Genomic DNA, 72,089 nt, shown 5'->3' on the forward strand with positions numbered 1-72,089 from the left:
ACAAAAATTTAGCCATTGACAAGTGATAACTTACTTCACAGAGGAACAAAAGAGTAATAAAAGAGAATAATTAAAGACTTACAGGAATAGCAAAACACATTTGAAAAGATCCAGGAAACCATATTGATATAGAAGCCAGATGAGGAAAGTATTTCAAGAATGGAGTAGTCAACAGGGTTAAACATCAGTATGAGATAGATTTACAAGAGGACATACCACCACATGGAAATAATGAATTAACTTTACTATTATATTTGCAGTGAAAAATGTACTGGTAGAAGCCAGATTGAAATATGCAAAAGAATGAACATATAGTGAATACTAGATGCAATTTGAGTAGACAGCTTGCCATGTGTGTACCTATGCAACAGTCCTGCATGACCTGCACATGTACCCCAGAACCTAAAGTACAATAAAAAACAAATTAAAAAAAGAGTCTCAAAACAGATAAATAACGAAGCATATGTAAGGGTCGTTAAGTATATATGAGGTAAATGGATGCTATTAAAGGATGGAAGACGCAGATATGTTTGTAAAAATAGAAATGGATATTGCAAGGGAACTGAATAAAAGAAGAAAACTGGCACAAAGAAGCAAGATTTAAATATTGAGCATGCCTAAGGGTATCTCAGGCCAACACCTTCTTAGTAATAAAGTTTCTTTCTTTTTAAGTCACAGGGAAAAAAACATTTTCTTGTGGTCTCTGGCTCTGCACATAACTTTATTTCATGTTTTCTCAGTCAGAGAACTTGTTCTTTGCTCTCTCTGTAGGTATTTATGGGAGTCCATGTTTGAAAGCCCTCCGTGACCTTCTAAATTTCTTGCCGGTGTGACTCATATCTCAATAAACATTATTTTAAATAATGTATTCTTATAAATACCACCAATGATTAGAATTATTAAAAATAGAAATTGATTCTAAGGCTCCCTATATTATACATTCCTCAGGCTCTCTTCACCCATATTCATAACATTGTACTTAAGACAAATACAGTTTCTTCTAGTCCTAATGGAAATCAGGGCACTTCCGAAGCGTTGATGAATCAAAATTTCATCAGAAAACTCATCTCAGATACACTACAAAAGTCTTTGGATTAATAAAATGTCAATTTCTGAATGGGCCTTGAGATTTTTATACTCATAAAAAGTTGACTAAAAGGTTATTTATTATGTTTTATGCCAATTATACCATGATGCTAGCTTTTAATTTTTCTTATGCCAATTCTTCTCAAATTTTTCATCTCAAATCATCCTATATTCTTAAAAACTATTAGGAACTCCAAGCCCCAAAGAACTTTTCTTATAAAGTTGTAGCTATTAATGTTTTACAAATTATAATTTAATAGTAGACAAATATTTGTTTTAAACATTAATAAACTTTAAAATAAGCCCATTTAATTTTAATATAAAAATTATATTTTTATAAAAGTAGCTATACTTTCCCCAACAAAAATTGACTTTTAGTAAGTAAAGTGGCATTGTTTTACGTTTTTGCAAATCTCTTTAAAGGCTGACTTGAAGTAAGAAAGCTGGATTCCCAGAGCTGTTTGTGTATTCAACTTGTTGGACTATGTTGCTTTGACTGAGGTATGTAAAAGGAAATCTAGTCTAACAAGGCAATATATCATTGAAAAAGAGAGGAATATTTCAATAGACTTTTCAGATATTTGTGGCTATACTTCTTTGACAAGCAGTAGTTTCATACAGACAGCTGCATTGTGACATCTGAAACTATATCAGTGAATTGTAGTGCTCTGTTACATTAAAATCCATTCATTGGTTATACATTTCAAACGGATCTTTTGCCCATATATAATGTTGTAATATTATGAATTCACCATTTGGAAAATTGGCTCCTTATGCTGTATAGATATTCCAAATGTAGATACCTTTCTTCACGCAATTGCAAGAAACCACATTTGTTATTATCACCAGTCTCAGCAGAGAGCCTTTAAATATTGGGCAATTATCAAGGTCATAGTGGCAGCTTCAAGCTTTCTACAATTTGAATTTTCAATTAAAGACTCAGATTTCATCCCTGGTAACAAGCATTGTCAGTTATTTTCCTTGAAGTGACAGGCTCACTGAATTTAATTTCCAGAAAATATCTGCCAAATACCAAAGTCTTCACCATTTGTTTGGGAGTTATTCTTTCAAAAAAAAAAATGGTGCTTTGTGAAAAAAGTGGCTAGTTCACCTTATTAATGAGATAATCACACAAATCCTTTTCCTTGAGTTAACCAACATATTAATCTACAGAATGCTTTATGTGTGTTTTTCATTTTGTCAAACGAAATAAATACATACTCAAGGATTGAGATTTAACATTAGTAATTTTAGTGCTTCATTGGGACATTCTTAGGTAAAACTGTTCTTTTTCTTTTAAATATACAAGAGCATGACGGTGAATAATGCGTTTTTTACTATAATTGCTAATATCAAATAAAATCTTAATGTTTTCCAAAGAATAAGTTTGATATGACAGATCCCCTAAAAATAACTTGGGTCCATTAGGCTTCCATTGGACCACACATTGAGAACAGCTTCCTTACTTCTTAGATATGCTGGTAAGAATAAAGTTTAAGGATTAATTTATCTGTAACTACTAGGGAAAAAGGATGACAGTGATTAATTTTGTGAGCTGAGGCCATATTTAATATATTTTGCTAGTCACTGAGGCCCTAGGCTATCACCTAAAACCTTTTATAATTAGTAGCTTTAATATATGGCTCTGTGAAAGTTGGAGTATGCGTACTACAAATTAAAGTGATGGCATATGTCTTAATCCTAAAGGTGAAACAGGAGAAATGTTTATTTCTTTATCCAGTCATTCCCTCTCAATCCCATTCTAATTTGCAATGAAGATTTAGCTGTAACACACAGCATTCTTGATAAAATTAGAAGTTTTGAATTATAGTATCCTTGAATTATAATAACACAGGGAGTTCAATAAAGTAAGTCACTTATAAATAAATATACAAAATTATCTCTCATGTATACTAAATATAAGAGTTAGAAAATGAGAAAAAAAACTAACCCTTTGACAACCCAATAAAAATGTAAAATTTCTAGCAACAAACTGAAGAAGAATATGCAAGACTTCTCTGAAGAAAACTACATGAATTTACAGAGGACATAAAAGGAGACTTGACAACAGGTAAATGCATACCACGCCACTTAGTGGAAAGAATAAGCAATTGTAAACATTTTGAATCTCGGGCTAACTCATATATTTAACCCAATCAAAAATAAAATCAGAATGCCTTTTCTTTTAAATTTGGAAACATGAGTTTAAATTTCTCCAATATAATAAATATGTGAGATGTCAGAGTAATTTTGACAAAGCAGGGAATTTGCAATTATTAAAGATATGCATGTCAAACTATACCCATGAAACATTGAGAAACTGAGACAAGGTTACAGAAGGTGTCCAGTGCCACAAAACCACAAAATCAAGAAATAGAGTGAAGTTATAACAAATATGATAAGTATTATGAATGTAAGAATCATAGCAGTAATATGCTGAATATGGATTGTGTGCCATGTACTATTATAAGTGCTTAATATACGTTAATTACTTAGTCCACTTTGAAATTATGTGAGGTAGGTGCCATTATTTCCTCACTTTGGAAATCAGTTTTCTGACTCTAGTACATTGAGGACAATTTAGTAACTAATTTTGGAAAACTGATTTGCTATCAGAGAGCAATAAAGTTAGGAATTTGCTTTTAATACCTGTTCTAAAATATGGATATATGAAACATAAAATACAAGGAAAAGAAAACTTTCAAAGCATAGCAAGCTGTTTCATATTAACTATGGGCAGAAGAAAATACCTCTCTTAGCATGGTACCAAACACAAAGACATAATGTAAAAGATTGATAAAATTAATAAATCATATTTTTTCTACCTTTAGGCAAATATTTGAGAAAAGTAGATAATATTCAGAATGATGAAATTATAGGAAAACAATTTACTGGTGGCTGGATGATAGAACAAGAGCCTTAAACACATGCATTCTCTATAAACTAGCAATTCTATTTCTAGAAAATTTTCACCAGGAATCAAATTATCAAGAAGGTATATATAAAAATGTTCATAAGGATTTTTAAGAGTATAATAAATTAGATATAATGTAAATTAACTCAAAACAGTGGCTTACAAGGATAGAAATTCTAGTGTATATCTATAGAGTAAAGTAATTGAGAGGTATCAGAATTATGACGGAGATGTGCATTTACGGGCATGGAAAGACATTCTATTCAGACAAAATGAGCATTACTCATTAAATCAACTATATTAAGAGTTTGACTCCACTTTTATTGCACTTCCCACCTACATACACACCATCTAAAACACTTATTTTTAAACTTTGCTGTATGTTAGATTCAACTGGGGAGATTATAAAAATTTCACTGATTGGATCACAATCCAGACCAATTCAGTCTTTTTTTTTTTTGAGACGGAGTTTCACTCTTGTTGCCTAGGCTGGAGTGCAATGGCACGATCTCTGCTCACTGCAACCTCTGCCTCCTCGGTTCAAACAATTCTCCTGCCTCAGCCTCCCTAGTAACTGGGATTACAAGCATGCAGCACCACACCCAGATAATTTTTGTATTTTTAATAGAGACAGGGTTTCACCATATTGGTCAGATTGGTCTCAAACTCCTGACCTCAGGTGATCCAGCCACCTTGGCCTCCCAAATTGCTCAGATTACAGGCATGAGCCACCAGGCCAAGCCTCCACATGACTTTCTAGAGGTAGGACATGAATATCAATAATACTTTAATGGTTCTAAAATTAACCCAGTATGCAATCAAGTTTTTTTGCATACAGAATCATATGATACAGAATTGTATGCTGATTCAGAATCATGCAGATACTACATCATATGCTGCTTCAGAATTATGTGTATCAATAGTACATAAGAAAAATTATTAGTTGTGATTGTCTTTGAGGGATAGAATTATTACATATTTTGTCTGTTTTTTCTTATGCATGCTTGCAATTTTAACATATGGATTATCTGAATTATGATAATAGCATTACAGGTGTCAGTATATGTAATGAGGTGTCTGCCTCCATTTCTTGATATCTTATTGCTGACAGCTACTAAGGCATGCTCCCTCTTCACCTTGTTCCTCACATCTGGATAGGCTGATAATAAAGCTTGGATGGTCCCTTCTTTGGCACAGGTGGGAGATTCAAACCATTTAGGCCTCTTCTTGCATATGAGCCCTCACGTTGGCCCTACCCCTAACCACAATAAAAACCCAGACCAGTCTCTTTCCCTTGCCATTTTAGACAGTGAGAGACCTGCCATACTCTCCCAAAAGACCCCAATTATGAAGTAATAAACTTTTTTATACTTACGTTATGCTTGTTGTCATCAGTTTTAACATCTAACCAAACTTTGAGGGGGGGTTCCATGTGACTTTGCAGAAGACAATGACAGCATGGAAAACACTCTCCTTTTAAAACGCTCCTTGTAATTTCTCATAAGGCCACATGCTCTCATGTACAACCAAATATCCTCTTTCCCTGATGGTACCAGGGCTTCTGTTGTCCACAGCAGCTAAAGATTTCTGCTCAGGCCTCTGGGAACAGGTGTATTTTTGTCTCTATTATCCTATCAGAGCAATTCCTGAGAGATTTGCAATCTACTTCTTATTTCAACTGAATTTGGTGGGGGAGGGAGTGGATTTGAAGTAGAATCTGACAATTGTGGCATGGCTTGGTTCTATTTTCATATGACACATCAGCATTATCCCTTGAATCAAATTATTCTTGGGTTGTGATGCCGTGCCATGAAATGGACTAACATTCAACACTTCAGTTTTAGAGCCTCAAAGTTAATCTCTTCTTTTAATTTTATTTTTTAAAGTTGACACATAATAATTATGCCTAATAACAGTAGTGAGTTTCCATACACACAATGCATAGTGATCAAATAAAGATGATTAGCATATCCGTCACCACAAATATTACCTTTTGTTTGTGTTGAGAACATTTAAAAGTCTCTCCTCTAGCTATTTAAAAATATAGAATAAATTGTTGTTGACTATAATCATACTATAATGCTGGAGAACAATGTAATTTATTTCTCCTATCTAGCTGTAATTTTGCCTTCTTTAATTCATTCCTCCCCATTTCTCCACCTCCTTACTCTTTCCAACTTCTAGTAACCACCATTCTACTATTTTCTTCTACTAGATCAATATTTTTAGTTTCCACATATGGGTGAAAATATGCAATATTTATTTTCCTTTTCCAGGATTATTCCACTTAATGTCCTCCAAGCTCATCCATGTTGCTTCAAAGAATAGGATTTTATTCTTTTCATGGCTGAGTAGTATTCCATTGTTCATATATACCATATTTTCTTTATCTATTGATGAACACACAGGTTGATTTAATATCTTGTCTTGTGAAGAAGGCTGCAATCAATATGGGGATGTCAATACTTTCGGATATACTGATTTCCTTTATTTGAGGATGTACTCTATAGTGAAATTGCTGGATCATATGGTAATTCATTTCTAGTTTTTTAAGGAACCTTAATACTGTTCTCCATAATGGTGGCACTAATTCACATTCCCCACAACGGGATATAAGAGTTCCCTTTCCTTCAGCTTTGCCAGCATGTTATTTTTGATTTTTTGACTATGACCACTTCATCTGGGGTCAGGAAATACCTGATTGTGGTTTTGATTTACATTTCCTTCATAGTTCACGATGTTGAGCATTTTTTCATCATTTTAGGCTATTTGTATTATTTTTAGAAATGTTTATTCAGATCATTTCTACATTTTAAAATTAGATACTTATTAAGGTTTTCTTACTGTTGTTTGAGTTCTTTATATATTTTGGATGTTAATCTTGTCAGATGAATGGTATGCAAATGTTTTCTTCAGTACTGTAAGTTTTCTTTCCACACCATTGATTGTTTCCTTTGCTGTGCAGAGTTTTTTAGTTTGATACAATTCCATTTTGTCAACTTTTGCTTCTGTTGCCTGTGTTTTTGAGGACTCATTCATAAAATCTTTTCCTAGACCAATATTCTGAAGGATTTTCACTATGTTTTCTGCTAGTAGTTTTATAGTTTCAGGTCTTACATTTAAGATGTTGGGATTTTGAATTGAACTTTTTGTATCATGAGGGATAGGGGTCTAGTTTCATTCTTTTTTTTTTTTTTAATTGTACTTTGGGCTCTGGGATCCATGTGCACATCCTGCATCCTGCAGGATTGTTGCATAGGTATATACATGCCATGTGGTTTGCTGTCTCCATCCCCCATCCCTGCTTGTTGCCTACATCAGGTATTTCTCCCAGTGTTATCCCTCCCCATCCTTCCTGACTCTCACTGTCCCTCCCCTCCCCTTCCATTCACTCCCACCCCAACCTAGCCCAGAGAGTGTTGTTCCCTTCCCTGTGCCCAAGTGTTCTCATTGTTCATCACCTGCCTATGAGTGAAAACATGTGGTGTCTGGTTTTCTGTTCTGTGTCAGTTTGCTGAGAATGATGGTTTCTAGATTCATCCATGTCTTTACAAAGGACATGAACTCAATTTTTGTGATTGCATAGTATCCCATGGGTGTATATGTGCAACATTTTCTTTGTCCAGTCTATCACAGATGGGCATTTGGGTGGGTTCCAGGTCTTTGCTACCATTCACAGTACTGCAACAAACATATGTGTGCATGTGTGTTTATAACAGAATGATTTGTAATCCTTTGGGTATATACCAGTAATGGGATTGCTAGGTCAAATGGAATTTCTATTTCTAGATCCTTGAGGAATTGCCATAGTGTCTTCCATAAGGAGTGAACTAATTTACACTCCCACCAACAGTGTAAAAGTGTTACCCTTTCTTCACATCATCTCCAGCATCTGGTGTCTCCAGATTTTTTAATGATCACCATTCTAACTGGCATGAGATGGTATCTCAATATGGTTTTGATTTGTATTTCTCTAATAACCAATGATGCTGAGCACTTTTTCATATGTTTGTTGGCTTCATATATGTCTTCTTTTGAAAAGTTTCTGTTCATATCCTTTGCCCACTTTTGAATGGGTTTGTTTTTTTCTTGTAAATCTGCTTTAGTTCTTTGTAGATTCTGGATATCAGCCCTTTGTCAGATGGGTAGATTGCAAAAATTTTTTCCCATTCTGTTGATTACCAGTTCACTCTAATGATTGTTTCTTTTCCTGTGCAGAAGCTCTCAAGTTTAATTAGATCCCATTTGCCTATTTTGGCTTTTGTTGCCATTGCTTTTGGTGTTTTAGTCATGAAGTCCTTGCCTGTGCTTATGTCCTGAATGGTGTTGCCTAGGTTTTCTTCTAGGATTTTTGTGGTGCTAGTTCTTATTTTTAAATCTTTAATTTACCTGGAGTTAATTTTTGTATAACATGTAAGGAAGGGGTCCAGTTTCATCTTCCTGCATATGGCTAGCTAGTTTTCCCAACACCATTTATTAAATAGGGAATCCCTTCCCCATTGCTTGTTTTTGTCAGGTTTGTCAAAGATCAGATGGTTGTAGATATGTGGCATTGTTTCCAAGGACTCTGTTCTATTCTATTGGTCTATATCTCTGTTTTGGTACCAGTACCATGCAGTTTTGATTACTGCAGCCTTGTAGTATAGTTTGAAGTCAGGTAGCATGATGCCTCCATCTTTGTTCTTTTTGCCTAGGATTGTCTTGGCTGTGCAGGCTCTCTTTCAGTTCCATATGAAGTTTAAGGTGTTTCTTTCCAGTTCTGTGAAGAGGGTCAATGGTAGCTTGATGGGATTAGTATTGAGTCTATAAATTACTTTGAATGGTATGGCCATTTTCACAATATTGATTCTTCCTAACAATGAGCATGGAATGTTTTTCCATTTGTTTGTGTACTCTCTTATTTCCTTAATCAGTGGTTTGTAGTCCTCCTTGAAGAGGTCCTTTACCTCCTTTGTTAGTTGTATTCCTAGGTATTTCATTCTTTGTAGCAATTGTAAATGGGAGTTTGCTCATGATTTGGCTCTCTGTCTGTTGTTGGTGTATAGGAATGCTTGTGATTTCTGCACATTGATTTTGTATCCTGAGACTTTGCCAAAGTTGCTTATCAGCTTAAGGTTTTGGGCTGAGATGATGTGGTCTTTTAAATATATGATCATGTCATCTGCAAATAGGGACAATTTGACTTCTTATTTTCCTAATTGAATCCCCTTTATTTATTTTTCTTGCCTAACTGCTCTGGCTAGAACTTCCAATAGTATACTGAATAGGAGTGGTGAGATAGGGCACTCTTGTCAAGTGCCCATTCAGTATGATATTGGCTGTGGGTTTGTCATAAACAGCATTTATTATTTTGAGATATGTTCCATCGATATCTAGTTTATTGAGAGTTTTTTTTTTTGTTTTTTTTTTTTGTTTGTTTGTTTGTTTTGTTTTTTTTTTTTTTTGAGACGGAGTTTCGCTCTTGTTACCCAGGCTGGAGTGCAATGGCGCGATCTCGGCTCACCGCAACCTCCGCCTCCTGGGCTCAGGCAATTCTCCTGCCTCAGCCTCCTGAGTAGCTGGGATTACAGGCACGTGCCACCATGCCCAGCTAATTTTTTGTATCTTTAGTAGAGACGGGGTTTCACCATGTTGACCAGGATGGTCTCGATCTCTCGACCTCGTGATCCACCCGCCTCAGCCTCCCAAAGTGCTGGGATTACAGGCTTGAGCCACCGCGCCCGGCTTTATTGAGAGTTTTTAGCATAGAGGGCTGTTGAATTTTGTGGAAGGACTTTTCTGTATCTATTGAGATAATCATGTAGTTTTTGTCTTTGGTTTTGTTTATGTGGTGGATTATGTTTATAGATTTGCATATATTGAACCAGTCTTGCATCCCCAAGATGAAGCCTACTTGATGAACCAGTCTTGCATCCCCAAGATGAAGCCTACTTGATGGTGGTGGATAAGTTTTTGATGTGCTGTTGGATTTGGTTTGCTAGTATTTTATTAAAGATTTTCACACCAGTGTTCATAGTTTCATTCTTTTGCATATTATTATTTAGTTTTTCCAACATCATTTATTGAAGAGTCTATTCTTTCTTCCACAGGTGTTCTTTGTGCCTTTTTTGAAAATAGCTCACTATAAATACATGGATGCATTTCTAGTGGCTCTATTCTGTTCCATTGGTCTATGTGTCCATTTTGATGCCAGTGCCGCGTTGTTTTCATTACTATATCTTTGTAGTATATTTCAAAATCTGTAACTGTAATGACCACCAGTTTGTTCATTTTGTTTAGTATTGCTTTTGATATTTCGGGTCTTTTGTGGTTTCATACATATTTTAGGATTTTTTTCTATTTTTGTGAAGAGTATGATTGGTGTTTTGGTAGAGATTGCATTGAATCTGTAGATTACTTTGGATAGTATGGTAGTTTTTAAAATACAAATTCTTTTTGTCCATGAGCCTGGGATATCTTTTAAATTTTTTTGTTTTTTTCTTCCATTTCTTTTATCAATGTTCCATAGTTTTTCTTATATATATATGTTTCTCCTCCATGGTTGAATTTAATCCTCTGCATTTTATCTTATTTTAGTTATTGTAAATTGAATTGATTTTCTGATTATTTTTCAGTTAGTTCATTGTTTGAGTATATAAATGCTACCAGTTTTTGTATGTTGATTTTATATCCTGCGCATTTACTGATTTTCTTCATCATTTCTGCAAGTTTTTTGGTGGAATCTTCAGTTTTGTTTTTTTTTTCACATATGAGATTATATCTTCTGCAAACAGGGACATTTACACTTCCTTGTGTCCAATCCAGAGGCCCTTTCTTATACTTGCCTAACTGCAATGGCTAGGACTTTCAGTACTATGTTGAATAACAGTGGAGAAAGACCCTTGTCTTTCATTTTGGGTATGCATAGTAGTGTAATCTCTGTTTGGTTTCTTTGGCTGCAAACAAGATTAGTAATCCTCAGAGAGTGAGAGTGTAGTTATCTGTAAAGGCTATAGTGAACTTGTATTGGGCACTGAGAAGCCAGATGAGCCAGGATTCCAGCCCAGTGGTGGCAGCAGCAGGCTGATGTGTACACTGGTACCTGTGTTGGCAATTACCAGTGGGCCAGTTCTTGGGCCTCCAGTTGCCTTGCTCAGATGCCAGTAGCAGCAGTGGTGGGATGAGTGACTGAGTGTGTTCTCAGGTCCATGGCCAGCTGACATGGTGTGGTCAATGGCAGTAGTTATGGTGGGACCACCTTTTGGGTACCAAGTGGTGCAGGCTAGTGTTGGTACTGGCTGTAGCCCCAGATAAGCTGCTCTCAGGTTCTTCTGCCACAGAGATTGTGGCAGGAATGCTACAATGCCACATAGAGGAGGGAAGGATGCCCATTTTTACACACAAGTCCAGAAAAGGGGACCATGCTGCCAGTGGGGTTGCAGATGCCACTCATCTCTCCAGACTGGTAGCCCTCCACTTTTGCAGCAGCAGGATACACTCCTGCAGAAGGGTAGGAGAAGTTCTATTCTTTACGCAAGAGCTTGAGCACAGAGCTCTGTCTGCTTGTGGGAGAGAATTACACTCTTTGCTTGCAAACCCAAGCACAGAGTTTATTTCACTATTGGGGGCAAAGTCACTTCTCATAGCTGCAGACAAAGAGCTCTTACGCTCTGGAAAGCATGAACACTGGTTTTCTGTATCCTAAGAACTTCCTTTTAGTTTGCTGCACCACCCTTTCCCTTATGTGCTAGAGTACTGGGTATCTTGCAATACCTCTGGGTCCAGCCAGTGCTGTGTTGCTGCAGTCTGCTTAGTGGATGCTGGCGAGTATCAGGGGGAGCTACTGGGATGTAGGAATATAGGGGCTGATGTTTTCAGGGCAGAGTGCAATCCTGTAACAGCTCTGTTTCCAAAATGATGCCCTGCCAAAGCCAATCAGTCTTAACAGGGAACTCAGTGACCCAACATGAATTCCCTGTCTATTGCAATGCCCTGTGGAGTCTTCACATCATTACCCATACTGATGTCAGGGTTCACGTGGGTAGACAAGCTCTCCCACAATTTGGAATACAACAGTCTGGGGCAGAAATGTGGACTACTGAAGCTATTCCACTTAGGTTTTCTCCACAATTTTGAGTCCCTCTAGGCTCCTGGCAATCTCATCTGGGCTGGGCATTTGCTTCCTTCAACTTCTGTGCCTCAAATGTTTCCCAGGAGTTCTCTGCTGGATTCTAGCATTCTCTCTGAGATATTCTATGGGAGTGTGATTATTTATTTATCATTTTGGTTCTTCTTTCTGGAGAGAGTGAGTGTCTGATGTCTTCAGTCAGCCATGTTGCTTCCCCTCTCCAATACGTTTTTTTTAAGAGTAAAATTGTGATTCTCTATTAAATATAAACACAAGTCAAATTTCTGTTTAACTCCATTAATGAGGGAAGTAGTAAGATGTGATTAGTGATTGAGAGGAGAATTTAAATAGTCACCCATTTTTATGCAGGAAAGAAATGTTAAAATTAATTTACAAATAGATGCAAAAAATTTGTCTAGTCACAGGTAATAATCAATTGCAATTACCAAACATAAAAACATATGTTTTTATGGACAGATAGCTTTAGTATTATTATCAGCTTTCTACAACTTACAGTGTTGTCATATAAGTCAAGGAAAAATGAAAAGCAGAGATAATTCAGATAGAGTGAGCTAGATGGGAGAATCAGTCGTAAACCCTAGAGACACAATTTCAAATGCCAAAATCCCAGATGTGAGAAGCTTGAAAGATCAAAATCCCAACAATATAATTCTGGCATAATTAATAAAACATAATGTATTAGTCAGGGTTCTCAAGAGGGACAGAAACAATAGGACATATGTACATATGAAAGGCAATTTATTCAGGAGATTTGACTCAGATGATAAGATAAAGTCCCACGATCAGCCATCTCCAACTTGAGGAGCAAGGAAGCCGGTGGTGGATCTGTCCAAGTCCCAAATCCTCAGACATAGGAAAGCTGACAGTGCAGCCTTCAGTCTGTGGCCAAAGGCCCGAGAGCCTCTGGCAAACGACTGGTGTCAGTCCAAGAGTCCAAAAGCTGAAGAACTTGGAGTGTGATGTTTGAGGGCAGGGAGCATCCAGCGCAGGAGAAATATGAAGGCTGGAAGACTCAGCAAATCTAGTCCTTTCATGTTCTTTTGCCTGCTTTATCCTAGGTGCACTGGCAGCTGATTAGATGGTGCACACACAGATGGGGGGGGTGTGTCTCTCCTAGTCCACTGACCCAAATGTTAATCTTTGGCAGCACCCTCACAGACACACCCAGGGACAAGACTACATCCTTCAATCCAATCAAGTTGACACTCAATATCAACCATCACACATAAAAAGTAAGTTATTGAAAATACGCCTATTTAAAACGTTTTCAAGGGGATTTAAGAAAGAAACACACAAAACATAACAGGACAATTAATGGCCTAACTTACACAATAAAAAAGGCAATAATAGCATACATGTTTTTGCATGAACATTCATGTATACTAAGGACAGCTACATGGGTACAATTGTTACAAACATAAAAATCATATTTAAAAAATAGGTTACAAAGCAAAATGTATAAACACATTTCTTTATGGTGGCAAGTTAGAAAACTGAAGGGAGCCAAGGAAATGACGAATGTAGAACAGTGCCATTTCTTCAAGGCATTCTTCAATTATAGAATCGGAACTTTATAATCACTAAAACACAGAGAGGCCGGAGAGAAACAGCCTATTGTTAAAGAGGGCACTAAACCAGCAACAGGTGCTTTTAATCTTTCCAAGTCATAGTGCACCTAGGAGCCAGACTACTAAAGTATTGGAATTTTGTGACTTAAAAGAAAAGAAAAGAAAACAAAACAAAACAATAATTATGATGTTTACAAGACTGGCCTGAGTGAAGTAAAATGTATGTAGTTTATTTCATAACGGGATTTGTGGAATAGTGACATAGCCATTGTCTACTTGTATTTGTATTCTGATGCCAGTCAAGGTCCTATTCCAGTAAGTTTAGGAGGTACTAAAAGAGGTGACTTTTTCCCCCTATTCTGTCACTGCCTCCTACTTGGCACATCTCTGCCAGCTGTGTAAATTTGCTGGGGATTTGGCATGGCCTCTGGAGGTCATCATTCAGTATCACATTCTAGAAAGTCCATTTTCCATTTATTTCCTATGGAATTAAATAGAAAAGGTCGGGCGCGGTGGCTCAAGCCTGTAATCCCAGCACTTTGGGAGGCCGAGGCGGGTGGATCACTAGGTCAAGAGATCGAGACCATCCTGGTCAACATGGTGAAACCCCGTCTCTACTAAAAATACAAAAAAATTAGCTGGGCATGGCGGCACATGCCTGTAATCCCAGCTACGCAGGAGGCTGAGGCAGGAGAATTGCCTGAGCCCAGGAGGCGGAGGTTGCGGTGAGCCGAGATTGCGCCATTGCACTCCAGCCTGGGTAACAAGAGCGAAACTCCGTCAAAAAAAAAAAAAAAAAAAAAAAAAAAAAAAGACAAGTGTTCTTTAAATTTACTCAAGCAAACATTTGGTTTTCCTTAATTTCCTAAGGGAAAGGGTCCCATTGACTTTGGAGGGCATTTTGTCTTTTTTATTAGGTGCATCTCATCTCACTGATAAGTAGAAAGAAAATGTGTCACATGGGAACTAAATTTTCCCATTGATTGGGTTTGGGTATTCTGATTTTTTAAAGAAGCAGAGGAAAGAATTGTCTATTGAGTTATCTAACCAAATTGCTGCTTAATTTCCAGACACATGGGCAACATAAACAAAGCACCATAGAATGCAAAGTACATATATTGTACATTCAGTGTCAGTAACAATTTATGGCAGAAAATAGTTGAAATACAATTTTAAGAAATCGATTTTATTTATTATACTATGGGAGCAGAAAAGCTTTTAGCTTGGATTTTTTGCTTTTTTACCTCTCTTCCTCCCTTCCCTTCCTTTCCTCCCCTCCCCCTTCCCTTTCTTCCTTCCTTTTTTTTTTTTTTTTTTTTTTTTTTTGACCTTTGAAGTTAACAGACCACCCATAAAAACCAAGATGCCAGGATATTCCCTAGGTGGAGTTGATGTTTGGATTTAATTGTATTATTTTAGTGATAGTATGTGGCCTTTTAAGAAATCAATTTTATTTATTACACTATGGGAGCAGTAAAAGATTTTTAGCTTGGAATCTACCTCCCTCCATCCCTTCCTTCCTTCCTTCCTTCCTTCCTTTTGCCTACCTTTAGAATCAAAAGCATCACCGATTAAAAACCAAGAAGCCAGGATATTCCCTAGGTGGAGTTGATGTTGAATTTAATTGTATTATTTTAATGATGGTATGTGGCCTTTCAAGATTTAGCCTCTAAAATAGCCACTATTAAGAAATTCCAAGTCCATCTTATAATTTGGATGATTGGTAACTGTGTGTCCATATATTCTGTTACTTCGATTTTGTAATGTCATATTTTTTTTTTTCAATTCAATTGAGAAGATACTTATTGGGTGCCAAGAATTTGCATAGCATTTGGCAATTAATGATTAGTGATGCCAAAATGATTAGAGGTGTTCTCTGCTAATATATGAAGCAGATAATTATTTTCCCAAAATTCGTAAGATAAATTCTGAAATGCACAGTAATTAATTTATTTGTACATTTGCTAAATTTCTGCTATATAAAAGGCAATTTGAAAAGCAATGATCATATTAGACAAAAAGACACAGGCCTTACCCTTAAAGATTACATAATCAAACTTTAGAAACACAAAGAAGCATGCAATTAGAGACTATAATAATTGCTGTAAAGAACATAGACACTTATACAGTGTGTCTCTGAGCCTTATATATATGTATATATATGAAGAGGATATATGTTGGGTCTACACATATGTGCCACCAATTCCATGGCAGACAAAAATATCAGATTATAACACTGCTAAGCCTGGATGGAGCTCTTTTACCAGCAGTATTCCAAGCAGTCGCTACAGTTGACTGACATTGACAGAAGAAAGCTATTATCCATTTTTATCTCCGTCTATGTATATATCAATCAATCTATCTATATATGTATGATTCAATCATACAGTGACTAGATATCAAATCATAAATATCTATTCTATTGCACACCTTGACAATTGACAATTGCCTACACAAACTTTTCTGAAGCTACTAAGACAATTTAAATCAGTGTGGAGAAAAGTAGTTTCTTTTAAATCATCACAGATCACAAGTGTACAGTAGCACACTGATCTTAGAAATCTACCAATATCAATTGGTACAATTAAGCATACATATTAAACATGTATAGTATGTATTTAAATATTAAATATCTGCCTATAGCTAGATTAATTAATATGTATAATTAATAATAATTTAACTTTGGTTTAGTTTGCAACGGGACAGCTTTACTATTTTTTTTTTTTTTTTTTTTTTGAGATAGAGTTTCCTCTGTTGTCCAGGCTGGAGTGCAATGGCATGATCTCAGATCACCGCAACCTCTGCTTCCCAGGTTCAAGTTATTCTCTTGTCTCAGCCTCCTGAGTATCTTGAAGTACAGGCATGTGCCACCACACCTGGCTAATTTTATATTTTTAGTAGAGACAGGGTTTCTCCGTGTTTGTCAGGCTGGTCTTGAACTCCTGACCTCAGATGATCTGCCTGTCTCAGCCTCCCAAAGTGCTGGGATTACAAGCTAGAGCCACCGCAACTGGCATCTTTGCTATTTTTTATCCATGCTTTAAAGAGGTGTTTTATTTGTTCCTCTGCACAATCTTAGGGCTATGCTTTTGCTCCTGTTCCCTACCAAATCAATTACCAATTCTTATGAATGCTCTTTTTTTGTAATGCATCAGTTGTCATTCTGTCTGATTCCTCATCCAAATCTAGATCCTCTTATTTTCCTTACTTTATTTCTGTGGTGGCCTTCAAATTTTACTAATTGATTTAATTCCTTTAGTTCTATAATAAATGTCTATTCTACCTCATACACTACTTTCAAATTGAGAAATTAAAGTATCTTTCTATTCTCCATAAATTTTAATCTTAACTCTTTAATCTAGCTATTAAGGCCTAGCCCAATCACTGTAATTTTAACTAACAGCACAAACAACATGAATTGGCTGTAAATTTATAAAGTACCTTCACATTATGATCATGACATCAGTCTAGGTAACATGCTTTGCTTTTCTATGAAATAAGCCTCTTTAATAAATGGTGTTGGGAAAACTGGCTAGCCATGTGCAAAAAGCTAAAAACAAACCCCTTCCTTACTCCTTATACAAAAATTAACTCCAGATGGATTAAAGATTTAAACATAAGACCTAACACCATAAAAACCCTAGAAGAAAACTTAGGCAATACCTTTCAGGACTTAGGCATAGGGAAGGTCTTCATGACCAAAACACCAAAAACAATAGCAACAAAAGTCAAAATAGATAAATGGGATCTAATTAAACTTAAGAGCTTCTGCACAGCAAAAGAAACAATCATTAGTATTAACCAGCAACCAAGATAATAAGAAAAAATATTTGCAAGCTACTCATCTGACAAAGGGCTAACATCCAAAATCTAGAAAGAACTAAAACAAATATACAAGAAAAAAATCAAACAACTCCATCAAAAAGTGGGTGAAGCATATGAACAGACACTTAAAAGAAGACATTTATGTGGCCAAAAAAATATGAAAAAATGCCCATCATCACTGGGTCATTAGAGAAATACAAATCAAAACCACATTGAGATACCATCTCACACCAGTTAGAATGGCAATCATTAAAAAATCTGGAGACACCAGATGCTGGAGAAGATGTGGAGAAATAGGAACACTTTTACACATTGGTGGGAGTGTAAATTAGTTCAACCATTGTGGAAGACAGTGTGGAGATTCCTCAAGGGTCTAGAAATAGAAATACCATTTGACACAACAATCCCATTACTGGGTATATATCCAAAATATTATAAATCGATCTGTTATAAAGACACATGCACATGCATGTTCATTGCAGCACTGTTTGCAATAGCAAAGACTTGGGACCAACCCAAATGCCCATCAAAGACAGACTGGATAAAGAAAATGCAGCACATACACCCCATGGAATAATATGCAGCCATACAAAAGAACGAGTTCATGTCCTTTGCAAAGACATAAATAAAACTGGAAACCATCATTCTCAGCAAACTGACACAAGAACAGAAAATCAAACACCACATGTTCTCATTCATAAGTGGGTGTTGAACAATGAGAACACATGGACACACAGAGGGGAACATCACACACTAGGGTCTGTTGGGGAGTCGGGGGCTATGGGAGGGATAGCAGAGGTGCAGATTCAGGAGGGATAACATTAGGAAAAATACCTAATGTAGGTGACACGGGGTTGGAGGCAGCAAACCACTATGGCATGGGTATACCTATGTAACAATCCTGCAAGATCTGCACATGTACCCCAGAACTTAAGGTAAAAGAAAAAAACAAGCTTTCCCTAGGTATTGAGATGATGACACACCAATATACATTTACATCTTTTGTTTTCAAATGTAGATCTTATACAACTAATGTAACATTCATTTAATCAAAATACTAAGCATGTTTTTATGGAAAATCTACTAAAATTTTCTATTAAGGCAGGTGAAGACTATATTTCAAGTTCAGTTTAAATTTTTCTGTAGAGGTTTTCATGTGTGTGTGTGAACTGATTATTAAATAGCCTGTAACTAAATGTCAGGTAAATGTAAACCACCGTGGCATAGCCCTTGCTAACCTCTTCAAACGCATCTCTCATCATTATTCTCTTCTTACTCAAGATACCAGCCACACTGAACTACTTTTCAGTTCTAAAAAAGCTTAGCTTCCTCGTAGGGTTTTCTCCGTTTTTTCCCACTAGCCTCCATATACTTAGGTTTCAAAAGTCTATTTGGGCCTCACTTTCATGGCAAATCGTGTCCTCATCTGAATTAGGAAGCCTTTTGTGTCTGCTCTCTTTGCCCACTACATATACCTTTAACACACCTATGATTTTGCTGTAGTTTACTTGCCTTTTAACATCTTACTTTAGGTTCTTTTTTTTTTTTTTTTTTTTTTTTTCACCAGCAGGGTCTCACTATGTTGTACAGGCTGGGGTACAGTGGCTATTCACAGGCTGTATCATGATGCACTACTGTCTCAAAGTCCTGGCTTCAAGCAATCTTCTATTAAATCCTATTTAAATATCAGCCCCCTCAGTCTTCTAAGCAGCTGGGACTACAGGTGTGTGCCACTGCACCTGGTTTTTTCTCAATATATTTTAACTTGAGATCAGGAACGGGGCCGCAGTGGACACAGTAGTTAATAAAATATCATGCAGTAAGTAGATGAACTTCCTCTGTGTTAAACCTCCCAAACTTCTCTCTACAGCATATTTTCAAATTATGTTCTGCATTCAATTCTTTCATGTTACTCATGAGTCCTTTGCTGACATTTCAAATGTCTCCTTTTCACAGTTCCATGTATTAATTTATCTTCTTCCTTTATCGCCAGTTCCTATCGTGTGTGACCTACACCCGTGCCACAGCTTCTACTCATTTCCGTTTTAATCCCCTGAAAATCTGGCTTCGAAAACCCCTCGGCTGGTGAAATTATTCTCGTAATATCACCACCTGCCTACCCAAACTCAATAACCTTTTCTCAATTCATGTTTTATTAAATTTATCAAATTCTTTAGACTTTTTGATCGATAAGCCTCTTTAGGATTCTTGTTCTGCTCTTCCCTGCTGCTTTCTCTTTCTCTGCAGCGGGCACTTTTCTTCCTGATTCATAGCTGTGGTTTCTAAGTGAACACTGGTCCTGTGTCTCCTGTTCTTCTCCTTAGATATTCACATGATATGGCCCATTTCTCCACATGGTTTCAAGGACCACTTCACGCGTGACTCCCTGACTTCTCACCTTTGCTTCAGTCCCGTATGTGCAACTGCTAAATGGCAATACAAATCTTTCACCCTGACATTATTTGAAACTCAATATTTCCTAAAGAAATGCTATATTCTCTGAAAGCAGTTACCCTTCTGAATATGCCCATTATTACCAATATAGTGTCTTTAGTTTTAGTTTCTTGTACGTGAAATCTTAGAAATGCATAAATTTCTGTTTTATGTTCCTTTACCAGTTAGATTCAATCATTCCTAGAGTTTTCTTATATTGATAATAAAATTGTTAATGTTTACTTATTTTGTTCTTTAATAATTATTCAGTCACTTACCAGTTTCTACTTATATTTAAATAATATATTATTTGAATAAAAATATTGGCTCCTTGTCTAGCTGTATAGCCAAAGGGAGTTGCTTAACTACTCTAAGCTTTGGTTATCTCAGTTTGTCAAAATTGGCTATAATAGTACCTTGTCATATGAATAATAGGGTACAGGAATATTTTGAGAATTAATTAATACATATAAAATACTTAGCAAAATTCCTAACAAGTAAAATCACTCACCAAGTGGTAGATGTTACTGTACTTTGAGGGAATCTGTTCTCTTTCTGGGTCCATGGTGGGGGGTGCAGTTTTAAGGGCAAGAATTTCCCAGCTCCATGCCCGTCTCCCGGCTCTCTCCATCCGGGAGATTCAACGGTTTATATTTGAATTTCGTGGGCACGAGAAGAAACTAAAAGTCAATCACTCCAGCGGAAGTTCTAAGGAACTCCTGTCATTGGCCCAGGGTCTTGGAGAAGGTGGGGATTCCTCCCAGGATAAAAGTCCGCTTCCACCCCCTGGCCGGATTTCCCCTCTGGAATCCCCTTCCACGCGCTTCATGGAAGTCTTTCTCTTCTTCTCCTTTCCTTCTCTTTTGTCTACCTAAATAAAATCACCTTTCTGCAACCCTTCTTGGGTCGATATTGATTTTTACGAGCATATAGAGCTTCTGCAGTGGTCCCCGTTGCTTATTCTTTAAGAGCTTGGAGGCCAAGAACCCACAGCATTCTCTTGGGGGAGCTGTGACTCACCAGCACCCAAGAAAAAACCCGGTTACTTATTTCATCTTTTAAATGGTATATTTTTTCCACATTTTAATGTCTCAATAATCAGATTGTGTTTTATAGACAATAGTATGTCATAGACTGTGTGACAGGGTTCATTTCCTCCTGATTATAAAATAATTGATACACAATGCTGCATCTTTCAATTGATGTTTCTGCAATCCAATGATATAAGGTAATTTTGTTTTTAGTGTTATTATTGTACCAACAATGAGTACAATATTAAATGGGTTTTATTGTCTTCAACTTTTAAAAAAATAATATATTGCTGTATGCCTACATTTCCTAAATATCACTTTTATCCTTTTACTAGCTGGATAAGGTTTTATGTGGTCCTTTCTCCATGTGTTTCATTTTTAATATTCCCTAGCACTTACATTTCCATTAAATATGAGTAGGTTCATTGTTACCTACTATTGTCCCTAGTATTTATTAATTGGTCCAAATTGGTCTCCTTACTCACAGCCCTCTGAAAATTCTCACACCCATTTCTTCTTCCATCCATTTGATCTTGTGACTCCTCTATATGAGTCTTCTTTCCCTACCTATTTAAATATTTCTCATCCTCATGGATCAGATTTAGTTTCAATAATTATTGTATTGAAATATTATTGTTAGTTTGAGAAAAGTTTCCAAAATAGTTAAACTACTCCACATGTATGTTTTAACATTTTACGTACACACACAACAGGGTTAAGCAATTTCAGAATGTTTTTCTTGTCTTGTTGATAATGTGTGTATTCGATTTTTTTTTCATCTAATGGTATAGCATTGTGAAGCCATAGGATGGTTCCCTTCATGAACTTATCTGAAATCATTTTCCTTCCTCCTTGAATCAGAAGAAGGAAGTATCATTGCCTTCCTGCTGCAGTGATTATTCGGATATTTTGCCATTTCCCCAGATGCTATTGCGGTAGGTACTCCTTATCATTAACGTTTCTTTCTGACAGCCGTATAAGGAAGGGCTCAAGTCAAATGCACAGGAGACAGTCAGCCTCTGGTGCACAGCTAAGAGATCCATATAGAACTACAGACTTGGCAGCAGGCGGAAAGCTGGCAGAGAGAACTGAGAGGACATCTGCTCCCTGAGTGATGTTTGTTCCCTAATGAGAACAAGAAGAATGGCTACACGTCCACTTTCTACATTCTGAGTGTCCATGAAAGGTGATAGTAAAGCTTTTGGAAAGATAAAAATTTGAATATTTTATCTTCAAATACATATGTGCAATATATTTCTAAATAAAACACATATGAATGAAAATATCAGGAATTAACTTAAATTGAAGATAGACGTAGGATTTATTTTAAGAAAAAATACAAATTTGTGTGATTGATATAGATTATTAAATGATTTGGTTTAAAAATACTGCTGTCCTTCTGAAGATAGGGTTTAAATTTTGGTAGGATATACAATAGATGAAACACTGTGAAATGTTATTTTGAACAACTAGCCTACATTTATGCATGATACTTACTTATAGACTTGACATGTATTAATGCAAAATAATAAGAAATCAGAATGCCAGTGCTTTAGATTGGTGTCAACTGTATCGTGTACCCTTAAAACAGTCAGATTCACTAAAAGCATATTTTAAGTATGTTATTTTTAAGTAAATATATGCACATTTCTTTATTCACTAAGCTTGCCTAGTCTTATTAATTCAAAACTATGTAAGTTATTGTTAAATAATTTAACCAAGTTAAGATGAGACCACTAAGGTGAGTTTTAATCCAATACAACTAATGTGCTTATACATAGAGAAAATTCAGACCCAGAGACAGAAATGCATAGGGAAAAGATAATATGAAGACACAGAGTAAAAATAGCCATGTGATTGGAGTGGTACATCTATAAGCTGATGAACTCTAAAGATTGCTGATGAATCAGAAGCTAGAGGTAAGGAAATATTCTTTACAGTCACAGAGCAATTATGGCCCTGCCAATATCTCAATTTTAGGCTTTAGTCTTTAGAACTATAAGGCATTAAATTTTTGTTTTAAAAAACCATTATGTTTTGGCACAGCCCTAGCAAACTAATATTTTTTAGTTTCTAAATCATTATCTTCATGATGACTTACATATTTTTCAATTTGCATCATGCTTTTTCCTTTATGCCTCAGCCCTTAACAGATAACCATGCATTCGCTAGTTTTTAAAAAGCCCGTTTCATTTGTGTAGCCCTCAATTCAAGGGATAGGAATTTATATGACATAAATGTAAAGAAAAACATGTTAGCATAAAAACAAAGTTACTTCTAATGAAAATAAACCATTCTTATACCAATGTTTAGTAAGATAGCTATGTATTAAAAACTAAAACACACTTGACTTCCTCACTATCCTGGGTCTCTTCACAGGAAACTCTCTTTTGCCTTGACCTACAGGAAGCATGGTGAGTGCTTGCAGGATTAAAGCACTTGAGACCAGCTAGAGACAAAGAATGCGGTTGGGGTTAGTAGTAGCCAGAATGGGTGTGGCTGCTCTCCATTCTGACCAGAGAAAACACAAAATCAGAGTCTGTTGATCAATGCCATGTTTCAGGAAGAATGATACATGGGTCGTCTGGGACGGTTCCCTGGCTGGTGTTTCCACATAGCTCAGGTAACTTTCTTGGGTCTCCCCTAGACTTACCCAAATGAAATGGTTTGCCAACCCCAGAGCCCTCAGGAGACCTGCAGCAAACCTGGGTTTAGGGCTCCATCTAGTGCTGAAGAAAAAGCCGCGCTCTCGGACTAAGGAAACACAAGAGACAATCTGCACAGGATGTCTAGACAGAAGATAATAAAATGACTGACACAAACAAAGCCTATAGCAAAGGCTGGAACAAAAACTTAATTTTAAAAACCATAGACATTGATTAATATCCTTAAGAGTCAAGAGCAATCAGTAAACTGTGACCTCACCAAACTGACAAAACAGGATACCAATGACTGACCATGAAGAAGTGGAGATACGTGAACACTCAGGCTAGGAATTCAAAATAGCTGTTTAAAGGGAATTTAGTAAACTCCAAGAAAACACAGAAATAATTAAGAACTTATTAGAAAAATTAAATTAAGAAAAATTAAATTAAATTAAGGAATTAAATCTTAAGATATCTATGGGACAACATCTAAAGAGAAAATCTATCAGTTATTGGTCATCAGGAGTGAGTGAGGATGACCAAGGGGCAGAAAGCTCATTCAAAGAAATAACAAGCAGAAAACTTTCCAAATGTGGAGAAAGAAATATCCATGTACAGATGGGTCAAAGATTACCAATCATAATCAACCCAAATAACCCTACTGCAAAGCATAAAATAATCAAACTCTCAAAATTCACATCGATGAGTAGATCCTAATAATAGCAAAAGGAAAGAGTCAAATAACATAAAAGGAAGTTTTAATATGCTTGGAAGCAGACTTCTCAGCAGATACCCTAGAAAACAGGAGGAAGTAAGAGGATATTTTCAAAGTGCTGAAGAAAAAACAAACCAACCTCCTATTCAAGAACACAGTACCCAGCAAAACTATCCCTTAAACATGAAGAGGTAAAGACTTTCCCAGACAAACCAAGCTAATGGAATTCGTCACCACCCAACCTGTTTTACAAGAAATTCTAAAGAGAGTTCTTCAATCTGAAACAAATAGATGCTAACCTATAACACGAAAGCAGCTGAAAGTATTAAGATCACTGGTAAAAGTCAGTACACAGATAAATTCAAAATATTTTAATATAATCATGACATGTAAACTATAAATATAGTTTATACAGGGTATGTATATACATATATAGTATATATATATATTACTTATACAGCATATATATATATATATCACTCATACACTATATATATACACATATGAAAATTAAGACAAAACTTAAAAATAACTATAATAACTTATAAAAACAGACAACATAGAAAGATATAAATTCTAACATCCAAAATTCAAAAGATGGGAGAATGGAATAAAAATGTAGATTTTTTTTGTCAATTGTTTTTGTTTGAAATAGCCTTTTATAACATTAAGATATTCTTGTAGGTCTCATGGTAACCATAAAGCAAAAACTTATAATAGATACATTTAAAATAAAAAGCAAAAATTCAAAATATATTACTAGAGAAAATTACCCCACCACCTTGAATGAAAATGGACTAAATTTTCCAATTAAAAGGCATAGAGTGGTTGAATGAATTTAAAAAAAAGACTCCCTTATATGTTGCATTGTTATAGTCAAGGAATATGTAAATAAACATACAAGTTAGTTTCCAAGATTTCAGACTCTAGTCAAGTATAATGGTAAGAGCTTGTAGTTGATGGTAAAATGAGCACTAGCGTGAATCTTGATTTTCTACTGTAGTGCTGTGACCTAATTAATCCTTCTAAGCTATAATTAATTTCTACATCTGCAAAATGGAAATGATGGTAGAAGTAATTGTAGTTAGGAATTAGCAATCTTCTTTGTGTAGCATTAAGCACAATGTCTGGCATATAGGAAGTGCTATAAACATTAAATTGTATAATTTTTTTGGATATATGAATTATTCATATATAAGGCCATCTTGTATACCACTTAAAAGGTCAGGTTACATTAAATATCAGTAAGATCTCATTATAGTTGACAAAGTTTCCCTATTTCTATAATCATCTTATAATAAATGAAATTGTAATAGTTAATACCAGCCATATTGCTATTGTATTTATTATTGTTGGATGTATTATTTCTAGAGAAAGAAAGATTTTACAGACTGAGTTAATAATAGTGGCGGACAACTATTTGTACTTGGTAGGACCTCTGTAGTAATATAGAAACAAGGCTGCTGAGGTGGCTGATGTGTTAGGCTACCATATCACTAACTTAAGTTCTAATCTTGACTTTACATTTTTGTCTTATCTTAATGCAGATTCATAAGTTATGAGCATTTCATTTTTCTTCTCCTAAAACCATTTTTTCAGGGGTGTTATGAGTGTTGTGAGGACTACCTAATGAGTAGAAATAATTACCATGTATCTTTAAAGTATCTCAAAGAGTAGATGAAGCTTCTATCTTCGGAGTTAGAAATAGAAAGGCATACAGATAAAATAATATTTCTCTTGCATAGTTATCTTATAGTGATCCTTAAACAGAGCTCATTTATCTCTGAACAAAATTTCCATTACCAGTTTAAATATAATGATGCTATCCTGTGTGTTGAACCCTGATCAGGGCTACCAACCTCATTCTTATTGCTTGTTAAGAGCTTACTTTATTCCTATTACTTAGCATGGTGGTACAAGCTATTTTAATTCACTTATTTTTTTAACTTAGCAGAACATACAAGCAAAAGTAACTTGAATTCCAGAAAAAGATCCCAAGTACTTTATTAATGTATTTTTCTCTTAATTGTAAAAAAAAAAAAAAAAAAAAAAAAAGTCATGGAAATCAAAAGTAAGACCTTTTTACCTTCGAGGTATTTACTGTAGTTCCAGCACATATTAGGCATCAATACAGAAGGATCCCTGGACAATACTTGACAAAGTCTACCTCCTCCCATTCCCCATGTTCATAGGAGCATGGCCAGCCGACTGACACAGCGAACAGATGATGCTCCTTATGAAAAGGGCAGACCCAGTGGAGCAGGGCTACGTTGGCACGGACTTTATTGCTCTTCGTTTGGCAAAGGTAAATCTGAGTTGAGACTTAACAAAAGTAAAGTAATTTTTGTTTTCTGACTCTTTTATAAAAATTTTCACATTTCATCAATTTAATTCAGAGAAAAATCAGGTATCGTGTATAATTTCCATGTATTGCATCAAATGTTTCATGCCCACTGGTGCTTAAAGGAAAAAAAAAGTAAGTATTTTCTCTCCACAATATTTTAAAAATAACTTTCCAGGTTTTATAACATGTAAGAATTCTATAATAATTACAAATCAAGTCACTGGATAAAGGTGGTATTTGCAACTTCTAATTCAAACCTACATAAGCTGTTTCCAAGGAAGACACTTTGTTGATGTACTCAGACTGCCCAAGTTTCTGAGAAGTCCAAATCTAAAAATACATGCTTCAATGAGGGCCTTTAATAACTGGTGTATTTGTGTGTAGTGTATGTGCATGCTAATTTTAATGGCATCATCTAATTTGTTTTTAACTGTATATTTGACAGGAGTGATTGGATTAGAACAAGCATGCCATGTAGGGATAAAATATATATCCCATATACTATTTAAGTTGTCTAGTTTACAGGAAGATGCTAATTTCTATTTGTTCCTGAACAAACTACTTTATTTTATTCAATAGCCTTTATAATGACTCTATGCTTCTCTTTCTAAATTTGTGAAGTGGCACATATTGATGAAGAGCAATTTGTACCCAGGACATACAGAGAGTTATCTGCCTAACACAGATGCCTGAATAGGAATGAAAGAGATTAAGACTAGAAACAATGGGAAAAATAAGATATAATATTTCCAAACAGGAAAAAAACTAAAACTATACGTGAAAACATAAAAAGTAAAATGAATGTAACTAAATCTCACATGGCAAAAATGTATAAAACAACTTAAAGACTCAAATTTATTTTCATTTTTACTTGAAACTAGACATGTATTGGAGTCACGCAGTTACCAGAGCCCAAAGTGTCTCCAAGTGACTTAAAGCTTTCCTTTAAAAAAGAACCTAATATTTTCAGGAATCAAAATAAGGATATTTCCTCATCTTCATTTAAAAAAATAACAAAAATTAAATTACATTGAAAATCATTATAGACAGCACTTACTGAAAGTTTGTTATGTCCTCAACACTTTGCCAGACATTTCAAATCTCTCCCTCATTTGATCCTTGCTATCATTCTATCAGGTAGAAACCATGATTATCTCTATGTTACAGCTGAGAAAACTGTCTTCGAGAGGCAAATGATTTGTGCAGGGTCATTTAGGAGTGCAAAAGTAAATATATATCAGTTATCTATTACAGCAAAGCTTAGTTACATGCAACAGACTGGAGGATTTACCTACTAGATGATTCTCTTACAGGGCTTCCAAAATGGAGCTAATGGCTGACGGCTTGGCTTTTCTCTTTCATAGGCCTCTCTGCAGGCTGCCTCCATCTTCTCCACTTACACTATGGTGGTTAGGTCCCAGAAGCAATAACCCACAAGGCACAGGAAGTGGAACCCCCCTACTTTTAAGCCCTGGCCCCAGAAAATGGCACAGAATCATTTTTGCCATATACTGCTGGTCAACCTGTCATAGAGCCTGGATTTAAGGGGAAGAACATAAACCTTACTTTTCAATGGGAGGAATGGGAAAGCATTAGAGGATTATATTTTTAAACTGCCACGGTATGCCCTCTGCCACAAGTTATTTACATTCTCTTCACATGTAAAATATATTTACCCTTTTCCAAATCCTAAAACGTTCGAACTCATTATCAGATTGGTCTCAGGTTCAAAGCCCAGGGTTTCATCACCTAAATCAGGTCTATGTGCAGGTGAAGCTCCTGGAATTTGGCTCCTCAGGGAAAATCCCTTGAGTATGGTTCTCCTAATCTGAAGATCTGGGGACTAAAGAAACAAGTTATCTTCTCCCCAACACACATGAACAGAACAGGGAAACAGGCAGAAGATAATTTCCATAAACATCTCCATTAAAAGGGAATAGCAGAAGATACACAGCAATCACTGGTGTATTTCCATTGTGAAATCCACTGGGTCCATTTTGATCGCTTAGGCCTTTGACAATTAGGCCTCACTGCTGCTCTCTGGGATTATTCTCTGTGGTTCTTGTTTCCATGATCAGGGTTCATGGATCTGACCTCTGTATCGCTGTCAGCCAGTTTCCTGCCCATAAAAGTTTAGGTAGCCAAAAGCCTTTTGATCCATTTTAGTCTAAGCTGGAGCTATTTTGACCAAAATAATTCTCTTAAAAATTGTGTGGGTTTTCCATGAATAAACGGTTCTCTCTTTTACACAAAAGTCACAACCACACATCTCAAAGGGGTAATCATTCTCTACTCTAGGTTGCCTGTGAGGCTTCTGTGACATAACTTGCCTTAAGACTTTCACAAGCCCCACTGTTTAATTAAGGAGGTTTGTAAGACATGCCTTCTTGATTCTTACAGGCCTTTCCGTTTGTCTAAAAGGATTTCTGTATTATCACCTCAATTCTTTCTTAGACATCAACAAGGGATCTTACAACGTCACCTAGAATTAGATTTCAGGCATTAGAGTATTTGTTATTTTAAGAATTTTTCATCGTATGGAAAGATCTGGAAGAAGAAAGTTTTATTTTTAAATTTAGCAAGTTCTGGCTCCTTTAGACTTAAGACCGCATTCCCTCTCCTTGCATCCTCTCTCCTCTTGCATTTTATCATAGCTGGCAAGACGCAGCTATGTGGGATTTTCAGTATTCTCCTAGATCATTACGCTCATTAAATTCATTTCCTGTTTTTCACATTTACAGGAGACATAATGCCAACATTTCCACCGCTGCATAGTAAGAGTCCACTTTCCTTCTACTCCCAATAACATTTTCCTCACTCTCCTTGAAACCCTCACTAACAGCTTTCTCAACGCCTTTTGGGGTTTTTCATTAATACTCTCTTCAAGGCCCTTCTGGCTTTCCCCTGATGCCCAGCCCCAAACCAATAATACATATTAATTTTTATCATGGAATCACTTATCTTTTAGGTAACAAAAACTGTATCAATTATCTCTCGTGAGCCATCCTAAAACTTTGTGACAACGCAATAACAACTTTTTATTTTACGCACAGATCTGCAATTTGGACAGGGCTTAGTGGGAATAGTTTATCTCGGCTCTTAAATAGAACGAGTGTCAAAGATTTGGAACCCTGACCTCAAAAATGTCCATTAAAAATATGAAAATAAGAAGGCTATTTCCTTTAGAACGATTACATGATGCTTTTGAACAACACAGCATAGTGGTTAATATGTTATTAGAATTTTGCCATGAGAAATAATTGCTCAAGAAGAATATTTTTGAGAAATTTATAATTGACAACCACTTATATAAAAATATTAAAATAATTGACATATCATTTTAATGAAGGGATATAGTTTTTGATGAATAGGCAATCAAATTCAAGACAAAAATCACAGAGATAAATTCCAGTATATTTTTCTGAAACAGCATAAATTGTAGATTTCCTTTTGCTATTTCACCTAATAATTACCTACCCATTCACATAATTCAATATCCTTACCTCAACAGCTCATTTTTTTCCTCTATTTCCCCTTTCTATTAACTCACATGAAATCCTCTTTATTTGTTATTTGGTTAGTTGGTTTTAACTAATTCATCTTTGTTTATGACGTTGGTTATGTTCTTTTAATTTTTTTCTAGGACTTTGGTTATATTTCTTTATTATCAATCTTGTTATTGTTTTGCTTATTTTCTATTGAATCTACTCTTACATCTACAGAGTTACGCAAGTTAAAAAGTTTATTGAATGTGTGAGAGCAACTAGCCTTCCAGGTTCTGAAATATATTAAGACATGTTTCATTAGAAAAGCAGAGTGTTGTACAACCCACGGCAATTACCGTGTTTACTTAGGTAGTCAGACGGTTATATTCAAGATCCAAATTATTCTTCTGAAGGTGACCAGAAAGTCTCAGAGGTCTTAGTTGTATGACCAAATGAACAGACTATGAAATTCCAATCTTACTCTAAAAGATAATCTCCCCATCCTAATTTCATTTGTGGGTTGCCATCAGAGCAGGAAAAATACTGATGTTGTGAGTTTAAACAGAAAAGGAGATATTCCTTGACATAAACGTGCTAGAGTAAAAGTTCTAAAAGCATAGTTTTAAAGTAAATTTCACTGAAAGCTTTAAAGGATCAGAGAAAGGAAGGAAGGAATGGGAAAGCCGGGTGGAAAGGGTTTTATTCTCATCCCAAATAAGGCAGAGACTGTGGATTTGATTGTGGGGAAGAATTTACAAATGAGAAATTATATCTCAGTTTTACATAAGCACACATACTTTCCCAATTAGACATTTTATGATGAAGTAGGACTTAAAAATTAAAAGTTCTCTATTCTGTAAAGTGATCACAGAGGATTAAATTTCCAAAGGGAAGTCTGACTATAATTGCTTATGAGAATTTTACTAAGGATTTTTAGGAATTTTACTAAAGATTTCAAACTGTGCAGAAGTAATTTATGAACATTCTTATTTCTGCTAATATTGTGATTGTTAAAATAATTTCAAAAGATAAATTAAAGATTTTCTAAGCTTTATAGAAATGTTAACTTTAACCATTAAGTATTGAACCAGCTTCTAGAACAAAAAAGATACTTTTCAGGAATTTATTCAGACTGAAATACCTAAGAAATCTTCACTATTTCAAGATTTTCTTTAATATTTTGATGTGTTATAATCCTAACCTCACCAGACTTGCCCCTGAGGCTGTATCAGACACAATGTTGACCTGTATCAATGGTTTTGACCTCACATGGAAATTATTAGAAAGATCTACCACATGATATCTTAGGCAAAACCTAACTAAGCAGCATTCCAAACATTAAAAAAAAAATTATTTTACAAATATCACAGGCTTTCATTTACAAAAGAAAGCTTCTCACCACTCCTAGTCTTTCTTTCTTCATATATGTCATCCCCATAAATGCACTGAGTTCCACTGTAAATTTTCACTGGCATAATAACAAAACAAAAAAGGAAAACTGATTTTTTAAAGAACGACCTATGTCATTAGTTACTTTACTAGGAATTCATTTATAAACCATGCAGATACTTTAGCTTGCATTGGATTATGTAACTGCTTATTTTTATTTGCTTTTAATTATCACTTTGGAAATATGTGATTCAGTGCAAATTTAGAAAAGGTTTCAGTAAAAGTATCAGTGATTAGAGTAATACTGAATCCATATCTCTCCTTGCACACATCTGTAAGTCATTACCTAAGCTTTCTGAAATTCATAAAATTATATCTATCTAGCCAAATGGGCAATATTTGTCTAAAACATTCATTTTCACCATTGGTACATTACTTAACATGTATATATAATGTCTAGTATTACAGTGTGATGCTAGTGCCTTTTAACAACCTCAGAAGGCGAAACATCATGCTACAGCCAGTTAATAAAATGAGAAAAGATATGAAGCAAGTTTGGTGTTCCTGTCCTGCCTGCCTCTGATCCAAATTCGTGCAATTACTTCTGTGTCTATATCTATGAATTCCAAAACTATTACAGCTAGAACTGATCATTGTACATGCAGGAACTAGAAGACAGGCACATATGGACTCATAATAAACCAATTAAAATGCTTTGTCAAGACTGAAAATTAATCAGAGAATGTATGTCTCATATTTTGGTTCCCAAATATTCTTTGTTGTTGTTGTTTTTGACCCACCATTTTAGCTTTGTGATATTTGTTTCCTTTGAATCTTATAGCATCTTGTTTTAATTTTTTTTTTAAATTTCAGACCAAAGTAATTGCATGTCTTCTGTCTCTAAAATGCCTAAATATTTCCAAAATCTGTCTTTATCTACTTTGGTCATTGACTCATAGGAACTCACCTTGAACCATGTGTCTTTATATTTATGCACTAAGTATTGCTTGTTGTTCCTAATCTGGGTTTCAGTGGTGGCTGAACAAGGGAATCACCTGAGAAACTAACAAAATACGGTTTCTGTGTTTGTTTCAACACAGTAAACATAGCAATGATTAGAGTAACACTTAATCCATTTCTCTCCTTGTTTCATTCAAGATTAATTAAATAGGCCCAGTGCAGGGACTTGCACCTGTAATCCCCACACTTTGAGAGGCCAAGGCACGCAAATCACATGAGGCTAGGAATTCAAGACCAGCCTGGCCAACTTGGTGAGACCTCATCTCTATTAAAAACACAAAAATGAGCCGTGCTTGATGGTGCACATCTGTAATCCCAACTACACGGGAGGCTGAGGCATGAGAATTGCTTAAATCCCTGAGAGGCGGAAGCTGCAGTGACCTAAGATCTTGCCACTACACTCTGGCCTGGGCGACAGAGTGTCTCAGGAAAAAAAAAAAAAAAGACTGATTAAATGAAGTCTCTATGGGTAAACCCCAACATTACTATTTATATACATGTTTTTAGATAGTTTTAATGTGAAGCACATATTGAAAAACATTGTCCTTTATTAGTGCCCTCATACTTAAGTGTGCATAAAAATCACCTGTAGATTTAATCAGACTGTAGATTCTGATTCAGTAAGGCTAGGGTAAAGCCTGAGATTCTAGATTTTTAATAAGCTTCTATGTGATGTCAATAATACTGATCTGGCAACCACACTTTGAGTAGCAGTGCTCTAAATGAAAGTTGTGAATTATTTGATTATGTGATTATAATTAACTTAAAAACATTTCTGGAAGAAATATTGCTTCCATAAATACCAGGTGGTTTGGGGGCTGTAATAAAATATTTTAGGACACACTACCTGTGGTCACCTGACAATATCATTTTTCTTTATAGATAATTTGCTGCAAATTGTTATGTTGACTAATTCTCATTCACTTTTTCTCCGCTTTTCAAAATTTCGGTATATTTCTAAAACTAAAACATAACAATATGGTTGATTTGATTACTTTATTTGATTAATCTCTAAATAAGAAGGCATTCGTTTGTGCAAGTGCGTGCATGTGATGGAGCTGGGTAGGACTATATTTCATATTTGATCCCTTTCATATCTCAGTAGCAGCACTGAGAGAAACATTGTTCTGTGGCTTATGCTGGTTAAAAGCAGACTAATCTGTTTCATTTTCTTACATGCCTGAGTCTTACCATGTGCCTCAAATCTTTTCTGTTCTTTTAAGTATTGGCGATCTCTAAGATATCAAAGAATTTACGACATCTTAGAAATATATGTTATCATATGACTGTGGTGACAAAAATATAAACCATGGTTATAAATAAATTTTGGAAAAGTTAAGAGAATAACCTAAGTTTTATTAAGAGTTTAAATCTGGAGGTTTGTTCAGGAAAAAAGTAAAATCTTAACAGTTTGCTAATCAATATTGGGACTATTAGAATTAATATTCTTTTATAATTTAAGTTCCTCACCACTGTTGCTTAATCTCATCCATCTTTCAGCTGTTATGTAAAATCCTGTGTCTTTCTGCTTATGGTTGATTAATTATTTTAATCTTCTACTCCTTCCCATTTAGTGCCTTGTGAGTCATCTCTTCATTCGCTTTGTCTGAATGAAAACAGTTAACATGTATAGAATATTTACTCTGCATCTGTCAGATAATATCCCACTCTCTTTATATGTGTTAATCCGTTTAATTTTTGCGATGATCTTGAGAAGCAGATGTTATGTTTCCTTTACCAATGAGGACACTGAGATACAAAGTGGTAAAGTAACTTTCTCAAGACGGTACTGCTTTTAAGTGGCAAACTATGACGGAAATCCAGGCAGGCTCTTCACCTGTAAAGCAGACATAAGCATTGCAGCACCTCACAGTATTATCCTGAAGACTGCATTCTTACACAGACAGCTCCCGTGGTAGAATATTCACTTATTTTCTGTCTGTCCCTGACAGAAGACATTAACAAATGAGGAGAGATGCCAGTTTGCTAAACAATAGCTTAAACTTATGTAGTGTTTAACATATGTAAGGTTCTAGTGAAAACACTTTATATGTATTAAATCTTCTTCACAACAAACCCTTTACAATAAACATTATTTAAATTGGTATTGCAGGTGAGGAAACTGAGGCCTTGGGGGTTGAAGAGGCCTCCCGAAGTTCACACAGTCAGTCATCAGCAGAGTGGTACATGAACCCCAGCTGTCATGATCAGAGTTGCAGCTCTTAGCCACCACACGTTGATTGCCCTGAGGATAACGAGCATATATCCACCTTCTTATCTTGTGAGTAAACCTGACTAACTCTTTTCAAGAGGAAAAAATCGCAAGTTCCCGCAATGCTGCTTAGTGATTTATAAATGTGCAATTTTGTCTTAGAATTTAGACATATTTCCCACAAGCAGGCCCTGAGGTATAATAAGACGCCTGTTTGCAAGCTCTATAGCACCTTTAAAATTCTGACCACATCCTGAGTTAGGAAATATAGATTTAAGGTAAATAAATTTTCTACAGTCTTTGTCAGTCAACCTTGAGAATGACTGGCTGAATAAATACGTTAAATTACCATTTTTATAAGCAATATAAAAAGTGACTGTTAACAGTTTGGAAAAAGGCAAACAATCACGGATTGCACACATGGGTTTGATTTGGAACGGACGCCACTTCAATGCCCCCACACATCTCCACCAAAGCCGTGCCACGGAGGGAGTACTCATTTCTCCAGGCTGACAGATTGCTCTGTTAGTACCCGCTGGTGCCTTTAAACCATGTGCTTCTTTCTGACTTTATTTTACACTTTTACGAAAAGTTCACTTTAACTGAGGCTAAGTCAGGTAACCAAAGATATTTCATTGAACTTCATGTATGTTCTTACACTTAAATGGAGTATAAATTACACCAGCATTTAGCCATACTCCTAGGTGGAATGAAGTGCATTTTTTAAATCAATTATTTTACCTAAAAAAATATCAGGTATTATTTCTCCAAAAATGTTAAAAGAATCAATTTTCGCAGAGAAGTCTGTGAGTTGCTATGAAGTCTTTAAAAGTTTTACTTAGAAAAACATGAGATTTTTCTACACGGACAAACAAAAAGCTTATACAATGCTTTATTTACTGAGGAACCAAAACTACTTTTGTTCAGGGCATCAAATCTACATTTGAAAGGAACCATTTGAACAAATCATTGTAACTGTATATTTTTCATCTATAATAACATATAAATATTTAAAAACTCAGTTACTCATCTTAGGCTTTTTCTTTTACTTTTACCAATTTCTTATAAAGCTTAATTAGAGGAATAACAACCTTAATTGTACAGGGAAGAATTTTCTTTTCAGATAAGTTGCATCAATAAAAATTACAAACAAGATTCGTCAAATGCTGATGTCTAAATATTACAAGTTTGCATGTGAAATATCTAGTGATTGTTTAGTTTTTATAGCAAAGAGTAATTTAAAAAAATACCTTAAATAGCTTTTTTCTCAGCATTTTTCCTTAAGCCTATCTGTATTTTGACCCCTCTCACTTATCTTCACTCAGAAAAATAGCAACTGCTACTGAATGTAATTTCACTATCCATGCAGTCACTCATTTATTCATTCTTTATTCTATAAACACCTTACATCATGTTAGTCTGTTTGGATTACTTAATATACCACAAAATTATATGTAATGCATAAACCCATAAAACTGAGTATTCTAAGTCTTTGAAAATAAATGAATCTTACTTAATATTGAAATTCTTGTTAAGCTCTCATCAAACAGAAGCTCCATACTAACATGTGGTGTGCTGTCGCTGTTAAGGCCCATGTTAGAGATTCATGTGTTTGCTCTTAGGCAATTAACTTCATTCCTCTAAACCACATCTATAAATAGAGGATAATAACGACATCTTGTCCTGGATTACGGCTACTAAGTCTATTACAAATAATATATGGAAAGGGCTTAGCATACATAGCAAGAGCCCAGGAAATATTAAACGTTATTATTAAAAAGTTCAGAGAAATAGCAGGGACTGTGAAATCATGACCTCTCATCTGTGTCTTGGGAAGAAATCACCTGGAGCCCTGAGGTTGTTGGAGGTGGAGGACTCAGTATTAGGCTGGCTTTTGTTGGTACTATCAATAATGGATTAAATTATCACAAGAGTAGCTTTAAATTGTGTTAAATTGTTATAGGGCTATCTACGTTATGGTCTAGATATGCTTTTGATTGAGGACCATTTTGAAAAAAGAAGTTTACAGATGAAATCCAACTATCGTTCATTGAAATGCAATGTTCCCACTAAACTTAATTTTAAGTATCTTAATTGGTTCTTCATAGACAGTTCAGAGGAGGCAAAACTAATCTGGGAGATGAATGTAACAAAACTTAATTTTATAGTGAATTTGAGTTATAATGAGGTATTCTGATACTATCATAAATTAATTATTTTTAATATGAAGAAACACATAGCACTTATTGGAGGTTGTCATCATAATGATGTGAATCTTATTATAATAATTTGGATACTGCTATAGTTGGTATATGTTCCCTTGAGTTCATATGTTGGAAACTTAATCCCCAGTGCAACGTTGTTGACAGGTGATACTTTTGAGAGGTGATTAGGTTATGAGGACTCTCCCTTCATGAATGAGTTAATGTCCCTAATGAGGAAATGGGTTAGTTTATGTGAGAGTGGGTTTGTTATACAAGCGACCTAAACCCCTCTTTCTCTCGCCCTCTCATCTTCTTTTTCCTTTCCTTCTTCTGCCATCCATGTGATGACATAGCACGAAGACCCCCACCAAATGTGGGCCCCTCAATCTTGGACTGCCCAGCCTCCAAAACCATAGGAAATACATTTTTGTTAATTATAACTTACTCAGTCACAGGTATTCTGTATTAGCAGCACAATATATACTAAGGGAGACACTGTATTTATTGTTGTTATGGACTGAATGTTTGTGTCCCTCCAAAACTGATGTATTGGAAACATTATCCCTAATGTGATGAAATCTGGAGGTGCAGTCTTTGGAAGGTAATTTAGATTAGATAAGCTCAGGAGGGTAGAGCACCCATAAAGGGATTAATGCTCTTATTTTAAAAAAGGAAGAGGAGATATTTCTCTGCATGCAAAGGGAAAGGTTATGTAATAGCATTACCAGGAGGAAAGCCTTCACAGAGCACTCCACAGTGCAGGCACCTCCATCTCAGACTTGCAGCCTTCAGAAGTGTGAGAAATAAATTGTTGTGTAAGCCACCCATCTATAATAATTTGTCATAATAGTTCAAATAGACTAAGATAATTGTGAAGGGCAAAAGAACATAGACTGATGTTACAGTTTTAAACACAAGTCATACCAGGTCTTCACATGTTGTCTCTCAGTGAGGCTCTTATTTTTCCTAAAGGAGCCAGGTCCTTAGAACTACTTCCTTTTTTTTTTTTTTAAAAAAAAAAAAAAAAAAAAAAAAAACAGAAAAACAAAAAAACTCCTTTTTTCTTTTTTTTTGAGACGGAGTCTCATTCTATTGCCCAGGCTGGTGTGCAGTGGCTTGATTTGGGCTCACTGCAACCTCTGCCTCCCGAGTAGCTGGGACTACAGGTGTGCTACCATGTTCAGGTGATTTTTGTATTTTTAGTAGAGATGGGGTTTTGCTGTGTTGGCCAGGCTATTCTCAAACTCCTGATCTACCTGCCTCCGTCTCCCAAAGTACTGGGATAACAGATGTAAGCCACTGCACTTGGCAAGCACTAGTTCTTTTTGATGCTGTGTTTAAATTTTAGAAATATAAGTTAACTAAAATTATGGATTTAAATCAGAATGTGCTTTTATACAAAGAGATCTGAAATAATATCACTCATGAAGATAATATGATTCTTATTTGAAAAATACCAATGCTTACAATGTAAAAAAAATCACTCATATAATTTCCAAGTGTATAATAAATGTTCATGTTAGTCTTTATAACCCTCTAGCTAACAAATATTACTACTCTCATTTCATACAACACTAGATTCTAGAAAATAAGGCATTAAAACACTTTGTGGTTGAGAGAGCAAATAAATAGAATCTAGGTGGCCGTTAATGGAGAGAAATAAAGGAATTCTCATTATCTAGTCCAGTATGTTGAATAAATTATGATTAATTTTTATGATAAGATAATCATATATATTACCAGAATAGCTTTATTAATATCAACAAATAAAATATTAAAATCATCAGAAAATCAAAACTCCCAACCCTGTTGTTGTAGAACCAATCAGTAAGACATTTTCCCCCCGTGACACTGCCTAAGTTTGACACACAGCAGTCTCACCCTTGTTTCTGTCTTATGGCCATATTGGATGCATAAAATAATCTGAAAAAGGCCTTATTACCTAAAATGTACAATATTTTTGCAGATTGTTATTTTTTTTTCTACCATGCATGTCTAAATTTTCCGACTACTTCCACATTAGGGAATAACATTATAAATGTTATTTTTAAAAAATAACCTATTGACATTGAGTCATTTGTTGTGATGTTATGATGAGATCCTTTCAATTTAATGGATCTCTGGAGTCTACCAAATATGTTATTCAGTTTCAGTATACAATTAAGAAAAATGATATTTGAAATCTGAGGATAGATTTGTAAAAGATGTGCAAAATCCTGCTTCAATATGAACACTGTATCTAAACAAAACCATATGTTGCTGGCAGATCTTGGATAGTATTTAAAATCTGTTGGCTATCTATACACATTACATTGTAGCATAGAATGTTGTTATTTCCCAAAATATCCAACTTTATTACTTTTCTAAGTGGTATTTTATCAGTTCATACTAAGAGCAAAATAAAGGGCAAAGAAAGTACAGAAGGATGATAGAATGAAAATGTTTTTATTTTTAGCACATACATTAATGAGAAGACAAAGAGAATGCAGTTAAAGGGATGCAAGATGAAGATGCCTGAACCCACCCTCAGTCATGGAGGTAAAATTAGGCAAACATCTGATCGCCCATGCTAGAACCTAGATTTTCAGAGGCTGAAAACAAAAAGTATCCTTTTCAAGGAAGCCCAGAACTGAAGAATTTGGCATGGACATTTATTTAGGAAAAACCTGTTACAAAATGCTAGGAAGATCAAAAACCACAAACTCTGCCTACAGAATTTGAGGTAGAATCCAGTGAGGTTATGGACCTAATAGTTTGAACTAAGTTAGAGAAACAGGAAAATTGAAAGTGAGTTTGGAACCAATGAGGTAGGTATAGGGAAGTTGTCACAAACAACCCTAGGTCTGATATTCTCTCTGTTGAATGCTTCAAGTGGACAGGAAGTATGAGAACTAATTGAGCAAGAAAAACTTAACAGAACAGGCAGTGGTGTTGGCACAAAGTAGCCTTCCTAGATATGATCATTATCGTCTGAAAAAATATAGGAAAAAGTTAATGAAAACAGATGAAGATAAGAAAAGCTTTTTAAAACTGTGAACATGCTTATAATAGTTGGAAAAATAGTAGTGGTCAGAGGTGCAGAATATGGTAAGCATATTACAACTAACTCACTTTGAACTGAAGGCCAGCTAAAACAACTGAACGCTTTTCTACCTGTATTTTAACTATTTATTATTGATGAATTGGGTGTGGGTTTTGAGGGAAATCAAATAAAGGAAGGATTTCTCCAATGTTTCTTGTCTAAGCAACTTAGTAAATAGTCATTATGATTACTAAAATATATTATATCAGTGGCTTTCCAATCATGGTGTGGTAAAACCTGGAATTCCCAGAAATCCTTCACAAAGAAGTCTGTGAGATCACATAATTGCTCTTGGCAATAGAATGGATAATCCACAGAAGAAAAAATCTCTTTGGAATACTCCATAATTTAAAAAACTTCATGATCAGAATTTCAACAATCTAAATAAAATAGACACAGTCTTTGAAAGTGACTAAGTACCATAGCTGAGTTAAAGAAAAGTAGATGGCCAAAAAGCTATATTTCTCTCAGAGACATCAAATTCGTAGTAAAAAATCTTCCCTGAGATAATAGGCTCCAGGCTCAGACAACATTACTGTTAAGTGCTAATACTTAAAAAAGAATAGAAATCCTATACAAGTTCTTTAAAAGAATACAAACACAACTTCCAACTTATGAGACCTTCATATTTATACCAAAACAAAAGGCAAAAAGATTTCATAAAAAATAAAGTAAAAACAACCCAAAATTACAAAGAAATATCTCTCACAAACATAGACACAAAAATTCTTAATTTTTATGTAACCTACATCTGTATGAAGTTTAGTCCAAGAATGAAAGAATAGTTTAATTTTTGAAAAATCGATCCGTTTAATATAACATATTTTAAATAGATTCCAAAATGTAAAAATCATATGATTTACTCAATAGATACAAGAAAGCATTTGACACAATTCAACACTTTCATAAAAATATCTCAGCAAAATGGATATTGAAGGGAACTTCAGTTAATTAAAGAATATCTTTAAACCACAGGTAACATCAAATTTAATGATGAAAAATGCAGTTTCTTCCCCCCAAGATCAGAAAAAGTAAGGAATACTTTTCTCATCACTCCTATTTGATATTGCAGTTGAAGTTTTACCTAGTGCAGTAAGATATACAGATTGAAAAAGTAATAAAACAGTTTGTACATGCAGAAAATATAATCATCTATGTAGTGTAGAACCATTAACTTAATTTTGTCCAAATAGCTTTTTCCCAAAAACCTTTGTCAAAAAAAATCAGAGGCAGTTGTTGAATATCAAGAAGGTAGATAGCAGTTGATATAAATAGTAGGCTTGCCCAAAAACTTACAGGGAAAAGCTATGGGATGAGATGGCTGCAAGGAGCATTGAAAGGTTATGGTATATTCCTGGGAATGTACAAAGCCACACACATGTGTGCATATTCCAAGGGAAGTCTGCATGCTCAAGAAAGACCTGAGAAGGCACTAAGCTATCAACTCTGGTGAATGTGCAAGAAAGAAATGAAAGCTAAGGCAGTGCTTTAAACCATCTGGATGAATGTTGAAGATATGCTTCAGAATATACACAGCCCCTTAGCAAAGACTGAAAGACTATTAGTTCCAGGTATTTAAAGAAATCTCTGTCCAGCCATTAGCTGACCACTAAGATAACTAGAGATTTCAGTGGTTAAATGTAACAAAGAATTCAGACTTTTCAGAATTAGTTCAAAGAAGTCACTGACCATACAATAACAACAAACAACAAAAATGATATCTGTGAGGGTGAAATATCTGATTTCCAAAGTTGTCACTCTATATTACTTCAAAGGTCCAGTTTTCAACAAGTTCGAAAAACATGCAAAGAAACAATAAGTCATGGTCCATACATAAAAAAATAACCAACTGTCCCTGGACAATCCAGATGTTGTATTTTTTAGATAAAGACCCTAAATCATTGATTTTTTTAAGAACTAAGGGAGCAGGTCTAAAAACTAAACGAAAGTATTTGAATGACGTCTCACCAAAAAAAAAAAAAAAAGTAAATAAAGAGATATAAAGTATAAAATAGAACCAAATAGAGATTCTGAAGCTGAAAAATATAACTGAAAACATTTACTGGACGAGCCAGTAAACTTGAAGCTAGAGCAATTGAGATTATCCGGTCTTCAAGACCTTGGATTAGGCTATAGTTTCTTAGATATAAAAACTAAACCACAAACAACCAAAGAAAAAAGTAGATAAGTTGGACTTCATCAAAATTAGAAACTTTTGTGAATCAAAATACACTATTAAAAAGTGAAAGAAAACTCACACTATGGAAAGAAATGTTTGCAAATAATCTATCTAATAAAGGCTTAGTATCCAAAACATACAAAGAAATTTTACAACTTGATAATAAAAAGGCAAAACCCCAACTAAAAATGGTCAAAATAATAGCCCTTTCTCCAAAGAATAGATGCAGGTGGCTAATAAGTGCATGATGATATATTCAATATAGTTAGTTACTAGGGAAATGCAAATCACAACCACAACAATGAGATACCTACTGCTTCACACTCACCAGTGTAACTTTAATAAAAAACATAGACAATAACAAGTGTTGGGAGGATGCAGAGAAATGGAACTCTCATGGACTAGTGGGAATATAAATGGTTCAGCAGTTTGACCAAAATAAATAAATAAACGAAACCACACAAATAATTTTTCAAGAAATTAAACAGAGTTGCTATGTGACCTAGCAATTCCACATTTAAGTACAACAGAAGGTAATTTAAAAAATAGATCTCCACAAAAAGTTGTACACAAATGTTCATGACATTATTCATAATAGGTAAAAGGTGGAAACAATCCTAATATCCGTCAGTGATGAATGGGTAAGCAGCATATGGTATTTTTTCAACCAATTAGTGTGGAGCAGGTGGATCTCTACATGCAAATTAATAAATTATAAAATGGAGCAACAGCCCTTGTCTTATGGCATATACAAAAATTAAAGTGGATCATGAACATATCTGTAAAATTTAAAACTATAAAGCTTTTGGAATAAAGTATAAGAAAAAAATCTTTGTGGATTTGTGTTAAGCAAAGATTTATTAGACAAAACAAAAAATGGAATATAAAATAAAAACTGATACTTTGAACCAATAAAAATATAAAACTTTTCTCTTCAAAAGCCACTATTAATAAATTACAAAAAGAATGCCACAGTTTGGGAGAAAATATTTGTAAAATATGTTTCTAACAAAGGGCTTTTACATTTACCAGAGAACTCTCACTATTAAGATAATGAGTTCTTGGTTCTCATCACTATTGGTACAAAGAACCAGGCTTGTCTGTAGCATACAAGACATAAGTGGAAACCACCAAAAATTCTGGGCCTAGACATATATCAGGGTATTTCCTATTGTAATAATATTCATCCTGTTTCAACCCCTGAAATGCAAATTTAATACAGTGTTTCAGTTGTCCCAGGACAGGAAAGATTGGATCCATAAATCTGAATTCTATTCCAGAAGGAGCCATGCTGCTTGGTTGATATAAGACAATCCAGGTTTATGTCTGTCATCCTGTAGTAATTAATAGTGTCCCTTAACTTTTACAACATTACTCGTTTAATATATAATTATATGGTCATGCTCACTTTACGCCAGGTTCAAATGGATAGATAAACAGCTAATTCTTGAAAGAATTATTTGGGTAGACTAGGATGGAAGAATGAGGGTATAAATAGCTGGGACTACTTCTTTGTCAATAGGACCCACATCAATACAGCTCTTTTTAAGTTTTAAGAGCCTGGGTTGAGGTTGCTAAACTGTTTGAAAGGTATAGTACAACTAGAAGTGCCTCAAGAGGTTTTGTCCAAATTATTCACCTAAAAGCCATTCTTTTCTACCTTTCTGATCTTTACTATTCTACTTTTTCAAATGGGGTTGGTATCATTTTCCTTCATTATATCATTAGGATGTCATAAAGAACATATATAATGTGTGAATGCAATGTAAATTTCAATGTGAAATACATAATTGTTTTGGAATAATTCCCATTTTGCACTGAAAATCTCAACCTCCACTTAAGTGTGCTTGAGGACTATTTAATAGACACATTAAATAGTGTCTCAACATCAACACACTGATTATCTTTCTCCTCCTTTAAATTGCTTCAGTCTCTGATGAAAGTGAACCTAAAAATCCTTGTTTGTTTCAACCAACTGGACTGGATTGTGTACCTGATCCAGTCTGACTAAGACTAAGAAATTCTTTGTCTCAAGAATTTTAATTGAGTTACACCATGTATTTTTCTGATGATGTCCCACAAATTATAGGATTATATAAAGTTATGGTGAGACTTGATTCCAGTGCTGACTCCATGCCTTTGGTATACCGAAACTATGAGGAAACGAAAACTAAGCAGCCTATAGAAAGTCTTCTAGAGAGAATGGAAAAGAGCAAAGAGAAGGAGAGAGAGAAAGTAGAGTCCAGCCACCTTAAGGCTCTTTCCCGGAGGAAAGAGAAGATAGTTCCTGATCCATGACTTCTGCAGTTAGATTCTGTGGCCTATCCTTGCATTTTTTTTTTTTTTTTTTTTTTTTTTTTTTTTTTTTTTTTTTGAGACGGAGTTTCGCTGTTGTTACCCAGGCTGGAGTGCAATGCCACGATTTCGGCTCACCACAACCTCCGCCTCCTGGGTTCAGGCAATTCTCCTTCCTCAGCCTCCTGAGTAGCTGGGATTACAGGCATGAACCACCAAGCCCAGCTAATTTTTTGTATTTTTAGTAGAGACGGGGTTTCACCATGTTGACCAGGATGGTCTCGATCTCTCGACCTTGTGATCCACCTGCCTCAGCCTCCCGAAATGCTGGGATTACAGGCTTGAGCCACCGTGCCCGGCCTATCCTTGCATTCTTAATGCAAATCTCCCTTCACTTATGTGAGCTGGGTTGGATTTTGATTCTTACCAACCAAATGTTCCCTCAATCAACCAAAAAAAAATTTATCCGCTGGGTAAAACAGACCTTGGATCACCTCAAACTTTCTTTAACTCAACTTTCACTTTAGCCTGACAGTCACTACGTTCATACCCCTAGTCTCAGGTTTAATTTTTTCCACTTAAAAAAAAAAAATCACAAGTCTTTGGAAATAAGAAGATTATTTTTCTTTCAGTATAACTCTGTAGTACCTTGTACACTTAAAGTACTATCACTGATATACAAATCTCTCAAAAGATTACATATATATGTGTATTACATATGTAAAAGAGAAATAGACTATTTATTAGAAATAACAAAATATGAATCTGGTACGCTTTTTGCTAGTAGCACAACTTATTTCTCTCTTCCGAGTTTTCTCTTGCTACGAAGCTTTATGCTTTAAAGATTGCCCAGCTAATGCAGCACTTGCTGGGAAGTTGAGGTATTATCTGTGCAGTTTAAATATTTATGCGTAGAAAGAAACTACAAGCTGAAGGGTGTGCCATTTATGAAAGCTTTAATGGATATAGTTTAGCCCAAACTGAAACCTGTTTGGGGAGCACAACTGCATTTGTTTAATGATATATGAAAATATTACTCTGTATTTGGCATAGCATCAGCAAGTAATTGGAAAGCAGAAAATGCCGAACTGTAGTTGGTGAGACTTTTACTGCTGGAAGAAAAACTGCTATGATTATAGCAGAAGTCTACGTTAGCTAAATAACCATGCTTCTGGGGCTTAAATGCAGGGAATATTATTGCACATATGTCATGACAATGCAGTCTCTGTCTTATTAAGTGTGGGTTTGGTCCCACGTGGGCAGTGCAGAGCAAATACTGTATAGCACTGGCACTTGGCAGTGGCACCTGCAAAACACAGACGTCACTGGCAGATGTTGCACTTATTCTAATTCAGAACCACGTTGGCTTCTAATGAGACTTCAGAGAAACAGTGGGGTGGTGGATATTCACAGCTTCCAATTAGACATAGGAGAGCAGGGAAACAAGCATGTAGGGAGATGATTGGGGAGCGTTTGCATTTGTTTCATTGGCATATATCCTACTCAACTCCACTCCTAGTGTTTGGTTTTTTTTTTTTTTTTTCCTTTCTTTGAAAGACAAAGACACACTCAGGCCTGGGTCTCAGTGATTTGAGTGTAGATAACTCCAAGTCACAGCTAATTGAATGTTGTATTGCATGCTTGTGTGTGGGTGAAAAAGAGACTAAAGAGAATAAAGTAAGGATTATTCTGTGGTCGGCTAAGGGTAAGAAGTGTCTAGTAGGATTTCTGAGCAGTCTGAATGGAGCTCATCTCCATGAAAACTCTTTTCTATTACCCAGGAGATGGCACACAATTTTTTTTTTTTTTTTTTTTTTTTTTTTTTTTTTTTGAGATGGGATCTCACTGTGTCACCCAGGCTGGAGTGCAGTTGTGCAATCTCAGCTCACGGCAAACTTCCACTTTCTGGGTTCAAGAAATTCTCCTGCCTCAGCCTCTCAAGTAGCTGGAATTACAGGCACATACCGACACACATGGTTAATTTTTGCATTTTTAGTTGAGACAGGGTTTCAACATGTTGGCCAGGCTTGTCTTCAACTCCTGTCCTCACGTGATCTGCCTGCCCGGCCCCTCAAAGTGCTGGGATTACGGGCACGAGCCACCATACCTAGCCAACACATTTGAAATGCTTGAGACTACAAGAGTGGTAGCCATTCATCGTACCTGGTCAAATTCTGTCTTCTGGAGCTAGTAGAAAAACATGTAGCTCACTACAAATTAGGTATTCTGAAAACAGTCCAAAGTCTTCATTAAACAACTCTAAAGCTCATCTTAATTATTTAGTAATTAGGAGTTTAATATAAAATAAACAATTGTTTGGTCTATCCAAATATTTTTTAAAATCCATAGATTGTGATAATGTGTGTATACACACACACATACACACACACACACACACACACATATGCTGAAATTTTCTTTTTCAATTTACCATTATGTATATTAAAAAGAAACTAAAATTTTAAAAGTTATAAATGCACATAATTTTAAAACTCAAATAATCCTACAGCATTTAAAGAAAAGCAGCCATACCCTTTTCCCCTTTCTTACAAAACTTCCTATTTATAAAAATTTCTACCTAACCCCACTGTTACCTCCAGATGCAACCATTTAAAATGTCCTTAGCTATTTTGTTTGAAATTTATCTTGAGATAGTTACTTTTTGATTCTTTATTTCAGACAGATTGCCTTTCTCTATAGCAGATGAGGATATATCCTTTTATATGCACCCTTGGTCCGTGCACCATACCTACACCCCTCTCGAATTCCCAGCTGTGTGATAATTTTCAGTTTGATCAATGTTCGCCTGTTATAATTTCACAAATATTATTTTAATATACTTCATGGCTAAGCTGTGTCAAATGTCATATTATGATGTTTCCTTTCCTATAAGCCTATCGATTTCCCTGAAGTTAATAATTGCTCCATTTTTTTCCTTGTTTTCTATAATCAAATTATTCCCCAATGCTGCTTTATAACTCTCCTCTTGATGCATTTGAACATATCAGATATCCTCTTTTGTTCTCTCTTCCTTCCTCCTGTCCTTTCCTTCTTCCATTTGCCTTTCCTTTCTTGAAATTCATCATTTCATTTATATATAAAGAGATAAAAAACATGCACAATTAAATAACATATTGTTTAGGAATATTTAAACACACACTCACACACACTGATATGGTTTGGATGTTTGTCCCCTCTAAATCTCGTGTTGAAACGTGATTCCCAATGTGGGAAGTAGGCCTAGTAGGAGGTATTTGAGTCATGAGGGTGAATCCCTCATACATGGCTTGGGGCCTTCCCCATGGTAATGAGTTACCATGAGAGCTGATTGTTAAAAAGAGTCTGAGACCTCCCTTTTCTTTCTCTTGTTGCTGTCCTTGCCATGTGATGTACCTGCTCCCTCTTTACCTTCTACCACGATTGAAACTTTCTGAGGCCCTTGCCAGAATCAGATGCTGACGCCATGCCTCTGGTATAGTCTGCAGAACCACGGGCAACATAAAAAAAAAAATTTTTTTGAGACGGAGTTTCGCTCTTGTTACCCAGGCTGGAGTGCAATGGCGTGATCTCGGCTCACCGCAACCTCCGCCTCCTGAGTTGAAGCAATTCTCCTGTCTCAGCCTCCCGAGTAGCTGGGACTACAGGCATGCGCCACCATGCCCAGCTAATTTTTGTATTCTTTTTAGTAGAGACGGGGTTTCACCATGTTGACCAAGATGATCTTGATCTCTTGACCTTGTGATCCACCTGCCTCGGCCTCCCAAAGTGCTGGGATTATAGGCGTGAGCCACTGCGCCCAGCCAAACATTTTTTTAAAATAAATTATAGCAATGCAGAATGTTCACACACACATCCCTCAGAAACACCATTTGGGAGCCATGATACCTCTGAAGGCAAAGAAAAGAGCGTGGGCAGGAAAACACATTCTAAGTTGGGGCAGGATAGGCATTTAAAGTTAATGATAATATTCTGTTTCTTAAATTTGGTTGCTGAGTGCTCTTTATACCTCATCACATTTTGTAACTACTAAACAATAAAAACTATTCTAAAGAGTCAATGCTCCCTTACCCTTCCACTGTTTTATCCTTCACATTAGGTGACCACTTTTTTTTCAGGTGATTATTTTGGTATTTAATTTATGTCTCATGGTAATATGCTTAAATTGCTACTTAAAATTATTGTTACTTCTTGACAATGTTACATCTTAAACTTTATTATTGATCCTCTTAGCTGACGAGATTTCAGACTTTTTATTTTCCACACCACCCACTTACAAGCATCCTGCCTATCACTCCTTATTCCATTTATTTTTGGTATATTTGCTTTTCTTAGTACTTATTAATTAAAAAAAATCTACAATTAATTTAAAAACTCTACAATTGCTTAAATTTTCACCTAAGATGCGCAGACACATGGAAAGATGTTTCCACTGCAACCTGCTTTGGAAGTCTTTGCTAAACCCATTAACCTTCTTCAGTCTGGATTGATTTGCCTCTAAATCTGCACAGAGCTGTTATTCTGGGATTACCCTACCACCACTCTGGGCATTCCTCTCACCTCTAGTTATTGATCTCTTGATTCTATTTTCCTCTGTCTTACTCTTTCTTAGGTTTAATTACTATTTTGAAAGAGCATATTCTCTAGTATCCTTTTCAGCGAAGGCCCATGATAGATAAATATATTACAAATGTGCTTCTGATTTTTAGATAAAGTGAATAAAACAATTCTAACTTGGCAATTACGCTTTCATTCAGAATTTGCTAATGCATTGCTGCTTTCTTTTCCAGCTTCCAACCTGCTGTTGACAATTTCAAAGACATTCTGATTCCTAATCATTTGTATATGTCCTGTTCTCTAATCACCTGACATTTTGTAGATGATTTTCTTTGTTATTAAGGTTCCAACATTTCATAATAAAAATCATTGATGTAGGGTTATTTTATTTAGTTTCCTGGCAAATGGATACTTTTTAAAAAATATCTAATGATGATTTTTTCCATTCTGTTTTCCTTCTGTTCTCTAGGGGAATTTCTATTGTTTGGTTGTTAGAACTCTTGGTATAATCACCTAATTGATTTTTTTCTTTTCTCTTTTTATGACAGAGAATGTTGATCTCCATTATATGATCTTCCTTTCCTCCTTGAATTTGTAGAATCTCCTGGTTTGTGGCTTGGTACACGAACATCCAGGTACTTTCTATACTTTTCATCCCTACTTATCATTATATATGGAACTAGGTTCTGGGTAATGGAAATGTGAGCAAAAGGTATGCGAAATCTTCCTTTATGCACAATATCAGCCTTAGAAGGAAGCCGCATGCTTCCATTTTTTCCTTTGCAGATAGTTGGAATACAGATTTGGTGGTAGTAAACCAAAGGAAACTTCCAGGGGATGGAGTAGCAACAAAATATAAGGAACATGAGCCGCTAGGTGATTTTATTGATAGTAAGTAACAGATGTTGTACTGTATTACTGTATTGTTGATCAGTTTGGATGTGTGTGTGTGTGTGTGTGTGTGTGTGTGTGTGACAGAGATGGAGAGAGAAACCTATTTAAGCCAGTCTTATTTTTATCTCTATGAAAGCATCAAGCCAATAACCTGAGCATAATGTGCTCTTTTTTTTTCCTTGAATTACTATGAGAGTTTCTCTAGTTTATCTTATCATCTTTGTATTAATTTTCTCCCTTCCCTCTATTTCTTTTCTTATAGTTTAAATTTTCAAAAACTGCTCCCACTTTTAAAAAATAATATCCTGGGTTTTTTTTTTCTCTTGGATTCAATATCTTCTCTTATCACTCTTCGTATCTTGTTAAGTTTTAATCTTTCAGCATAGTCTTTTCTTCCATATTCCAATTACTCTTTTGTTTGTTTTGTTTTCCATCTTTCATATTTCTGACAATCTTTACATGATTACTCTTACCTAGGTCTGGGAAATTAAATCGTAGATTGGAATCCATTAATGCCTCGCTAGATCTTCACTGCAAGCTTAACTGCAGAGTGACGTGCATGGCAAATTCAGATAGGATTTGTCCAAAGTCAGAATCTCCAAATCTTTTCTCCTGGGCTGGTCAGTTTCCTCAGAGAGTGCAGTTCTTATCTCTGGGGTTCTAGGAATATGAGCCCTAGAAATATAATAAAGGTATGAAAGAAGCCTGGGCATGGGCTGTTGTCTCAGGCATTACTGTGCATCCAGTCACTAAATGCACTTGTTTGTAGTGTAGTATTTTCTCAAATCCAGAGATCCTTTAACAACTCATCAGTCTTATTCTAGATAGTAAGGCAGGTGCTACTTGAATGGAGTCTGGGAACAACCTAGTTTATTCTTACACAAACTTTGTCCCCTTCATTGTAACTTCCTCTTCTCTCCATTTTCTGAGTTATTGGTGCTATTAATACTTGAACCTTTTGGGGAATCTGAATTGTTAACCCAATTAGTGCTTGGTTTTCCCCATTGCTGGCTTAGAATTTCATTTTTTCATGTCCCTTAAGGTCTTCACTATATTTGCTTTCTATTTTTAAAAACTCTACGGCCCATCTCATCTTTCATGCTCTGTCCTGCGGTTTTCTGAGTGAAACAAAACAGAACAAAACAAAACTGGCTATCATTTTGGTGGGCTGTGCTCAAGTTGCCATCTACACATAAAAGTTCTACCTGCCTTTCTTGGTATTTTTGTTCTAATAACTGGAACTCTGTAGTGTCTCTTGTCACACGTGTGTATTAGATGGTTGCTGATGTCCACACAGGATGCTGTAAGGGTTTCTGTTGCTATCTTTTCCTTCTCTCTTAACTCAGGCTATGCTGGTCTCAGGAATTACATGCAAATGAGTCAAGTTTAGTTTTTAAAGTTTTATTTCATTAAAAGTATCTCAATTCCCATTTGTTTTTCCCCTGAATTCATTTATATAGTCAAAGTTTCTGTCTGATTTTTTTTTTTTTTGAACATGAAACTTGTTAGTGATCTCATGTTTGATGGTTAAGTTTCACCTAATAATATTTTTTTAATTATAGTATCCAAAAGACTCAGGACTTGCACTCTAATTCTTTGATTTCAAATTGAAACATGCTCTTTCAGCTTAATTTATTACATTTTTATTAATCAACAAATAAACCTTTATGTGTTTGCTATGTGTTTGGTATGGAGTGCTGAAATTAGAGTGATAGAGTGAATCACACTATTGTCAACTTCTATGATCCTGTAGAGGTTATTCTCAGGGAGAAATGGGAAAAATATCAATTATTTTATAAATAGGGTTTAAAAAATATATATTAGCAGGTAGAAGTTGTACGCATTTATCTACTTTTTCTCCCTCCCTAAACGTTACTCAACTACTCTGAATTTATTGAAGGCTATTTTGGTTTGGTTTTTAATTAACTGAGTAGAAGGCCTGTCTCCATGAATGAAATTGAACTAAAAACTGAATGTGGTTATTTACTGTGGATGGCCTGTGTAACCAGCAAGGCGTTCTGGGCTTGAATGACAAGGATGCAGACATTTTGAGGTTAAGAGGAAGGATATTCCAGGAAGAGAAAACAACATCCTATGCAAAGGAGAATACTTTTACAATGTGCTTGGATATGAATATGAAACAGAAGGAGGATAAATGTGTTTATACAAGAAAGTGAAGGAGAGAGAGAAAGGAATTGTGCAAGGTGAGACACAGGTAGCCGATCAGGAAGACTCTAAAACTAGAATCAAAGTTTATTATAAGTAAGATGCAAAGATTTAAAGCATAATTTAGAGACTGTATGTGATAAGAAGTTGCTGAAGTACTTAAGCTGAAGTGTAGTATGAAGATATGATATGGTTTTCGTTTTTAATAGAATACTCTATTTGATGGAGGAGGATTGAGTGAAGGGAAATTATATTTTCAGGATACATTTTTGAAGGAATGACACAGGATTTGCTAGTGAGCTGGATGTTGCAGTGAGGAAAGGAGAGGAATGAATAATTACTTTTTGGGGTTGGCTTGAACAATTGGGTAGGTAATAGTTGCATATACTGAAATAAAGAAGACAGGATGAAGAACAGGTTTTAGAATAATATCAACTATTTTGTTTGATCCTGTTAAATCTATAATGGATATCTGTCACTCAAGGGAAAGCATAGATAGGCAGTTATTAGTCTCTGGACTTTAGTTACAGAGATATAGATTTTGGAGTATATAGATACTATTTAAAACCATTGCTCTAGATAAAATTAATTATCTGGAGAAAAAAATTTGCTTAAAGAGACAGGACTTTAGAACTACACCCTAGAGCACTTATGTGTGAACGAAATAGCAACGAAGTTTATGGAAGAAAAGCAAAAATGTAAGAGACAAAAGAAAAACAAAACAGGAAAATGGTAGAACTGAAGTCAAGAAAAAATACTGTTTCAACACATGTCACTTTTACTGAATGCTGTTTAAAGATCAAGAAAGTAAAGAGACATGTTTTGCTAATTATTACATTTATCAAATCTCTTGTAATTGTAGCAGCTTCCTAAAGGAGTAGAATGTGGAGTCATTTTGGAAAGATTTCAGGAAAAAAATGAAAGTGATGAGGAAGTGAAGATGTGACTGTAGATTTTTCTTTCAAGTGGTTTAACTGGGAAGGGAATCAGAGAAGTTTGGCAATAGATGGAATAAAAAGTGAGAAATTAGAGTTTTACTTATTTTTTAGCTGGAGATTTAATAAATGATTCCATTAAACTGGTAGAGAAGAGACAGATACACTGATGTTGCAGGAAAAAAGGAAGTCAAACTATCACTGTTTGCAGATGATATGATTGTATATTTAGAAAATCCTATGGACTCCTCCAAAAGACACTTGAATTTTAAAATCAAATACAGTGAAGTCTTAGGTTACAAAATCAATGTACACAAATCAGTATCACTGCTATACACCAACAACGACAAAGCTGATAATCAAATCAAGAATTCAAACCCTTTTACAGCAGCTACAGAAACAAAACAACCCCCACCACCAAAAAACAACAACAACAAAAAACCTGGGAATATACCTAACCAAACAGGTGAAAGATCTCTACAAGGAGACAAAATACTGCCGAAATAAATCATAGATGACACAAACCAATGAAAACACATCTCATGTTCATGGAGTCGAAGAATCAATATTGTGAAAATGACTGTGCTCCCCAAAGCAATCTACAGATTCAATGCAATTCCCATCAAAATACCAGTACTAGTTTTGAGAGAATTCGAAAAAACAATCCTAAAACTTACAGGGAACCAGAAAAGAGCCTGAATAGCCAAAACAATCATAAGTAAAAGGAACAAATCTGGAGACATCACATTACTGGACTTTAAGTTACACTACAAGGCAGTAGTTACTAAAACGGTATGGTACAGATATAAAAGTAGGCATGTAGACCAATGGAACAGAGTAGAGAATCTAGAAATAAAGACAAGTGCATAAAACTGGCTAATATTTAACAAAGTATACAAAAAAACCTTGTTTAATAAATGATGCTAGGAAAACTGACAAGCCACATAGAGAAGAATGAACTGGATACCTATCTCTCACTATATACAAAAATCAACTCAAGATGGATCAAAGACTTAAATACAAGACCTGAAACCATAAAATTTCTGGACAACATTGGAAACAATTCTAGACATCATCCTAGGCAATGAATTCATGAGTGAGACCTCAAAAGCAAATGCAACAAAAATAAAAATAAATAAATGGGACCAAATTAAACTAAAAAGCTTTTGCATAGCAAAATAAATAAGCAACAGAGTAAATGGGCAACCCACAGAATGGGAGTAAATATTTGCAAACTACACATTCCAGAAAGTACTAGTATTCAGATCCATAAGGAACTCAAAAAAAAATCGCCACAAATAATCCCATTAAAAAGTGGGCAGTGGATATGAATAGACATTTTTCAAAAGAAGATACACAAATGGCCAAGAAATGTGAAAAAATGCTCACCATCACTAATCATCAGAGAAACTCAAATTAAAACCACAGTGAGATACCACCTGATTCCTTCAAGAATGGCTATTTTAAAAAGTAAAAAAATAACAGATGTTGGTGTGGATGTAAGGAAAAGAGAACACTTATACACTGCTGCTGGGAATGTAAATTAGTACAACCTCTATAGAAAACAGTATGGGGATTTTTTTAAAGAGCTAAAAGTAGATCTATCATTTGATCCAGCAATCCCACTACTGGATACCTACCCATGGAAAAAGAAGTCATTATACAAAAAAGGCACTCACTTGCACATCTATGTTTACAGAAATACAATTCACAATTGAGAATCTGTGGAACCAACCTGTGTCCATGGACTAACGAGTGTGTAGAGAAAATGTGGTATATACACACCATGGATTACTACTCAGTCATTAAAAGGAATGACATAATGTCTTTTGCAGCAACTTAGGTGGAGCTGTAGGACATTATTCTAAGTAAAGCAGCACAGGAGTGGAAAAGCAGAAATCATATGGTCTCACTTGTAAGTGGTAGCTAAGCTATGGGTATTCAAAAGCATACAGAGTGATATAAGACTTTAGAGACTCAGAAGGGAGAGGTAGGAACCGGGTCCAGGGATAAAAAACTACATATTAGGTACAATGTACACTACTCAGGTGATGGGTGCACTAAAATCTCAGAATTTGCCACTATATAAACTTTTTTTTGTTGTTACGTGGATAAATTATATGTGTGCCCCAAAAGCTGTTGAAATTTGCAAGTAAGAAATAAAATATTAAAAAATAAATTAAATAAACTTTGAAAAAAAGGAAGCAGGTGTTAATCAATGAGCAAAATCCTTGAGAAGCAGGAGTGAATGGAATCCAGAGCAGGAAAGGCTAACATCTGATAGGAATGACAAGATATCCTGCAATTGTAATGAGAGAGAGAGAGGGAGAATATATAAATGCAAATGAACTGAAGATTCAATGGAAATAAGTGAATAAGGTACCCTTTTATTATTCAGATAACATCATTAAAATAAGAGCAAGGTTATTTGCTCAAATAGTGGAGTGAGGAGTATGTTAGACTTAGTATCTCCAAACTTACACTTGGATTACGTGTTTTTTTTTTTTTTAAAGTTGAATCATAATGCGTTTCTCTGTTTAACCTTAGCATATGGCAGCAATAAAAAATATAGATTTATAATCCCTGAAATATGAATCATTAACCATTAACAACTTATCACTCAGATGTAAGTTCTGATATATTGCCTCTACTCACTTAACTCTGAAGTTTTCATTTTGGAATCAAAATATTAGCATACTGACTGTATATCCACAGTGAGTGATGATCACTAGTAGAAATTTTTCAAATCATCATACTTTTTGTGTGCTATGTAAATCAATATTTGCTCACATTTCTGGCATATCCATAGTGTATAACCTTTTACCACAGTGTGCATAGGCAAGCAATGTAACAATGATAAAGCTTAGTCCCCACTGCAGCCTATATTAATCATCAGGATCAACTTTTATTTAATAAGCCCTGAATCTCATAGAAAGACTTCTGTTCCTATATCCCCAAGACAATGAGTTATTTAATTGTTTAATCCTATTTGAAAAAATTTGTTTCATTTTTTCTATAGAGCCTCTGAGACATTCCATTTACAAGAAGAAAATAAATGCTTAACGATGTAAGAAACAACTTCCATATATCCCATTTGTGATATGGTTGAATAAGATGCCAAAGCTATGTAAAACAGCAGACCATATAGAGCTTTGAGACTTTGCTAAATATTGTTTTGTATTTCAATGGAAATATTCACTTACCCATTTTTTCTGATGACATTTTAAAAAATAAAGATGAATCAAGATAAGTCAAGTTGTCAGATTTTCTACTAGAGGGCCTTTTTAGTAGGAAGTATTTTATTTTATTTTAGAGAGTACATTATTGTACAGAGTAGGTTAATGACCTATGAGACACTTGGAGCTTTCCTGATTTGAATCAGATTACTCTCTTGATCCATAGAGCACTGAGAGGTTGAGACTGGTGCCAGAGGAGACTTGATTAGGAGTGGGGGTGGCAGCAGCAATCATACAGGTATAGCAGTTGTCATGTTTTATTAATGTTGGTCCATTTACCAGAAACTGAGCATTTTGAGAGCTATCACTCACTACCTTACACCTTGCATACACCTCCCACATATCTACAGAACTAAAAATACTGGCTGGTTTGGACTGTGTCTGCACAACACAATTTTCCCAAACTAGAGAGGTCATGTCTGAGGTTAGAAGGCCCCAGAAGGAGAAGGAAGCATCATAACAAATGAGATCATTACCTCCTTGAAATGTTACTTTTCCCAGTACTGTCTAATCTAATGATGGAACCAGTAACATCTTTTGAACTTCCATGTAGAGAGATTTATCTTTGCACAGAGAACTAAAGCTTGAAATGAGTTTAAAATATAAACCCATAAATTCTTATAAAAGGTATTTAAAATCAAGTAAAGAAAATGTTGCTTGAGAGCAGTAAAGAAGAGGTAGTAATGTGAGAGGACTTTAGCTTTCACTGAATATAAACCCCTATGTGTTTGTCTTCTCTATTTTTCTTGCAAGAAGAGCGATTTGGTAACTAAATATCTAACCAAGACACCAAATATATAAATAAATAATACCAAGCAGCAATCACTGGAACATCAGGTGGGTAAAGAACTCATACAGGAAAAATTGCTTTAAGAATACTGATCTAAGCCGGGTGCTATGGCTCATGTCTCTAATCCCAGCACTTTGGGAGGCTGAAGTGGGTGGATCACTTGAGGTCAGGAGTTTGAGATCAGCCTGGCTAACATGGTGAAACCCTGTCTCTACTAAAAATACAAAAAATTATCGGACATGGTGGTGGGTGCCTGTAGTCCCAGCTGCTTGGGAGGCTGAGGCACGAGAATCACTTGAACCCAGGAGGCGGAGGTTGCCATGAGCCAAGATCATACCACTGCACTCCAGCCTGGGTGACAAAGTGACACTCTGTCTCAAAAAGAAAAAAAAAAATACAAAAGTATACTGATCTAAAACAGTTACGTACTTCTTATTTATTACCTATGAACCGATGCCTTTGAACTTTCTCTCTCACACCTCTCTTAATACTTTTAGGTGGCTAAGGCTTCCTCCTCTTCTGTAATTCTTCCTAGTTGTTTTAGTGGAAGTGAAACCAGCCCACTTTCCTACTCCAGGGAACATATGGAAATACGCAGTATGTTTTGAGAGGGTTTTGTTTGTTTGTTTGTTTGTTTGTTTGTTTTTTGTCATTGAATGACTATGGAACACTGCTGCTATTTAGTAGCAGGAATGTCAAATATCCTGCGATGCATGTTAAGAGTCTTGCAAAATAAAGAACTGTTATGTCCTACATGCCATTGGCATGTCTGTTGAGAAACAGCATGTGACTTTTTCTAACGTAGTTTTTATCCTTCAGTGATATGTGATCTACCATAAAGATTCAATATTATGATTCACATAAATATCCCTTTTTAGAAGTACCCTTAGAAAGCTCTTTAGCATTGAAACCCAAGAGTACATTTCCCTGTATGTAAACTTGAATCTTTATTCCATGATTATTCTATACAGTTAAAATCAAGTATAATTGTCAGATCATAAGATATAAAAACATTAAGGCAAGAATAAATTTATAAAACTAAGAGGCATTTCCTCATAATTCCAAATTCTTGACCTTTGTGCTTCAGACAACATACTAGTTCTAACCTATTATTGGTTGGAACCTACCATTTCTGTGGATATCATTTTCACTTCATGCTCACAACTCTATTTAGTCTAATGGTGACTCTAGTTACAACCATTTGGGAATATTCAAATTGCTCTGGGGCAATTCACCCATTCTAAGCCTTCCTCTGTGATTCTGAGAAAGTAACCTGGAAGACAGAGAGAGGGAAAAGGCAGAGGGAGAGAGAAAGAAAGAGAGAAAAAGGGAGGGAGAAGGAGGGATGAAGAGACACGGACTTAGTTCTTTTTCATTACAATTTGTAATTTATTTTCTGAAGCAGCAGGACCTTTCTCACTTAAACTTCCTTCTGATTGATTCAAAGACTGAACTCTTTTTTTCTTATTTTCTGATCAAAATTTACTGATATTTGTTGTTAATCTATCAGCATCCTCAGTTTTCTTTCTTGGTAGTCATTACAACTGAAATTTGTTATTTACTAAGTTTGTAACCACAACTTCTCTGCATGGTAAATGTATGAAATTAATAAAGTGATAGCTTTCCAATTACTCTTATTTTATTTCAGGATGGACAGTCTATATTCATAAAAATTAAGAAAAAAAAAGAAAAAACACAAAAAAGTTAAAAACATTTTTGTTCAGATCTCATTGTGCCATATATTTGGCTAGACTACCACTTTTATTTTTATGCTATTTTTATGGACTTGCAGGAATTTAGTTTTAGTGTACATCTGTGGTTGAAAGTACATTTGCTTTTATATTGGAGTCTTCTTAAATTGTGCTGAAAATCATTCTTTACTCAAAGCATCACCATATGTGCTCTTTGGTTCTTCCAGGGTGTATACGTATCATTGATTTTGGTAGTAATTCCTATATATATCAGTAAATTGAAATTTAATGAATCTCACTTGAAAATATATATTGCAAGCAAATTATAAAAAATCAGGAATAAACTAATTTAAGCTTTATTACTGAAAAGAATTAACCCACAAGAAGTAGATACCATAAATGCGATCATAGTGAATTGAAGCAGTTCAGCTATAATCTTAATGGATCTGAAACTTGATCAACCAGAACTTACAAATTTACAATTTATCTTATATAGTTTTAGATTGGTCTAAGGTGGTATCTTTTTTAATCTTCATTGTCTTAAACTTCTCCAGTAATTTACTTTGTTCTACCCAGTATCAAAAGGTAAGTGTTTGGTGAATAATTGAATGGTGAATGAATGAATTATGGATCAGAAGAACAACTGAAGAATAAAGAAATCACTGGGTTTCTAATATTCACTTAGAGAAACATACTAATTTCATTATAGAGGCTTAAAAGGTTGCCTAGAATAAGTTAAAGGGTCTAAACTTTGTAAAAATAAAATCCGCTGGGTCAAGTTCAATTATGCCTGTAAGAAAAAATCTTTGGACAAAGACAGATATTTTAGAGCAATGCTGTTCAATGGATCTTTCCATTATTGCAAATATTCTATATTTACACTGCCCAGTATGGTAGCCTATGACTACATGTGGCTATTGAGTAATTAAAATGCAGCTAATGCAATTGAAGAATTGAATTGTTAATGTTACCTAAATCTAATTAATAGCCACATACATTGGTCAGCATACCTCTAGAGAGTTCTTTGGAATGGAAGACAGGTATGGAAGCAAGAATAATCCAAGCAAAAGTAACCAAAACTAGAACTAAGTAGAAACAACCCTTCTATATTTTTTATAATTATTAGTCACTTATTTCTTCAATGAGTCCATATACACAAATATTGCACATCATAGACAAACCACCAGCAATAGATTATTATATATGCAAAGACTGAGAAATTATGCCACTCATGAACATTTTCTGAAAAACATGAATAATGAATACTCCAGCTGGGAGACAAATCAGCCAAATATGCATAGTTATAAAAAGTTTGCTGCTACAAATGAAGCAGATAATATAGCTTTGTCCAAGCAATGCCTTTATACATAGTGATGAAATAATGCATATGTGCATATGCCAAATGAGCCTGCTTTATATTTATAGTAAAAAAGAACCAAGATTGTGTTTAAACTTGTAGAAAGTTGAGTTATATTTTAGATCAATTGTAAAGTGAAGAAATTTTATCCTCTGCCGTTGTTCAGCATAAAAATCAGTACTAGGCATTCTAAGGAAACTCTATTCCTACTGCCTTTTTTAAAAAAATAAAATCATATTATGTTTTTGAAGTGCATTTTAATAATATGAATTTTTAAAAATTCTTATAATGCTGTGAATTTGGCGAGGCAGGTGTTATTCTCACTAATTTTTTAGAAAGCAAAGAATGCAAAGGATGTATGGGCCTAATCTAGTATCACGTAGTTAGTAAGCAAGTAGAACCAGAACCTCAAGTGGGTTTTTGAGAAATGAGTGTGGGCAGTGCTCTTTCTACTCCAAATTCCTGCTTCTATATTAATCACAATGATAATGAATACAACAGTGAGAAAATGATGGTGTTGATGGTTATAACATAATCTCCATAGTCTTCATAAAGACATATAAATATACCATAGTATTACCAAATTGGAGTAACTTGTTGATTGTACATTTCCATTACCACATGTAGGATTTTTTTTTAATTGTAGTGTCTTCTTTAAATTGTAAGTCATATTCAAATAAGTTTTTAGGTACTATGATATTTTTCCTCTACCCCATGCGACTTCCCTCATATATTATGGTTTGTGATGTTCTCTTGTCTACCTTATCACACTGATTTCTGACTTTGGTCTTAGTAGTCAAATTTTCTGAAAAAGCTTATGTTGGATTAAATTTTGCACCATTTATTAGAGGACTCAAAATATTAAAATCTATGTCAAATATTTTTATAGTCCACTCGAATTGGTGAGTTAAAAATTTAAATGTATTCCACTTTTCAAATCAAATATGGCTTTAACAAATCAATTATTCATGGGAATTTAAAAAAATACCCATAGCATATCATTTTTATGCTGTCTATTACACAGATAATTTTCTTTTTAAGGAGGGCTTTGTATCATTGCCATTTACTTTCGATAAGATTTAACATTGTTTTGCATTACAGCTACTCTGGTATAGTCTACTAATCTTAATATCATTAGCAAATTGAATTGATATAATTAAGGAACAGAGACTAAGTATTTTGTTATTATACTTGATAATACAATCATTTTCCCCATAAGAGTTTCCTTAATTTTACTCTTTGAAAAAATATTCTGAGTAGTTTTAAATAATGGTTCATTTTCTAAGATATCTAATAAAATCTAATTGCTTAAAAAGTATGTTTCCTGAGAATTTGTTTTTTTTTAAAAAAGTGTTCTAATTAGGTTTCATGTAGAGATTTATTGAGTGTTCATATAATTATCAAATAATGAGACTATTATGTTGGTATTTCCCATAGTACAAATATTTACTTTGTTCAAAAATATTATCTTGAAAACACTTGCATACAAGAACACTCTTTAAGGGGTTAGAAATCATTGAAACAATATTAATGAAATCAAAGAAACTCAAAGTACGTAAAAAAAATTAAGTAATAAAAAGTAGGCTTTCATTATGTTTAATATGTTTAAACAAATCATTCCTTTCCACCCACATTCAAAAAGGGAAATACAATTAAAAATGAACAAAGAAGTAGGGAGAAATCTTAGTTTACCAAGTTGGTAAACCAAGCTATCTTTTACTTTCTCAGTTAAAATATATGTGTGTGTGTGTGTGTGTGTGTGTGTGTGTGTGTGTGTGTGTGTGCACGCACCTACAAATATAAAATAGTAAATTTGTAGCTGTATTTATAAAACAAAAGAAGCCCCAATTGCTTAAAATGAAGAGGGAAGAAATAGGTAGAGAAGGCAGTGCAGGAACCCATAGGGAGGGTGGCTCAGATGTTGGCATTCCTGTATAGAGCTTAGAACTTTGATGCCTATACAAGTATTGTAGATTTGTCTGTGGTCTGGAAGCGTGAGCCTTGGAATTGAAATCCTTACACTGATCCAGAACACTGTAAGAAATATCATCTAGGGACTGCAGAATAAAGAACTGCCAAAGAACTTCTTACTGGTTCAGGACAGTGGCAGGGAAGTGGGTCTTCTCCATACTAGGCTGAAGATATAAGCCACTGGAAACAAGCCTGAACTACAAGGTATGGTGGATTCAGAATTTAGAATATCTTGAGGGAATCCTAAGCCTGAAAAGTAGCACCATTAAGAAAACAGGACCAACCCCAAGGAACCCTTCTGAGATACCCTGTAGAAACAAATGTAAATTGCTACCCAAGGACAATGCCTCATCTCAGGTCACCTGTGAATCGCACAGGAAAACAACATGAGACAACTAATTTTTCTCAGGTCCAACATGCTTCCCTAGCCCCAAACACATGTTCACACTAAAATCAGCTGTAATAAGCCAAAATTAAAAATTAAGAAATAATGGGATCAATATACTCTCAAGAAAGTCAGTGGCAGACAAAATAAATGGAAGGATTGGCCTTCAGTCACCCCAACAACTTGAATAATTGAATAACATGACAGTGACCAAAAACTATTTTTTTAAAAAACCCAAAGATATAAAAAAAGAAATATAAGCTATAATGAAAATTAAAAAACTTATTATGAAATAATAAAAAGATTTGGAAAAGCACCTAGTGGAATTTCTAGAAATAAGATACATAGTCATTGAAGTTAAAAAAATTAGTGTATGATTTGAATAACAGATTAGGATAAAATAGATCCTAAGAGAGCGTGTACTAATATGTAAGAGTCTAATGATAGACAAATATTCCCAGAGAAAATTAATTCCTCTTGAACCTACACTCTAGAACTAAGACCACATTTCCCTCAGACTTTCCACCTTGTATTTACAGAGATCCAGAGAGGACTCAAGTACAGCAGAATATAATCTGATATCCTAGATGTTCTCAATTCATCACTCATTTTCAAGAGGGAGTCATGTTTTCTCCAAGAACCTGTTAGACAGAGATCAACACCTATCACCATGCACTTGGTATTAAAACCAGACTTCCCAAGCCTTCCTCAATTTCAGTGGCACAGATCAAACAGGAACCTTCTAATAAATCTGCCCCATTCTCAGAGGGATTAGGAATGTGTCTTGAGATGCAACTATTATGAATCCATAATAATTAAAAGTAAAAAAAATATTTTTAAGGAGTGTATATTGCATTCTGGGACCATGCCCACTCCTCCTAAGGCCATTTACCCCATTGCCAGGGTCTGGAAAGGAGAAATGCATTCAGAGTAACATCTGACTTTCCCAGATAACTTCAGGGAGAACATGGATTTCAGCTTGTTTGAGGCAGTCACCATTTGAGCTTGTTGTCTCAGGAATTACAGCTAGTGCCCTCTTTACTCTTAAAAGTATTTAAGAACAATTGTCCTACCTAAACCCCATCAACACATCCTTTAAGTCAGTTTCTTCCCCATAAGGGTTCAAAAGTCATTTCCAGGTAACACCTACCTCCTGGACTTTATGCCACATAAGAACGAGCATATTCTCAATTTTCTCCTCTTCTTCAACTCCTCAAATTGTAAAACCCATCTGTTATGTCCTCTGAAATATATGGACCATTATTGCCAAAATTCCATATTATATACACCCCTACTTCTCTGAAATCCCCAAAAGCATGGTTCTTCTCTAAGAATACTGCTTTCACTGCAGCCTGCTCTTGTGGTGACTTTATTTCTACTTGGTAGCCTATTAGAAATTTCAAACTAACACATTCAAAGGTGAATTCCTGATCTTATTCTTAAGTTTATTCTTCTCTAGTTGTCTTCTTATGCTCGATTAAAATTCTGGAGTTATATTTACCCCTCAGTTTATCTTTTATACTACAAACAAATCTGCCAATAAATCACATTGGCCCGATCTTCAAAACAAATCGAGCTTTAATATTTCGTCTGCTTCGCTGCTATCACTCTGATTCTGGCTATACTTTCTTTCTCAGATTTCTGCAATATCTAACCAGTCTCCCTTTTCTCCCTCTTACCACTTTTAGGATATTCCCAACACAACAGGCAGAGTGATCATGCTGTAAGTTACATCATGTCACTTCTCTGCCCCCAAACCTGTAAAAGCCTACCTCCTTGCAAGGTCTAACATAACTATTCCAGTTACTCTCTGACTTAACTTCCACTTTATTTCCATTCCCTGATTCAACTTTAGCCACACTGACACATCTTTTCTAAATGGCTGTTGTCTCTGCTTGTAGTGCTCTGGCTTGGATATACACACAGCTTCCTATATGACTTAAGTCTTTTGTCAAAATTCCTGTTTCTCTTACACATACTCAATGGGGTTTACACTGATGACTATTAAAAAGTACACCTCTAGGGTTTTCTCAGTGTCTCATCCTACATGACTTTTTTTTTTTTTTTCTATTGCATTAATCATTCAATAATAGGCTGAATAAAGGCCTCTGAATACATCCAGGTCCTACTTCTTTAAATTCTGTGAGTGCTACTTTCTATGGCAAAAGGTACTTTGCCGATGTAATGAAATTAAGGGTCTTGAGATGGAGAGATTATACTGGTTTATCCAGGTGTGCAGCGCCCCAAATGCAATCACGTGTGGACTTAAAGAGGCAGACGGATTTTTTTTAATACAGAAAAGGAGAAGATGTGATGACGAAAGAAAGTGGTTGGAATGATGTGAGGAGGTGATTACCAGTCAGGGAATGCAGCTGACCTCTATTAACTAGAAAAGACAAGGAGGCAGATTGTTCCCTACAGTCTTGCGTCAGATGTCTGGCCTTTTGAACTATAAGAGAAGAAATCCTTATTGCTTTAAGCCACCAAATTTGTGGTCAACTGTTACAACAGCCATAGCGAACTATTTGTCAACCTAATGTATAATTTGCTTATTTATTTTGTTTCTTAATGTTGTATCCTTTTCTGTACTAAAATGTATGTCCCAAGGGGCATTTTGTTGGCGGGTATAGTCCTATTTATCAGAAAGTGCTTGGCACCAAGCAGCTGCTTGACAAATAATTGTTAAAGAAATTTGCTAAAATCCCAATGATTAAAACAATGAAACATCCTACTTCCTGCTTCTCTTACAGATAGAGTGTTCAACCATATGTTTCTCCAATATCATGTTTCTTATTTGATTGTGCTTATTCTTTCGGCACTGAACCTACTATATCCAGCCTCCTTAAGCGTAGTTACTTTCAATTCAAACTAAAGATTTAAAATTTCAAGCACATCTAGGTTTACAATTTTTTGTTAATTATTTTAAATTTAAATGCCCTACATTTCTCTCCATTGGTATTATCACTTTAATTTTCTTTTTCTCAATTATTTTAATAAAATACATTTCTATGAATGGTATCTTACACAGAAGCCATAACAATATACTCAAGGACGACTCCTGTGGTTGAAACCGGGTAGGAACACTTGAGCCCATCAAGCTACTACCTGATAATATTCATTAGGTTTTCCATTATGACCTTAGGGCATTTAAGAAAACTCTAAAATTATGTGTAAGTTATTTTAAATTTCCTGCAACAATATATTAGTTACTAATTTAATATTTTTCTCTAAGTATGATAATGCTGCTTAAAATGAATACTCGACTGGAAGAAAATGGCATTATAAATAGACACACATTTAAGAATATCACAAAAATACCATAGTCAGTCATGATTCTGAAGTTGTAGTAGAGATCCTCAGACAAGTGATTTCTATAGTTTCATTTTTTTCTGATGTTTTCGTTTTGGATGGAAATAAGTTATTTGGATTCAAGAAGCCAAATGGTTTACATGAATTATTTGTCTCTTTCTCGTTCACTTCATCTTCTTTGCAAATAAAACAATTTTTTTTGTTGTTGTTTTTACTTTCTCACACTTTCTTCTTGTAGTTCTTGGCTTGAATGTCCTTTCTTTGAATCTGCTACTAAACATCTCAATTGAAATCATGTCATGTAAGATTTCATTTCTCTCATTCTTTTCATCTCACTGCCTTTTTTTTTAAAAAAAAATTACTACATTTAATAAGGGAAATACTTAAGTTTAAATGATCTCTATGGTTCTTAACACTGCAACGTAAACTACAACACTATAAATTGCTGGTTTCCATTTTACAGTGAAAATAATAGACTTTGAAAATGTGTTCACGCCTGTAATCCCAGCACTTTGTGAGGCTGAGGCCAGTGGATCACGAGATCAGGAGAGAGAGACCATCCTGACTAACATGGTGAAACCCCGTTTCTACTAAAAATCCAAAAAAAATAGATGGGTGTGGTGGTGCGCGCTTGTAGTCCCTGCTGCTTAGGAGGCTGAGGAAGGAGAATCACTTGAACTCAGGAGGCGGAGGTTTCAGTGAGCCGGGATCGTGCCACTGCACTCCAGCCTGGCGACAGAGCGAGACTCCATCTCAAAAACAACAACCAAAAAGAAAATGTGCCATATTGACTTCGATGCCATCTGTACTTCTCATTAGTTATCTAGTCTTAAAAATAGTGATTTCAATATAATATCTTCTCTGTCAAGTATTTTCCCCCCATAAATCATTAGTTTCCATGAATGCTATGGTCTGAATGTTTATATTCTCTCAAAATTCATATGTTGAAATCCTAATACCCAAGATGATGGTATTAGGAGGTGGTGCCTTTGGAAGGCCATAACGGCATGTGGATGAAGCCCTCCTGATTGAATTATTGCCCTTACAAAAGAGACCCAAAGGAGGCTCCCATCCTTTTTATCTTGTGAAGTTACAGTGAAGATTGGCCTGAATCACCATACTCAGACGCTTGCAGCGTCTCGATCTTAGACTTTCCAACTCCCAGAACTGTAAGAAGTACATTTTTGTTGTATACAGGTCATTCAGTTCATGCATTTTTTTATAGCAGCCTGCATGCACTAAGACAATGAGTTCTACCTGTTCTGTTAAATTAATGCTGTAGCACTCTATACCCAGCATACAGACATTCTCATATTTGCGCATAAGTAGTTTGTTTGGGAAATAATGACAAGGGGCACAGAGAAGACGGAAAAGCCCATGCTGAGGTTCTTTGTTGAGCTGTTAACTGCTGTGGACAAGTGAGACTCAGTCACGCCAAGAGATTTTAAAAGGCCACAAACCATGTACTTCTGAATTGTCTATTAGTGTCTACAGAGTCACTATTGAGGTTAGAAGTTTGCAGCATGGGAAGCAGAAGGAATAAGTGGGGAATTGGGATGTTGTTAAAAAAAAATGAAAATACAGGCTCACACCACGGCAGGAGGGCCTGATGGGAACTTTGGTCAAGTTACCTCATGGGATAAGGTAACTTCCCCACATTTTCAGATTGAACATGCATAAATGAGAGGTTCAGAATCACTGAGGTATAACTGTCAGGTTGCACCATTTTCAGATTGAACATGCATAAATGAGGGGTTCAGAATTACTGAGGAGTGATTGTCAGGTTGTCAGGTTGCACCATCTTGAACATGGTTGCCATAAATAGGGATGAAGTTAATTTGGGTCCAGCAGAAAATAGGTGAAGCACAAGAGTTGTCTGTTACAACAGGGGATGTCTAGAACCTAGCACAGATTTGAGCTTCTTATATCACCTATTACATTTTTATGGTAAATGAATGAAAGGTGGAAGCCAATAAAATACCTAAAATATGGAGTTACTGTCAGGTTATTTGAAAATATAAGTAGCAAACAAAAATGTAATTAAAAAGATGATGCATACTTTTTGAGTTTGAATACTTACAAGAGCAAAGTTTTCCTTTTTGTAACTGGGTGAGACAGAGTCTCGCTCTGTCATCCAGGCTAGAGTGCAGCAGCGGGATCTCGTTTCACTGCAACCTCCGGCTCCTGGGTTCAAGCGATTCTCCTGCCTCAGGGTCCCGAGCAGCTGGGACTACAGGCATGCGCCACCACGCCCGGCTAAATTTTGTATTTTTAGTAGATATGGGGTTTCACCATGTTGGCTAAGATGGATTCCGTCTCCTGACCTCGTGATCTACCGCATCGGCCTCCCAAAGTGCTGGAATTACAGGCGTGAGCCCCTGCGCCCGGCCTGTAACTGGGTTTTTGAAAGTTCTTAAGCTACATTCTGTTGGATTACAGAAAAGCCTACTCTAGTCAATTCAAATAAGTTCAAAGGAGTTTACGTACCGTTATGAAATCAGTTGAGGTGCAGGGTGGGTAGATATGAGACCATCCTCTCTTAGGAGAGCCGCAGAATCTGCTGCTCTGACGGTGCAGAGGGCACGTTCTCAATCTGATATCTGTAGGGGTTCCCAGGCTTCAAAATCCTTGCTGTTTCTGTAGTTCACTCTCATCTTATCCTTGAACTTCTTAACTGCTTCTTTCTCTCAACTAAAGTCTAACACTTTATTGGAAAAAACTAAAGCATTTGCTTTGTTTTCTCCAAAACATTTTGACCCCCAGAGGATGTGGAGAGATCACCTCCCACTTCCATCCGCTTTCGGCATCCCATGCAGTTACCCCTGCACAGCCCCATTCTATCCTTGCAAACCTCCAGAGCCTAACTTCGCTTACTTTTCCTCTAACCTTTCTTCATCCCTCTTTAGAGACAGTATCATCACCATTCTTGATTTGGGAAAGGAAGGATTGGAGGCCAGGTGGATGTCACTGGCTCTACAAGAAAACTTTCCAGGGAAAATTATTACTGTAATGCCTAGGCTGAGAGATAAAATAGACACAGGTGGAGAAGTTCCATAAAGTCCAAAGTAGGAAAATTCATCAGTTACTGCATTAACGTTTTATTCCATTAGATCTGATTATGTATTAGTACTTGTTTTCCAATACTGAACAAGAAGTACGACAAGCATAAGATTTAGTCAGACTATTTAATCAACTAAAAGGTTTTCTTGTGACATATCATACCTGTTCACAAGTATTATATTTTGAAGCAGAGGAGTTTAATGTAATATAATTCAGATAGAAATAGTTTATAGTCTCATTATTTTCTGTCAATATATACACATTGGTAACCATTATCAATAATTGATTTGGTATTATATAGGTAGAAGTATGGGTTAATAGAAGGTATTCATAACAATTTTGGTAGTTTACTGCAATTAGTCTGATTTATAATTAGTTGCTTGTAATATATGACAAATTAATATTATTTTCATTTTAATAGATTAACATAAATCTTGACACTTTTTTTTTTTTTACATTATTTCACATTCTTTAGCTAAAAATGCCAGCAAAGTCTCATAATGAAGTTTTAACAGTACTACTTGGGATGATTATTTTTATGCTATTTATGATTTTCTCCACTTTTTTTTTTTTTTTTTTTTTTCAAGACAGAGTTTCGATCTTGTTGCCCAGGCTGGAGTGTAATGGTGCAATCTTGGCTCACTGCAATCTCTGCCCCTCAGGTTCAAGTGATTCTCCTGCCTCAGCCTCCCAGGTAGCTGGGATTACAGGTATGCGCCACCACACCAGGCTAATTTTGTATTTTTAGTAGAGACGTGGTTTCTCCATGTTGGTCAGGCTGGTCTTGAACTCCTGACCTCAGGTGATCTGCCTGCCTCAGCCTCCCAAAGTGCTGGGATTATAGGCGTGAGCCACTGCGCCCTGCCAATTTTCTCTATTTTCTAACATTACACTTATGCATCAGTTAAGGACTGGAATATGTTTTCAGTAATGCATCCTTGGGCTATTTCATCATTGTGAGGACATCATAGCATGTATTTACACAAAACTATGTAATTTAGACTACTACACACCTAGGCTATATGGTTAGTCTATTGCTTCTTGGCGACAAACCTACACAGGTAAGCAGTTATACGAAAGACAACTATAACAAAATGATAGACAACTACAACAAGACGGTAAGTTTTTCGGCATCTAAATGTAGAAGAAGTACATAAAAATAGGATATAAAAGATGAAGAATGGTACATTCCTAAAGGGCACTTACCATTAATGGAGCTGGCATTGGAAGATGCTCTATGTGATCAACTGAGTGAGTGGTGCGTGAATGTGAAGGCCTCGGACATTACTGTACACTACTGGAGACTTCATAAGTTCTGTACAGTTAGATTACACTAAATTTATTTTAAAAAGACATTCTTCAATAATTAACCTTAGCTTACTGAAGCCTTTTACTTTATACACTTCTAAAGGTTTCCTCAAACTTTTTGACTGTTTTGTAACAAGACTTAGCTTGAAACAGAAAATTCAGAAGCACGTTATACAGCAGCATAAAAATATTGTCTTTCTTTATATTCTTTTCCTATAAACATTTTTCTATTTTTAAATTTTTAATTTTTTATGTGACTGGCTGCTCAGTAAGTTTGTCTATACCGGCATCACCACAGACAAATGAATAATGCATTGCACTACATCACTTGGCTGTAGGAATTTTTTAGGTCCATTATAATTTTATGGGACCACTATAATATATGGAATTCATTGCTAACCAAAAATGTTGTTACGTAGTACGTGACTGTATTTGTCTTTTTCTCTTTTTGCATTGAGTACATTACTTTCATAATTTAAAAAATATTACTTAAAATGCTTAGCATTTGACCCAGCAATCCCATTGCTAGGTATCTACCCAAAGGAATAGACATCATTCTATTATAAAAATGCATGCACATGTGTGTTCACTGCAGTGGTATTCATAATAGCAAAGACATGGAATCAACCCAAATGCCCATCAATTGTAAACTGGATAAAGAAAATATGGTACCTATACACCATGGAATACCATGCAGCCATAAAAAGGAACAAGACCATGTCCTTTGCAGGGACATGGATGGTGCTGGTAGCCATTGTCCTTAGCAAACTAATGCAGGGACAGAAAACCAAATGCCACATGTTCTCACTTATAAGTGAGAGGTGAATAATGAGAACACACGGACACAGGAAGGGGAACAACACACACTGGGGCCTGTCAGGGGAGGGAGGTGGGGGAAGGGAAAGCATCAGGATAAATAGCTGATGCATGTGGGTCTTAATACCTAAGTGATGGGTTGATAGCTTCAAATCACTGTGGAACAAGATTACTTATGTAACAAACCTGCATGTTCTGCACATATATCCCATAACTTAAAATAAAATAAAATTAAAAAAATCTTATACTCGTATTTCTTGTAAATTTACTTCTGTCCTTTCACCTTTTTCTCTTTGTATCTGGCTCCTTTCTATTCCCATTTCCCAGTTACCACAACTTTTATAAGTAGATGTGTCATCCACCTGCACTCTCTGCAGTCTGCAGTCACATTGCCCTCTCATGGCTTATGTTTTTAAAGATAATGTCTGTGCTCATAACATTGAATATGCTGATGAGTCCTGGTACTCTGCAGGTTGACAGTCCCTGCCAACATCTATTGGCAGGCAGCATCCTCTCCATCCTCTCAAATGGCTCGGCTCACCTCCCCATGCCCACTGAAACTGTCATTTTCACGAAACCCCATTGTTGCAAATTAGCCGTTGCTGGCAAAAGTTCACAGCCTGTTTCCAGGCATTAATTTATGATCTGTGCATCTATTTTCTCCATTCTGACCAACATACACAGAAGCTGTACTGAGTTTGAACCCTTTCTTACCTAGACAACTTGATTGCAAAAACACATCTATGTTGGTTTTTTAGCAATTTCTATATCTCAAAGGCATCATCACGATAAACAGTAAGTATATCTTGGTTTATCCCAAGAGTATTCATTTTTTTTTATTGTCTTGGTTCAGTTTATAACAGAAAGAAAGTACTTTGTAGCTAGGTTTACCTCCACTGTAATACTAAACGGTAGAGGATAGCAGTGATAAGACAAAGGGTGGAGATGAGATCAAGATGCCAACATTTCTTCTAACAATAATAATAATGTGTCAATTAATATAATAATGATAATAATAAGTGATTTCTTTCACTTATTTTTCTGTTAATCATTTAGTGGCCA

This window comes from Saimiri boliviensis, chromosome 3 (assembly GCF_048565385.1).
Source record: "Saimiri boliviensis isolate mSaiBol1 chromosome 3, mSaiBol1.pri, whole genome shotgun sequence".
Lineage (NCBI taxonomy): Eukaryota > Metazoa > Chordata > Mammalia > Primates > Cebidae > Saimiri > Saimiri boliviensis.